The sequence below is a fragment of the Vicugna pacos genome, chromosome 24, assembly GCF_048564905.1.
Source record: "Vicugna pacos chromosome 24, VicPac4, whole genome shotgun sequence".
Lineage (NCBI taxonomy): Eukaryota > Metazoa > Chordata > Mammalia > Artiodactyla > Camelidae > Vicugna > Vicugna pacos.
Genome location: NC_133010.1, coordinates 2401822 through 2473910, shown reverse-complemented (window position 1 = coordinate 2473910; position 72089 = coordinate 2401822). Strand labels below are relative to the sequence as shown.

Genomic DNA, 72089 nt, shown 5'->3' with positions numbered 1-72089 from the left:
ACAACCATCTTCACAGAATGTGTGGTGCAGTTTAGGTGACAAGGCACACAGATGTGTCTTTCTGTGAAAGCATGTATTTATAAGAGGCAAAATAATGAGTTGGTATCCCATATGTACATGTTTGACTATTCAAGTGAATAACTTAAAACAACCTTCTTAACTGCCAATATTTGCAAATACACTGTCAAAATAATTCTAATTTCTTGGAAAATAACTATTACAAATGTATATTTAAAAATCAATCTCAAATAATATATGACATACAAATATAAAATAATAAAATTATTTATCCAATAAGATGTTTTCAAAAAGTTTGTGGTTGTGATCATCTATACAAAAATAAGCATCAAAGGCCAAATTATGTAATGAGTTCTGGAAAGCAGTCTATTTTATGGTGAATATTTATTTACCTTCAAAATAACTAAAATAACTAAAATCTTCTCATTAAAACAAGTCTTGTACTAAACGACAAGCTGAAAAATACTTCTCAACAGAACACGCAATAGTAAGCAGAGGGGGAGAACTGAACAAAACCCTATTCATTCCATAAGCTTTGGCTGGAAAGCTGAAGTGCTAAATCCTAGGAGTAAGATTAAACAGGAAATAAATCATTCTTCATAAAGATAAAAATCCAGCTTCAATTTACCTTAGTCTTTTATTGGATTGAGGTGATCTGGGAATTCTAGAGGTAAATCTCAGCCATGTTCAGAGGATGATAACTGAGAATCTCAAATACCCTTTACATTTTTAACTTAAAATTTCAACACAAAGGAAATTAAATTGTGAGTGTAAATCATGAAACAAAGCAGAACACATAAAGAAATGACATGATATAGATATTGAAGATTTCAGTCATAGATTTAAAAATAACTATACTATATATATTTCAGAAATTCAAAGATTGCAATAATATTAGAATAAGAAAAAAGAAACAAATGAAAATTTGATAAGTGAAAATATAGTAACTGAAGTTAAGAATAATTTAGAATTGTTTATAGAAGATTATACACAGCTGAAAAGAGAACTAGAATTAAAAGATAAATCAGGAAAAACTAACATTCTAAGTGAAACACAGAGAAACAACAGAATGTAAAATAAGGTAAATACCATAAGAGAAAGATAGGATTTTAACTATGCTAAACAGCATTCTAGGAGATAAGAGAATGAGGCAGAAGAAATGCTTGAAGAGACAATGGCAGGGAAAACGGACAATTGATGGAAGACATCAACCCATATACTCAAGCTCTAAAAATCACAAGAAGAAAACCAGAGAAAGAAAACCATATCCAGGCACTTCATAGTAAAACAACTGAAAGCCTAAGACAAAGAAAATATTTCTAAAGTGGTCAGAGGGAAAAGGGAAAAAAAAAGTCTTGTTAAAAGAGCAATAGGATTGAAAGTTGAATCCTCAACAGAAACAACAGAAGGCAGAGGACAAGAATGACACGCACAAAGTGCTGAAAGAAAATTACTTCCAATTTGAAATTGTATATCTAATAAACTGCCAAAGTAGAATCCTATATGTGGCAAAAATACCATTTATTCAAAAAAAAAAGGTGAAAGAAATTTCAGAAGAATAAAAACTAGGGTAACTTATTACTAGCAAAACAGCACTAAATATAGAACTAAAGAGTTTTTCTCAGAACATGAATGATCTCAGATGGAAACTTCTAGATAAAGGAGGAACTAAAAAGCAACATAAAAAGAGTATGTATAAGGAAAGTTATACATAAAAATTAATTGTCTGAAATAAAAACAATATTTTGAATTGGATTGAAAGACAATGACGAATTATATACTGTGACTATATTAACAAAAGAAAATCTGATGCCACTTAGATGAATATTAGGAAAAGTAAACATTACGAACAAATGCATTATTAGAGAAAAAGAGGGTTGAGTTAATGAAAGTAGGATTCAAAGGAAAAGAGACAAATTCATATAAATGCAGGGGATATTAGCACATTTTATTTAGTAATAAAACAACCAGACCAAAAAATGCACCTTCCTTTCAAGTCACAGAAAATTACCGTAATTACCCGCATTGTAAGACATAAAGGATATCTCTCCAAATTCATAAAATATCACAGAAAAGTTAAGCTATAAATCAGAAAAAAAAAATTACTAGTAAGTCATTTCATGCTTGGAAATCAGGAAATCATTTCTTAATTATTCATGACTCAAAGTATAAATCAAATGAAAGTGTTAAGTAATTAACCAAATACTAATTGTAATATGATATATCAAAACTTACAAGATGCGGGCCTGGCCCTGCAGGTGAGGCGGCGGCGGCGGCGGCGGCGGCGGCGGCGGCGGCGGCGGCGGCGGCGGCGGCGGCGGCGGCGGCGGCGGCGGCGGCGGCGGCGGCGGCGGCGGCGGCGGCGGCGGCGGCGGCGGCGGCGGCGGCGGCGGCGGCGGCGGCGGCGGCGGCGAGCGGGGCACCGGCAGGGACGTGTCGGGGCAGGAGCCTGACTGGCAGCGCGTCGCCTTCTGGCAGAAGCTGCTCAGCCAAATCGAGGACTCCACGAGGGAAGCTGGCATAGCCCGCAGTAAATCCAGCAAGGACACGGAGAGCCACGCGTTCCCGAAGGCTGAGACCCGGGGCGAGTACCTTTCCCTCGTGGCCGGCTCCTTATCCATCTTCGAGACACGCACAAGAAATCTCAAGCGCCCCTCAGTGACCCGATGAACGCGCTCCGGGTCCCGACGGCTGGGCCCGCCGCGGGGCCGTCAGGATCGGCCTGCGTTCCGGGCCGGGACCGCCGCTGGGCGGGATGCGGGGCCCGGCGCCCCGGGGCAGCCGCTGCCGCTCTCAGGGCAGCGGCCATGGCCTGGCGGTCGTGTCCACAGCAGCTCCACAGATGGCAGGTGGCGTCTTAGGACGTCACGGACACATGGAGTCACCCTCCCGCAGTCGGCATGCGGTGGCCGTCCGCCACCTCCATGGCGGGTGTCGTGCCTGCCCTCCAGCCCTGAGCCTGGCCGCCACTGGTCTGCTCTCTGCCTCTGTAGTTGTCACTTTGCCGAGGTTACATCCGTGGAATCATGCAGGATCTGCTTTCTGAGATTGGCTGCTTTCATTTGGTGCAACGCCCTTGAGATCGCCGTGTTGTGTTGGAATTGGTTCCTGTGCGCTGCTCAGTGGGCCCCCGGGACTGGCATTTGCGCGGGTTCCCTGTCCACTCTCCCTTGAAGGACATTTCGGTGGCTCAGCTGTGACAAGTGAAGCCTCTGTGGCCACTCGTGTACTTGTGCTTTCTCCCGCGCTCCTGCCGGCCGCCCCTCGTGGGAGCCCAGGGAGGAGGACAGTGGCTGCCCGCCGCCTGGCCCGAGCACCGAGTGCTGCGCCGGGAGTCCCGGTTTGCTGGCGCTGCCTTGCTCTGTCCTCGCGCCCCGGCTGCCCCTCGTCCCTTCTTGTGGACATCTTGCCACCTGACCCCTTGCCCACCACTTGGTTCCGTATCTGAGCTCCCGTGTCCCTCTTGTCAGTGCACACACATGCACACGTACGCACACACGGGGCAGGATGCTCAGAAGTGTGCACTCTGGCTCCTTCTGTTACACTCTGGTGCACTGGTTGAATTTCTTTTCATCACAGATGTAGATTTTGTAATAAAAGTGGTTTAGAACGTTAAAAAAGAAAAGTAAAAGATGGAACTACAACTGTATTAAGACAGAGATTGATTCTAAACATTTCTAATTAGACAAAAAGTTTCCATTCAATTATATAACCGTCTACTTCTATGAGATAGAAAAATGAGAGCAAATATAACTTGAAGAAATTAGAAGGAAGACCTAACATGTAGAAGCAAAAATTAATAAAATGCATTTTTAAAAACTTTCAAAAAAGAGGGTCAACAAAAATTATTTTTTTGTTTTCGTGTCTCTGTAAAGATCAATAAATTGCTAAAGCTTGGATGAGGCTAATTAAAACAGAAGAATTTGCAATGCCAAGTTTAAGAGGAAATAGTAAAAAGGAACATCGTTACGAAATGTATGGCCATTTAAAAGAAACTAAGATGTTTAATTACTTGTTTACAGCAATGTATTTGAAGCTATTAGATGAAATTTTTAAAAATAGCAGAAAAGTTTAATTTCCAAATTGAACAGGAAGGAATAGAAAAATCTGAATAATGCATTAAAGAACGAGTTTGTAATTAGAAATACCCAATCCAGATCGCTCCAGTAGTAGACTGCACCAGATGTTAAAGAGAGGAGAGATCTGACACAAACGCTTTCAGAGAAAGGAATAAATGCAAATATGTCCCTGAGGGCCTCACAGAATCTCCCCCGATGAAGAATATATGTAGTTTTTAAATACTTAGACCTATATTGATCTGTAGCCTGTAGATCTGTGGTCTGTAGCCACAAGTGGTGATTTAAGTTTAAATTTAAATTAAGTTAAATTAAAACAACAATTTCTTAGTCACACTAGCCAGGTTTCAAGTGCCCAACAGCCACACAGAGCTACCAGGTACATCTTGGACATGAAGAATATAGAATATTTCCACCATCATAAAAACCTCTACTGGATAGGTTTGAATTAGAAAAGTGAAGTTTTAAATGTTTTCTTATACTTATTATGGTCATTCTAGACATTCAGTCTACTTAATTTTCTCATTTAAAATAACTAGCAAATTTTATAAGCATAAAACTTTATGAGAAGAAATTAACTCATGTTTTCCCACAGAATGCTTTGATGTAGGGTTATCACTGGTATTACTATTATTATTATACAGATAAAGATACTGAGGATAAATCCATAGACCTAGTGACAAATCTTGGCTGCCCTAGACAGTAAGTTGCCTATATTCGTTCTACTTTGCAGACTACAGTAAAGCAAAGAAATCCACCTAACAAAATTTGATACTTACTTTCCAAAATAAAGTTCAACAACTTTGCATTAATTCTGTTGTTCATCAAACAATATTCTGATATGTCCTTTGGAAAAAGACTATTCTATGGCAATATTTGGCGGCCTTATTCAGGGCAAATTTTCCTTTCACCTACCTCCTTATTCCTCCTGCCAACACCCACTTAAAATTTATAAATTAGTTTGCTAATATAAATTTCTCCCTAGCAAGCAGTTCTCCTAGAGTCTGAAAGTTCTTGGTAAATGGGAAAAAAGGAGTTTGGAAATATGTAAATCCAAGGACTTCATCATGGATGTTGGCAACTCACTTAAAATGCATCAAGTCCTTAAGGCCATTCTTGAAAAAACTGATGATGTGTTCAAAGTCAGTGTGACCAATTTTGAGGTCACATTTTCATAAGGTATCCAATTAAATACTCCAGAATGTTCTTTTTAAAGTTCTTTTGAGAGTTCTTTTTAAAATGTTGAAATATTGGAAGTATTTTTATCTTCTCCAACTTAGGAGTTCAAGAAAACACACCTCTGTTATTTTTAGTTTTATATTTGATTATATAAAGCCTATAAATTCATTTTGAGTACTTACCTAGACTATACGTACGCACAGATTATGCAATGTGTTATTTGTATGCAATCCCAAGGCCTGTGAGAACTGTGGTTAAAAACTTGTAGCTTCATAGATACAATTATGAACATAAATGTATTAGAAATACAACAATCTGTGGGAATTTAGTAAAATAGCTTATTCTAGGGAAAGAGTATTGTTTTCAAAAATATTCCTTATCTATCAGAATATTATATTTAAGATATTTGTGAAGAAAAAAGAAGAAATTAACTAGGATCTTCAGAAAGAGAAAAGTCAATCTCTTTCCTTTCAAAGTATTTTAGAAGTAAAGATTTAAACCACTTTAATTGCAAGAACATTTTAAAAAAAAAACGTGCTTTTGAACATTTTCACAGACATTGTTATAGGGGAAAAATTTCTAGTTGCTTTTACCACTTGCTGTGAATATCTCAGCATAAATAAAGTAAGAACCAAAGTAATTTTTAAATTATAATGGGTCATTGCAGATGGTAAATTTCCACTGAATGTGTTTAACAAACAGAAATATAAGAATTCAAACCATGTTTGGTGTCTAGAAGGAAAAGGACAGTTATCAGGTATGTAATAAATACTTACTTATTGAGTGAATGAATAATTGAAGGAGAAGTCATTTTGATGATCAAAAAACTCCTGTAAACATTTTGTATTTTGACAATTTACAAATAAGTTATTGAATTGGTATAATACTACTAATTTTTAGGATATAAGTAAAGTTGGCAGAAAATCATAAAATGATTAAAAAAACAGTTTAGTTGCTTTTGTATTAGGAAATGCAGGAAAGAACTAGACAGTATACATTGGAGAAATAAATTACATGACATATTTTCAGTGATTTCACTGCAACTTAAACTAAGGAAAGTCCAATGAAGTATGATCGTTTCTCAAAACAGAATAATAAAATAATTAATATCTACCAATTAACTTCTAGAACCAAGATGCCCTGTCTTCAGATATTTATTTGTCAGTCACAGAGGGAATAGTCATGCAATGTCATGAAATGACTAAGAATTCTTTCAGATTTATCCCTTGGATCTTTTCCTTTTGATGCTAAAACAGTAAAATGCAAAAATTGTTTCAAAATAAGAGAGTACTCAATAACTTTCAGCTATGCTATTCAAAATGTGGGTTGAAAATATTTTCTCTCTTTTCCTTTTTCATATATTGTTTTATCTAATGTGGGATTCACTGCCTTTAATTTTTTTTTCTCAAATGGAGAAAATACACATGCGAGTTGGAAATACACAAAATGATTATTAGATATTTTGCTTCCTCTGACTTTTAAAAAGTATAGAAACACATTATCCAGTGAATTTTTTTTTACATTTTATTAATTCTTACTGTATTATCCACTAGAAAATTTGTAATAAGTCCAGGTGTTAAAAACTGAATAATGAGGCTAAAAGAACATGCGATCTTTCCATTATACAAAAATCTTTTAAATAGAATTTCAAGTCATCAACAAAATGTCAAACAAAAAATCTAAAGACTTCTCCCAGAGGTTAGCATAAAGGCATTCTAGGTATCTGGGGACAGCAGGATCAAAGAACAGAAAGGATAACTCTTCCAATTTGATATCAAACTCTTCTCTGACCTCTGAGGGGGAGCAGGACCAGAAGCACCCTGCCACTACCCTGAGTTAGTCCACCGGGCTTTGGGTTTTTCATTTTTTTTTCCAATCTAACGGAATTGATATTTACTTACAAACTGTTTTTTTTTCCCCTATTATATCTGACTTGTGACTGACAGCAAGTTTATTCAGTATCTGAACTTGAATGGCGCTGACCGCTTCAGATACTCTTCTTTTGCCAGGTCTATTCTCAGAAGATAAGAATCTGTTGATTGCGAAAGAAGTGTTTTCTAGGCACATGTGATTTTTATGCATTGAAATGCATGACAAATGTTGAATAAATAATGTCTACAGATAAAATGTGTGCATTTGTTCAGTGTGTACAACACTCTGAAACTTCTATTGTCGTTATGGTTCTTGAGCATGTTTATGTACAAATGAAGCCCACTCAGTCAGTCTCAGAAAACTATTTGACCTCAGAAGCTTGACTGCAGCCAATAAAAGTAAGGTGATTCATAATAAATAGTGAATCTCCATTCTGACACTTCTATGCATTCTATGGTATTAAATTTTCCTTTTTCATTTTACTTTTTAAAGTAGAGTTATCGAAAGGTTTGCACATTTAAAATTCCTCACAGACAATAGCTCTAAAATAGTCACAATACAATGAAAGTTAAATGAGGTTGTAAGAGTGGGGACCCAACCCGCTAGGTGCTTGCGTGAAGAGGGAGATACACCAGAAGCACACGCAGAGAGAAAAGGCCATGTGAGGACGCAGCAAGAAGGTGACAGTCTGAAAGCCAAGAAGAGGCCTCAAGAGAAACCAGCTCTGCCAGCACCTTGATTTTGGAACTTTCAGCACCCAGGACTGTGAGGAAATAAATTTCTATTTAAGCCATTCAATCTATGGTATTTTGTTATGGTAGCTGTAGCTGAGAAATCCAACACCCAAACTGAAAGTGAAATACATAGAAACACTTGGTTGCTTAATTTCATTTATTCCATGAAACTAAATGCTAGAAAGCTGTGTCCAAACAATACAGAATTAAGATGATATTTCAAATGGGAGAAAGGGAGATAAAAAAATTTGCCCCCCTATACTATGTCCTTTAATTTGCTAGCAATGCCTATCAGAGGTAGTACAGAAATCTTATGGTTTCAAGTTTAGTTATTTAAAATTAGCATACATTTTCTCCTGCTTAGAAAACAATTCTTACTTGTCCAGCTATTAGGGCTTTTAAAAACATCTTGAAAAGAAAATAAAAATCCTTCACTCAATAGCTTATCCGTTTCAGTAACATCTTTAACCTAAAGCTATTCTGCTAAATTTTACATAATTACTTTATTCAGTTCTTGGTAAAGATAGTGAAAAATGATTCACTAAATTGGATTAAGTTAATCAGCCCTTACCAGATAAAACATTTGTACAAATGCAAAGCACTACAACTCCTCCTGTCTTCTGTTGCATCAGTTAATGGCCAAGGCCTTGGAGGGTGGGGAAGGGACTCCAATTCAATGTGATTCATTTCCAAAGTTGACCGAGTAGTTTTCCATTGATGAATAAGTATTGACTATACATAAAGTTTACTTAATATTTTCTTATGGTTTCAAGTTTAGTTATTTAAAATTAGCATACATTTCTTGAATTTCAGATGCACGTAGGACCTGAGTATATATTAGTGAATAAAAATTAAATAGTTCCTGCCATGTCAGATTTTAAATATTATGAGAAAGAAACACAATAACTTAACAGAATATAAATATATGGCTAGCATAAATCAAGGGAGCAAGTTTCAATTTCAGGATCAGAGATGGGGTAAGGGTGTGGCTTCTGCGATATTTAAAGAGAAATCAACAAATAAGAAGGAGCCAAGCATCTAAGGAGATGGTGAAGCTGAGGGAGAGCTGAGGTTTCACGCTTGAGAACGCCAACATGAGGGACAGCTAGTCCTGTTTCAGGAATCCAAAGGAGGCCAGTAGAGCCAGGCAGCAGGGGACAAAGTGAATGGTGCTTAAGATAAAGCAAGAGTGATGAGAAAGTTCTCAGTCTGTGGCTCAAAGACCATACAAAGAGCTTGGGTATTAATGAGAGGACAAATAGAAGCAAATTTTAAGAGCCACATCATTGTTGGGGCATGGGGAATCTTTTCTCTCAGAATTCAACAGCGAGAATGTCAATAAAAGAAAGGCTAATAAAGAATTTTTGTAACTGTTAGATCTTCTAATATTTTATTAACACTTGATAACTAGACTTATTATAATTTAGTTTCAGTTGTCCCACGTCAACTGTCCATATGATAAAAAGAAGAGGAGGAGGAGGGGTGGGGAGAGAAGGAGAAAGATGAGGAGGTAAAAGAAGGGAAAATAAATGAAGCATTATTTCTTTTTTTAACATTTTTGATTGATTTTAATCATTTTACAATGTTGTGTCAAATTCCAGTGTTCAGCACAATTTTTCATTCATTCATGGACATATACACACTCATTGTCACATTTTTTTTTCTCTGTGAGTTATAACATTTTGTGTATATTTCCCTGTGCTATACAGTGTACTCTTGTTTATCTATTCTACAGTTTTGAAATCCCAGTCTATCCCTTCCCACCCTCCACCCCCCTGGTAACCACAAGTCTGTATTCTCTGTCTGTGAGTCTATTTCTGTCCTGTATTTATGCTTTGTTTTTTGTTTGTTTGTTTTTGTTTTTCTTTTTTAGATTCCACATATGAGCGATCTCATATGGTATTTTTCTTTCTCTTTCTGACTTACTTCACTTAGAATGACATTCTCCAGGAGCATCCATGTTGCTGCAAATGGCATTATGTTGTCGGTTTTTATGGCTGAGTAGTATTCCATTGTATAAATATACCACCTCTTCTTTATCCAGTCATCTGTTGATGGACATTTAAGCTGTTTCCATGTCTTGGCTATTGTAAATAGTGCTGCTATGAACATTGGGGTGCAGGTGTCATCCTGAAGTAGGGTTCCTTCTGGATATATGCCCAGGAGCGGGATTCCTGGGTCATATGGTAAGTCTATTCCTAGTCTTTTGAGGAATCTCCATACTGTTTTCCACAGTGGCTGCACAAAACTGCATTCCCACCAGCAGTGAAGGAGGGTCCCCTTTTCTCCACAGCCTCTCCAGCATTTGTCATTTGTGGATTTTTGAATACTGGCCATTCTGACTGGTGTGAGGTGATACCTCACTGTAGTTCTGATTTGCGTTTCTCTGATAACTGGTGATATTGAGCGCTTTTTTTTTTCATGTGCCTATTGATGATTTGTATTTCTTCCTTGGAGAATTGCTTGTTTAGGTCTTCTGCCCATTTTTGGATTGGGTTGTTTGTTTTTTTCTTATTGAGTCTTACGGGCTGCTTATATATTCTGGAGATCAGGCCTTGGTCAGCTTCATTTGCAAAAATTTTCTCCCATTCCATAGGTTGTCTTTCTGTTTTACTTATGGTGTCCTTTGCTGTGCAGAAGCTTGTAAGTTTCATTAGGTCCCATTTGTTTATTCTTGCTCTTATTTCTGTTGCTTGGGTAGACTGTTCTAGGAGAAAATTTTTGAGATGTATGTCAGATAATGTTTTGCTTATATTTTCTTCTAGGAGATTTACTGTATCTTGTCTTATGTTTAAGTCTTTGATCCATTTTGAGTTGATTTTTGTGTATGGTGTAAGGGAGTGTTCTAACTTCATTGCTTTACATGCTGCTGTCCAGTTTTCCCAACACCATTTGCTGAAGAGACTGTCTTTATTCCATTGTATATTCTTGCCTCCTTTGTCGAAGATTAGTTGACCAAAAGTTTGTGGGTTCATTTCTGGGCTCTCTATTCTCTTCCATTGGTCTATATGTCTGTTTTGGTACCAATACCATGCTGTCTTGATGACTGTAGCTCTATAGTATTGTCTGAAATCTGGGAGAGTTATTCCTCCAGCCTCTTTCTTTCTCTTCAGTAATGCTTTGGCAATTCTAGGTCTTCGATGGTTCCATATAAGTTTTATTATGTTTTGTTCTAGTTCTGTGAAATATGTCCTGGGTAATTGGATAGGGATTGTGTTAAATCTGTAGATTGCCTTGGGCAGTGTAACCATTTTAACCATATTGATTCTTCCAATCCAAGAGCGTGGGATATCTGTCCATTTTTTAAAGTCTTCTTTAATTTCCTTCATCAATGGTTTATAGTTTTCTGTGTATAATTCTTTCACCTCCTTGGTCAAATTTATTCCTAGGTATTTTATTACTTTGGGTGCTATTTTAAAGGGGATTGTTTCTTTACTTTCTTTTTCTGTTGATTCATCGTTAGTGTAAAGCAATGCAAGTGATTTTTGAACGTTAATCTTGTAACCTGCTACCTTGCTGAATTCTTCGATCAGCTCTAGTAGTTTTTGTGTGGCCAAGGATTACTTTTGATAATGTAATTCACCAGTGTGGTGGGGAGAGGGAAGGAGGAGCAGCTGGGGAGGTGATTTTCTGAAATATTGCTCTTTAGAGGGCAAAGGGCACCTGACAGTTAAAGTTCTATATCTTGGCAGAAAAGTGAGTTGCTCTCTGGGGGGAAGGCTCATGAAGTAACCTGGCTGCTGTGATGAGCTGGATCAACAAGTTAGAGGTAGTTAGTATAAGTTAGCAATGACTTAAAGACTCACAAAATTTAGGTAAACAAAGTTTACAGCAGGAAAAACCAAACCCAGTGCATCAGAAGATCATTCTCAAAGTCCTTCACAGCTGCCCTAACCAAATATTCCGGCATCTAACACGGCAGACTCGTAATGAGCAGCCATTCCCTTTAATCAGATGAAGTTGCTTCTTATTTTGTTTTTAAAGTCTTGCAATATTTGTAGAACACTGTCATGACCAGTTAAAATCCCCTAGGTGAAAGCAGTTTTTAACTTACATTGGTATTTAAACCATAGTTACTCAGCACTTTCTTGTGAGAATTTCTTAAGATTTGACTGGATAGATTGGGAACCAGGTCCTACAGAGCCTCTTCGACATTCATTCTAATGAGATTCAGAGCATGAGAAATGGTCTGTTTTGTGCCATGAAAGAACTTCTAGTTCCATGAACTGGGACTGCATTGATGTAAATCTAGACCCTCGAATGAGAGATTAGCTGTCACTACCCAGCCTGCCACTGGTGAGTCAGCAGCAACAGAGGAGCAGACCGAGAGTCCGAGCTCCTGGGGGCTGAAGGCTTGCTGTAGAGGCTGCACTGACTCTTTCAGGGCTGGGGTGCTTTCTTGAGTTCTGAAGCTTGGTTACAATAACCTACTGGCCACTCTGTCTCTTCTGGCCTAGCGGGTGGCTAGGGCCCCATGGAATTCTGGAAGTTGGTCCTGGCAGGGATCAGAGAACATTTTGTCAGGAAATTGAAGCCCAGAGCTATTTGATGATAAGGTTTCACTATAGCTAATTGGAGTTAAGAATGTATTGTGAGTCCAAGAGACAGTTTGTTCCACTATGTGAACAAATTAAACACAATATCAAAGCTATCACCATGGCAGGTTCACCATGACCCACCCTACATCCAGTACAGGAAATCCACAGTGAAATTAGAAATCCATCATAATAAATGCAGCTTCTAAGGGGGGAGGGTGGAGCTCAAGTTGTGGAGCGCATGTTTAGCATGTACGAGGTTCTCGGTTCAATCCCCAGTACTCCCTCTTAACATAAATAAGCAAGCAAACTTAATTATCTCCCCCCAAAATAATAAAAATAAGTAAAAATTAAAAATAAATAAATGCAGCTTCTAAAAAGCACTTCTGCTTTCTAGGAGTCAATTATATTCTGGGAAATCTAGAATCTGTAGTGTGAAGGAGAGCTGAACCCAGAATCAGAGTCCAGAGCAGGTCAGGGAACACGGCAGCATCATGGGGCTGAGACTTTGATGCTGAGGTCCTAGAAGCCCAGACACTTCTGGTCCATCCTGCTGTTCTGCTCTTAGAGGTGGGGTCACAGCCAGACCACTGGGTCGGGGGAATCTGCTGAGCCTGCAGGGTTACGAGTCTCAGCTCCTGGGCAGGGAAGCACATGGGGCCACGGCAGCTGTGTCCCTAGTGTGAGCAGTCACATCGAGCCAGGCTCAAGGCTGCAGATGACGGTGCCTTCCCCACAGGTCTCAGCTCATGCAGCCGCCGCTGCCCAGACCAGCCTGGAGCTAACCAGCCAAGTCTCCCAGGAGGTCCCTACAGTGGGCTGATGAACTTGAAGATGAACAGGGGTGTGAAGCTGATGGAGGCAGGCTTTGAGAAGAGTATTTATTAATGAGTTAATATCAGCACTTCTAATCCCCAATGTGCTGTGAGTTAATTCTGTAGACTGAAAATGACAAGTCTAAGTCTCAGATTCCTTGATCCTAGAGCCAATGTTTCACTTGGCTTTGGTAGAAAAGGAACAGAGAACCATATAGGACCTAATAGGACCACAGAGCAAGGAGCCTCTGTGGTTGTATATGAAAAGGAACATAATTTGAAAAGAAATCTGAGACACAGGATTACTGTAACGGTGACATCACCATGGCTTATCTGTGGGGAAGTTGACTCCTCCCCTCCTTATCCTGAGGAGAGGGTAACACACCATCACTGATCCAGAGGGAAATCTCTTCTGGGAAACAGATCCATATGAGCAAAGCTGTTCAAGGAAATGTCACAGACTTAAGGATAAGATTTGATTTAAAGACTCATGAGCTTTAGTTCTGACTTTTTGTTTGTTTATTTCATTTTGGTAAAAGCTACTTTTTCTCAATATTCAGAGGTTTGCTAAAAATATTTCTGTCATTATTTTATTTTTCATTCAAATCATTAAGACTCCCAAATTCTAATGTCTGAAATCCATGACTCAAAGGTATCCTGACTTAGGTTTTGTCTCCCAAAGGAACATTTAGAAAAGATCAAAATAACTGATTTAATGTGCCTAATAAGCAGCTGAAGCAAAGTTCCATTATTAAAAAATGTCTTTCCACCAAGCTGCTGGAGAAGGAAATTGTGACTGCAATGATTATCCAACTCCCAGACTCTGGTTTTCTGGATGACTTCAGACAAATGACTTTGGTTTCTTGAAACACGTTGTATATCTTCAAAGTACCTGCTATGTTAAGTCAGCAGTTTACTTTTGGGCAGAAATGTGCTTCTTTTCTTCTATAAAAATTTGCTGGGCAAAACAAAGGGATTCTCAAAGAGTTAGTCCTTGAGATCTGAAAAATGTTAGAGTTTTGTCTTTGCTTCAAGACCTCTGTATCATTCTCCATATCATTACCCCTGGATACTTACCTAGTGCTTTTGACAGACACGGTCTCGCTTAATCTCCTTATCTACTCTGTGAATTGGGTATTGCATTCGTTCACTCGGGATGGTGTGACAAAATAGCACAGAATGAGCACCTTAACAATAGGAATTCATATTCTCACAGTTCTGGAGGGGGAACGTCCTAGATCAGGGTGCAGGCATGGTTGCCAGCCTTGGAGGGCCATGGTGGAAGGATCTATTGCAAAGGGCTGGCCCTCAGTGCAAGGTGGGGCCCTTTGTCTCTTCCTCTTATAAGGACACCAATCAGACTGGATTAGGGTCCTACCCTAATACTCTCATTTTAATAACCACTTCTTTAACAAGCTTGTCTCCAAATATGGTAATAATCCAAGGTATGGGGAGCTGAGACCTCAACATCTGGATTTGGGGGAAACAAAGTTCATCCCATAACAGATATTATGTTTCCATTTTATAGAGGAAATTGAGGAAACTATGGTCCAGGGAATTCAGTTACCTGATTCTTTCACTACACTGATTTTACCTAACTAGCTAGGAAATGGAGAAATGTTTGTGACAAATAAACTTGGTGTTAGATTCAGTCTCCTTTAAATCATAGAGAATCTACTTACCAGAATTTAGCTACAACCCTACTTTCCATATTTATTGAGTTTATAGTTTTTAAAATTATTTAGGAGAAAATAATCTGAGACTTCACCACATCAAAGATAGCTTATCTTCAAGCTACAGTATTAATTGAAGGCAAATTTATATTAAAAATTCAAATATTCAGTTAATTTACTAATAAATATATTTCCCACAAGTCTGTATTTGTTTCCAATTGCTGCTGTAACAAACTACCACAAGCTTCATGACTTGAAACAACACGAATATACTATCTTACGAGTCTGGAGCTGAGAGGACCAAAATCAGCCTTCCTCTAGATGTAGGCAGGGCTGCATTGTTTTGCAAAGTTTCCAAGGGAAAATCTGTTTTCTTGCCTTTTCCAGCTTCCAGAGGCTGCCCGCCTCCATCTTCACATCCAGCAACGGCAGGCTGGGTCCCTCCCATGCTGCCTCCCCTCCGCTTCCCTGTTTTCTGCCTCCCTCGTCCACCTTGTAAGGACTCCTGTGGCTACATGGGGCCCACCTGGATAGTCCGGGATGAGCTCCCAATCTCAAAGTAAACTGATTAGCCAACAATTCCATTTGCAACCCTAATTTTCCTTTGCCAGGTAACCTAGCATATTGTATTGCCTGGGGGTTAAGACATGGGCAACTCTGGAGGCTCATTATCCTGTTACCATGGAACTTTTCAGTCGATTTCATCTTTCCTGTTCATATTCTTTTGTGTCTGCATTACACTTTGGTGATCTCCTTGGAGCGTTAGTCTTCAGCTGGTTTCCAGTCCTGGTTATGTCAATGGGCCTTTGGGAATATTGCTTTTGTGGAAAAGTGATATTTAATTAAATTTTTATGTGAACCATGCTGCCATTTTTCTAGAAATTAAGCATATATTAGGATGGAAATGTGAAGTAAAGACATGCTTTTTTTTTTCTGACATGAAAAAAGTCCACAATTTATTTTTCAAATGGGAAAACCAGATTGCAGGGCAGTTAAACATAGAACTGAGAGAAGGAAAATGATTTATTACATCTATCTTGGAAACAAGGACCTTGCCTCATCACCTCTGTAAGATTTGTCAAATGCCTACCTCCAGCTGACACTGAATATTAATTTTTCTTCTTCTTATAAAACAAACATTCCATTATAGTTATTGCAGGGGAAGTCAGCTGAACACGCTGAAATAGCTCAGTTGGGAGAGCGTTAGACTGAAGATCTAAAGGTCCCTGGTTCAACCCCGGGTTTCAGCAGTACTTTTGGATGTTAACACTAAATGTAGTTTCTTGGCGGTCTTAACCAAAACACAAGCTTTAAGGGAAATACATGGTTCTTATGCTTTGGGTAGATCAATCACTTTTCAGGCAGGTGTGGTGCCAGGTGTCCTGGTGGGCCTTTTTATATAAACCCAGCAGCATCTTTGTACTTCCTGGCTGTTATAACAATAGGTAGCTTATGTTGAGTACTTGCTGTGTGTCAACTATCCCCTATCTCTGTGTATTAACTTATTTTAAATGACCACGAAAATTCTTGATAACTACTTGTTAAATAAATGAATAGTTTTGTGCCAGAGGCCTGGCACGTGGTAGGTACACGATGGTTTTTGCTTTGACTCCGATTATTATTTCTATTGGCTAACAACGATGCAAGCTAGAGCTATGGGATGAGAGTGGTTTCCAAGGACCCTTCCCTCCTCAGTCTAAGAAGGCAGCAGGAAAGGCCATCACCATTTCCCTCTACCTTCTGTATTAACAATCCCGTGTTTTATATGGTAAATGTGAAAGATTACTTTCCCACCGTGCTTTAAATTTCTGCAAAGGGTTTTAGCGTCTATTCCAAAGGTCCTTACCTGGCATCTATAGGCAGCGGGACATCTTTGAAGTCTCTGAGACTGAATGGAAATGTGAGTGTTCGTATGCACATCTCCCTGGGGAGAATGTCAAGTGGTATCATCAGATTCCAGGCTTGCGACCTAGAAAAGGCTTAGAAAAGTTAGATGTGACAGATCTCCTCACCACAAATGTTGACTGGTAGTTCATGCCCCAACCTTTGCATTTTTCTGAAATGCGGGGTGATAGGACATTTCTTGATTATTGTGTCTTGCCCCTTGCCCAGTGCTGTATCTACCCTGAGGTGGATTTCAGGAGGGAGACCAAGTTGTGAACAAACTTTCCTCCTGTCTGAGGTGGCTCTTGGGGACAGATTTTCCATGGGAAAGCAGATCTGACCATCTTGGAGGCCCCCGGCTACTTTGGGGCCCCTTCTCCATGATCCATCCCCCATTACATTGTTTAATCTGAAGAGGTGGGTCCACTTCTTCTGATTGTCTCCTTTTGGGAGTGATTAATAATGGAGTCCCAATATTATCTTTATTATTTACTATTTTCCTCTAGCTTTCATTCTTGTTGATGGGACGTGCAGACACACTGAATGTCCAGAAACAAGACTGAACAATGGCTGCCTGGTCTCCTATCTTTGTATTATTTTGTATCTATCACCTAAATGATGTCTCCATGCCTTGACTGTGCTTTGGCCAAGAGGTAGCATTTTCAGTTCATGCCAGTCATTCATCAGGCTTTAGGTATAAAAATCTGGGACTAATTCCACCATGGTAGAGGGGGTTGGTTTCCATACCATCAAGAAATTCTGTGACACCAGCTGGGTATCCTATAATTCTGCTTAATTCTGACACCATGTGCCTTGAGATGGGGATAGAACCAGATTCCATAGGTTAAGGACTCAGTCCTCCAAGACTTCCCCCCTTCCCCTTTCAGATGCCAAACTTAGGTTGTCCACTTTGCTTCTAACTCACTAACTATAGATTGGAGGTTCCAATGACTCCTTCCTTGGGTTTGATTAATTTGCAAGTGTGACTCACAGAACTCAGGGAAACATTCTATTTATTAGATCATTCGTTTATTGTAAAAGGCTATAACTCAGAAAGAATCAGATGGAAGAGATACGCAGGGCAAGGTATAGGGAGAGCTCAGAGATTCCATGCCTTTTCTGAGTGCACCATTTTCCCCAATTCTCTATACTTTGCCAAACTGGACGCTCTCCAAATCCTGTCCTTTTGGGTTTTTCTGTAGTCTTCATTACATAGGCAAGATTAGGTAACTCTTGGCCATTGGTGACTGATTCAACCTCCAGCCTCTCTCCACTCTACACCCCAGAGGTCGGAGGTGAGACTGAAAGTTCCAACCCTTTAATCCTATGGTTGGTTCTCTTGACAACCAGCCCCCATCCTTGGGTTCAGTCCAAAATTACCTCATTAACATAACAATTTATTACTCTCATCACCTAGGAAATTCCAAAGGTTTTAGCAGCAGTGTCAGAAATGGAGACAAAGACCAAAGATGCACTTTTTATTATAAATCACATCACAAGGCTTTTACATAAAGTACCAATGCAGCAGGTCATCCTGTTTTGATCACTCTTTTTCCCTGAGAACTTACCCTCACTTCCAGATAAGCTGTTTCCTGCAGAATGGATTGTTTCAGATAATGAGTTCCCACCATGAGGCAGGAGCTAGTGGAAAAGTTCCTGGAGAAGACTGAGAGCTAAAGGGGTCAGCCAGGTGCATGGAGAAGCATCAAGGGTCCAAATTACAGTCCACTTCCAAACACCGAGTCTGCTGAAATAGAGGCAGGTTCTGCATCAAAATGATGAGACTAGGTGTTCTAAGGCCAGCCAGGTGGGAGTTTCACAGAAGCAGACTGGGGACAAGTCTTAATGGGCAACAGAGTTAGGATGGTGTAAAGGGCTATGGACAAGATGGACAGCACGTTTCACTCCTTCCAATAATCTCTGCATTGTTATTACACAGGATTTGGGCTCTCCAATATTTGTACACATGTGTACACACACAGACAGAAATGTTGGTGTCTAAAGGGAATTTGGATTGTATTAACCAGTACAATTGGAAAGAGAATCAAGAATCTATTAAATTTTTCAAGTATTATTATTATAAAAAAGCACAAACTACTGAACATTAAAAGTTCTGTAGAACTATATTGCTTAAAAAGTTAGGTTAGTTCTAATCCCAACACTAGAAATAATCATTGTTATCCATCTGGTGTCTATTCTTTTTCTAGACTTTTTTCTATGCATCACTAATACAAAATGAACATATATACACACAACTGCACTTACAGTTTATACAGGAATTAGACCAGGTCTTAATATTGTTCCATAATTTCCAAACTGCAGGACTGAGTGCCTAAAATAATAATGGAAGTTTATTTTCTTTGGTATGTTCTCCTTTCACATTTCTTTTCATGCACACTAAAATATTAAAAGAGGCTAAAATATGAAAACTAAAGACCTAATTATAGCATGATGCAAATTTTAAAACAATGACACTTCTACAAAATCTCAAGTGAGGGTGCAAATGGTATCATTAGTAGCAAAGATGATAATAGTTAAGAGGTAACATTTATTGAATTTTCACTCTCTGCCAGACCCCATTTTGAGCAATTTACAGGAATTAGTATATTTAACCAGTGATGAGGAAATCTAAAATGCAAGGAGCAACTGGGCAGTTAGAGCAACTTGAGAGTGGTGCAGAAGGAACTTCGTGTGATGGAGTAGGATGTTAACAATGTCACCAAGTCCTAGATAGAGCCTGTGACACATGGCAGTATGCAGAGCATATAGCTGAAAAGGGGGGTATAGCCCAGTGGAAGAGCACATGCTTAGCATGCACGAGGTCCTGGGTTCAATCCCTAGTACCTCCACTGAAAAAATACTAAAATTTTAAAAATAAAATTAAAAAAGGAATGCAGAGCATTTAGGGAAGATGATGTCATTATCTTTTTAAGACCAGGTGTTATAAATTGTACAAATACAATCTGTTCATTAAATCAGTGGTAATAGCTTACATATCTGTCATTTAATTCACAGTGATTATAAAAATAGCAACTTTGATCTTTCAATTTCTCATTCTTAATGAAGTGTTTAATTCACAATGAAACAAAAACACCTTTACAATAATAATAATAACAATAATAATAATTTATATGAAATCACTTAAAAATCATCGGTGGTACATAAAGCTGGGATGGTATTTATAAACCACAATCTTTGCAAATTTAAAATGCTGTCTAGAACTGATAAACTTGGCCAATATAAACCTGTTAGAAACAGTATAAACTCTTTAAAGTCTAGTATTTCTTCCAACATTGGTGCATTTTGTTTGTACATCTGGGATCTGTAATTTCGGTGGAATAGAATTGAAAATTGTGTTCGAGTTTTTCTTCCCCTCAGAGTCTGTAAAACTCTGCAAATTAACTCAGAAAGTGATTCAGCTTATTTCCTGGAAAGTCTGGTGGGAAACTTTATGAAAGTGTTGAGAATAACAAAGAAGACAGAGCTTTGGGGGGAAGTAAAATTAAGTAAGCGAAGGACCGAGAGAAAGAAAATTGGGTATTCTCAGGCTGAGAGCTGTTAGAAATTAGGAGCAGATTAGAGAAGTCAGTCTGAAGAATTTGCTTTACCAGATACACAAGGAGTGGGCTTCTCCTTAGAAATAAAACTCATGAGTGCACATCTGCAGTCTTGAGAACCGCTAACTGTTTAGTGTGGAATTAGCACATTATTTTAAAATTCTCCATTTCCACATGTTACTCTTCTTCTGTATCAGAATATTTAAATGCTATTTTGAAACATAAAATAATAATTACTGTATGACAAGCTACTTCTTGTAGTCTTTGACGTAAAAACCTTTAGAAAGTCATCCTGATCGAGTGTGACACTGCAAACTTAATCTACATTTTTCTAAGCCTCACCATCCTCTCTCTTATTCTGTATTTTATTGTATCTATTTTATTTTTTATTGCGGTATAGTTGATGGATACGTTTCAGGTGAATGACAAAGTGGTTAATAACTTTTAAAGGATCTATTCCATTCATAGTTATTGTAAAAATGGCTATGTTCCCTCTGTTGTACAATATATCCTTGTAGCTTATTTATTTTATTTTATTTTTTATAGTCTATCTAGTGTTTACTTTATGTTATGGCAGATACACTTGAATTTCAAAAATTTAAAATAGATATAAAAAGTGAATAAGGACTAACATTTGTATCAACAGTTGATAAATGTCTAAGATTGTTTATTGTATAGGAAGGTAAAATGATAGTGCTAGTAGCACAGGGCACCATGGAAAGTAGTCTAAAGATTGTCACCAGGCTTTATACAAGCAACACCACATGCTGCTGTTTAGAATCGGGGGACACAGCTTCTAATGTTAAGCAGTCCTTTATCTTTTTAATGTTATACAGTGTTATAGTAATTAGTTTGGCAAATGTTTCAAAATAAAGTGTATATGTATTCATAACATCACAGAAATGCACATCCAGTTTTGTTTTCAATAAGAACCATAGGTACAGGCCAGAACTCCTCCCTGTATGAAATAATTTACACACAGATGAATGCCCTAATATCACTCCCTAAAATAATCACTAAAGGGGAGGGGAGAGCTCAGTGGTAGAGTGCCTGCCTAGCAGGTACAAGGCCCTGGGTTCAAGCCCCAGCACCTCCATTAAAAAATAAATAAATAAACCTGATTACCTTCCCCATCCCCAAATAAAAATAATCACTGAATACAATTCTTTTCCAGAAATAAACAAGCAAAGGGTTTTTTTTTTTCTTTTTGGTTCATTATCAAATATCAAAAACATAGAAATAATGTATGTTTTTCAAACAAACGATACTCTAAAATTATTGGAATAACTTCAGTGAATTCAGTGAACATGCAGCCTAAATCAACAAAGTATACTGAAGTATAATCATATTAGGAAGCCAATGATCAGAAAATACAACCATATAAAAGAAATTTATAATCCACAAAACTGTGTTTCAGGCCTTAAGGTAAAATAGTTCTACAGTTTACAGGTAAAACTGAGGCAACAAAAATGCATGCTCATCTTCAACAAGTAGGTATTTTATGCAGAAGATGGAACACGTCATTTGTGGACAGCATGGTACACATTTCTCAGCAAGACATAAGGAACATAAAATCCCAGAATATCCATTGTCAAGAACAGGGATTCCTGTACAATCATAGCTAACAGTAAATAAACAGATTGTCTATTTCTTGTTGTTGTTTTATCTGCCTCATGGCCAATTTTCAGCAGACTGGAGGATGCAAGAGCCAGAAATTCTTCAAGCCGCTCTTCAATGCTTCCTTCATGAACTGTAAACAAAGCTGCTTTGGTTGATGGCTTTGGCCAGGCAATGTACCTGCTGCAGTGCCCTTCTATAGCAGGGCTATACTGAGACATCACATTGCTGGCCAGTGTTGGCAAGGAAACTGCCACAAAGACCATGAGGAGGCATGCAATTTCATATTCTTCTTCTAGACTTATGTTTTCTGATTTTTGTGAGGAAAGAGCTACCACCAAGGCAGGATCAGTCTCACAAGCAGCTGATGGTAACTCACACACATTCACTGCAGCCTTCACATCAGTTTCCCTTGGAATGTGACCTTTGAAATCTTCATTAACTTGCAAGAAAAGGAATGTGGTAGGACAAGACAGCTCTAAGCGCTTCTTGTGCCAAGGATCTGAAGAATAAAATTTCACCAATTGTTGTCATCCTTTTCAAAACACTTTCAACAGATTATTGTCTTTTAAAGAGTGCAGCCGTCTGGTTGGGTTTGTCAAAGCTGGTCCTCACTTGTATTAGCACATCAACATTTTCCGCTACAAGTTTTTTAAGTTCAGCAGCTTGTGATGAAATACGCCACATAAACCTTTCACTTAGGAACTTCATAACATATGGGCCCAGCAGTTCTGATAACAACCTCATTTCTGATATGTCATAATTTTCCTCTTCACTAAATGTTAATTCATTTTCTGTAGGTAAACTCACAAATGCTTTCATGCAGGGAAATAAGCTGTATGACCATTGCTGACTTGTCTTAACAAAGTTTCCAAATTCCAATCTGTGTATACACTTGTAATGGTTGGCTCTCCACGACTGTCTAAATGTTGTTTGTTGAAGAAGAACATTACTAAATACTCTTGTAGTATCAATTTGCACATAGTTTTCTATCGACTGGAGTACAGTCACGTATGCTCTTACACTTGTTAGAAGCTCTGATGGTTTTGCAGTTTTCTGTGTGGCTTGATTATACATAGTCATTCCAACAAATGACTTAGCAAAGTGGATTTCCAAATGAGAAGTCAAATATTCTCGTGGGGTAAAGGTATGTTCCCAAACCACCATGTTTTGGATACATAATTTATGGAGAAACACAACTCAGAAAGTGAAGCGTGCAATTTATCAAGGTTGGTCACTACCAGTCTACTTTTCCTCATGCTCTCAACTCCTGGTTTTTCCCTTTCAGGTTCCTCTTTCTTACCAGTCTGGTTTTTTGCTTCTTATTCACTGCTTGACTAACTGTATTTGCACAATGCTTGGGCAGCAACTGGTCACTTAATGTACACTGTTCTGCACAAATATCAGTGATGAGATTTCAAGCTTGTTTGCCCATTTCATCAAGAACATATTACATAAGGAAAGACTGTGATCTCCAATATGAGGTCACTCTTCTGGACACAGTTCATGTGTGCAACTCATAAAATGAGTGCAAAGTAGTGGAAATGCAATTGAGTATCTTGACTGAGGGTCATCTTCTCAAAAGCACGACAATAAAAACAAAATTTGGGGAGATCTCATGTTTGCACCAACATTTCCACCAGGGAATCTACCATTTTTGTGTGAAAAGTTATTGTATTCATCATCTCTCCAAGTTCTCTGTGATCTGAAAGGCTAAGTGAAGCCTTAGAGACACTAGTATATGCCTGTAATCTAAACCAGTCTAATCTCATTCCTCTGAAATCAAATGCTGCCCCATCTTTCACTTGTTTTACACTTAAAGAAATCATAGTGTTAACACAAGAGGACATGATGATCGATTCATCTTCAGGACGAACAGAAAGATTCTGCACAAGTTTATTGAGGACAACAGTATCAAAGCCAGAAAGGTACTGCACATAATACCTCTGCATTACATGTCCATATTTCCTTACACGTGCTCTAAGCTCTTCTATGTGAAATATTAATTCAGCAATGTGCTTACTTATCAAGTCATCTGCACTCTTCTTTGGCATGTTATCTGCATGATGAATTAGCCAGATAATTTCATCATGCCATAAAATAAAATGCCATAAAATGCCACAAAAACAAAAGTGCCTTGGGACCTAGCAAGCCAGGCTGATCAGAGAGGACAGAAGCCAATTGTTTCAGTGCAGACCTTAAAAAGTTGCATCTTTCTCTGCGCATTGAACCAGCATGTGACACAGCTGCCTCTTGGCATTCTTTTACTTCATTAACCCACTTATGATAGCCTTGTATGTTTACAAAAAACTCTTCCGCAGCTTTGTGAATGTGGAAACCTTCATCCCAAAAGACAGAGATGCAAGAACTACTTGGAAGAGCTAGCTTCCAAAGGTTCAGTGCTATCGCATCAGTTTTGGGATCCCATGGCACAAAATAAAGCCAAAGAGAATCCATTTTCCCATGGCATCCAAAGAGAGGTACTCACAAGGCATAGTGTCAGGCTGTGCCGGGTTAAGCGTTGCAGTCGGTGCACTGATGAGACCCAGTAATTGGACATTTCTCCACTGGTCAGCTGAAAGATTCCTTCCGTACACCATCTGAAGAGAAGTCACTGCGTCTGAAAGAGATTGGCTACGGAACACAAATTCTTTCAACTTCTTTAAACGGTTTCATACTCCACAATCATCTGACCAAAGCATGGATGTGTATTCTCGGTCACTTGCTCCATGGGTCATTTCATGAGCATGGTTGTATAATCCAGTGATTGCCTTCCTTTCTTCAATTCGGGACAGCAGTATCATTGGTGTTGTATAAGTTATAATCAAATCTAAGTAGTTCTTTGTTAAACCAAAGTTAACAGTAATATCAAAGAAGACTTGGCAAATATCAATAGTATTCAGCAATTCACAAACATGGTCCCTAAATTCCATAATATCTATAAATGTGAAGTAATATGATGCCAGCTTTTTCAGAATCTCTGATTTTTCTTTCTGCAGTTGTGCAAACTGTTGATTGTTGCTGCGAGTTTCTACTGCAGGGAATTTTCTGACTATGAAGTTCACAGCTGATTCCAGGTTTTTGTCAGTAAGGCAGAACGGTTTTGCCTTAAGATCTCCACAAGCCTTCCTGATGTTGTAGGGGCGGGTGAGCGTGCGGACCCTGGCAGGCGCTAAGAACGGTGAGCCTCTCAGCCAGCTTCTGCTGACAGGGCTGCGGCACGGAGCGCGACGTCGTGGTGGCGGCGGAGCCACCCAGTCGCCAGCCCGCGGCCTCCGCAGCCGCCTCTGTCGGGCCTCCTCCCTTCCCGCCCGCGACCTCCACCTCAGAGCAGCGCGCCCCGAGCCCTCGCGGCCCCATCCCGCGCAGGCGACAGTGGCAGCCTTGGCGGGCGCCCGGGACTCCTTTTCCCGCTGCAGCCCGCGTCCGGCAGCCTCGGTCTCCCGTCCGCCGCCCGGCGTCCCGCCCACCGCCCCGCGTCCCGCCCCCGCGTCCCGCCCCCGCGCTCTCCGCCCCGCCCCGCCCCTCTCCGCCGAGCCCCGCCCCTCTAGCCGCCCTCCGGGCTCCCCCACTAGGTAGGTGTCTTATTATTTTATACATAGCAGTTTGTACCTCTTCATTCCTCCCGACTCCTGCGCGTCCCCTTCCCTCTCCCCGCTGGTAACCACTAGTTTGTCCTCCGTATCTGTGAGCTTGTTTCTTTTTCTTATATTCTCTAGTTCAGTTTATTTTTTAGACTCCACATGCACATGGTGTCGTACAGTCTTTCTCTGTCTGACATTTCAGATAGCATAATACCCTCCAAGTCTTATTCTGTATTTTAAGTGATTTGTGTGTTTGGGTTCCTTTCAGAAGGATGTTCATAGGAGTACTTGGGCACAGCCAATGAAAAGAATTGTCATATAGAGCTTGGGGCTGTAGACCTAACCCTCTCAAGAACTTCACTCCAAAAATACAGTTTCAAAGCATGTAAAATACATGAAGCCAACATATGTCTATTTTCATTCCCAATGAGATACACCTGGATAAGTTTGTGTCACGGATGAAGGTCACTGTTCTCCCCTTTTTCCTTTTGGAAGTAGCCTTGATATTTTCCCTTCAAGCTAAGTAAGGGTAGATTTGGCAACTTGTGTATTCCTCACTTAGTTTGCATGCTTGGCCTGAGTTTTTTGCATCACTTTAAATAACTGACTTGATGGAACATGCATTTTTATGTCTTTATGGACATGTAAGATACACATTTACTATCAATGCCCCCCCTGTCATTTGTACAGCAGAGGATTCTTAGCTTCTTTTATCCACATATCACCAATTTTATGCCCATTAATCCTGCCTTCTGAGGAAAAGAAAGGGGGTGTTGCTAACTTTATCTTTTGGTCATTACCTCTCCCATTCCACCAGCAGGAATTCTCTGTGAAGATAGTTTGGTCTCCCGTGATCTGGAAAACCACTCAGAGGTTACTTTCCACTGCTGATAGAATTGTTCCACCAGACCAAGGGCACACACTTAAATCTTCTGCCAATTTATTGAACTTGTAATAAAGCAATTTGCCCAGAAATGAACATTTAACCTGTGAATCATTCCATGTAGTTAGTAAACAAAACTGATAACAGTTTCCAGAAGCCAAGGGATGTCTTCCCCAGCTCTATACTAAGTCATCTCTGTTCTTTCTCTTCTATAAACCTCATGACATCCCCACATTTGTCCCATTTTGCAAAGGAAGAACACAAAGGAGTTTCAGTGGCTTGACCAAAGTCACATGGACAGTGGGCCAAGTCAGCCTTTAAACTTGTCTGTCCTTCAAATCCTGGCTTACTTGACCTTCCACGTTCTTACTTGGATGAGCAGTCTACTGATCAGTTCCACAAATCATCAGAATCGAATGAAGACTGTATATTAATCCAATAATGTCATCCTTTCCTGAGTTAAATGTTCACACCATCATGGGGACAGCTTCTGCTTACTAAGTACTGATTATGGTCCTGGCACTTGACTGGACAGTTCCTCATACTTTCATTTACCTGTAATGATAGCTCTGCAGGTGAACATTATTCTCTCCATGACTCTAGGTAAAGGCATTGACACCCAGGTTGGAAATCATCCTTGGTCACACAGTGAACCTGGGACAGGGCCAGGATTCAGCCCATCCCTGCTGCTGATGCCACAGTGAAGTTTTCATGGAGCTGATGGTGCTGTTTGATGCGAGCCAACATTCTAATTCACTTTGCCCTTGACCGACCAATGAGATTCTTTCTTTCAGCACATGTTGACTTGACTTTCTAACACACCACACCCAATCAATCTGGGCAGAGCTTTAAAGGCAGTAACCAAAAGAGACATTTTGAAGGAGTAGACTTTTGATTCCGTTTTTTTTTTTTTTTTGGCACGGCTAAGTAGATTTTTTTTAATTTTTATTTTTTAAGGAACTCTACCTTTTGCTTTGGGACAGAGAATCTCAGAAGAGTCTTGCACATGTGTGGGTCAGTAAGTGCAAATTTCAAACCTTAGGGCCTGCCATTTAAAAAAATTAATCTTTCACGTGAAAATACACTAAAATTAAATATGGAGGTTTAACTTGCCTTAAGGGGTGGAAAGTAGTTTGAAAATCTTGTGGTTTTCTTTGACTTGACCTGAATGTATATTTCTACTGCGAAAATTGCCATTTGTGCCTGGAGAGTCTCAGAGAACTGAGGGGAAGCCACTTACTCCAGAACACCTAATACAGTGCCATTCACACATTGAGCGCTCAGCACATATGTTGGTGTAGACTTCTTCCCCTCAATCAAATACATCAAATCCATGCCTTATAATAATGAGGCTTCAGCCTTACTTTGTCAACCAACTCCCTGCGGAGGCCTCAGTGTGGAAACAATATGGCGGGTTGACCTGACTGAATTAGGTTTGGCAGCTGGACCCTCCTGTATATAGCAAAGCTGACTGACCTTCACCCTTCAGGTTTTTCCAGGCCATCAGAGCCCAGATTTACTGCTGAGCTGAAAAGACACTACCCAGCTTCTGAGATGAGGGGCAACTTTGGGGCCAGTTCATTTCTTCACAGCCCTCTTTTGGATTGTCCTCAGATGCCACCAGATATGGACTTTCTTGTGGTCTCTGCAAACTTCCAGGTTTAGCTCAGTTTCCATTTCCTCCAGAGCCTCCTGAATTACTCAATCCCACATGGCTCTCCCATCTGCAGACTCCCGTCAGCCACTAATTATAATGTATTGTTATTTTATGTCCCGTCATTTCATCTCAACTGGTTTCCCCTGCACATGCATGCTGCCCAACACTCCTGTTATGCACCACAGCTCTGAGGAGCCAGCAAATGACAGTCAAAGTCTATTCCTATAGAAATGCTTGAAAATGCATTATTACTCATGGGCCCAAAAGCCCATGGATCCTACCATTGCCCAAGTAAACTAGCAGTTATAAGACATGTATCTCACACAAGGGGATTTTCAACTTTTCAATATACATGCAACCCGCTTAGGTGAGTTCAGACTTTTTTTTTTTTTTGGAGTCATCTTTTCTAAGGAAAACAAACAAACAATCACCTCCTTCAGTTATATTCTAGACCAAGTGACCTAGAATCCCATTCTATAGGAATTTGTATTTTTGGAATTTGTATTTGTAAAATTTTTACCTTCCTTCAATCACTTCAGGTATTTTAAAATGTTATGAATTTAAATTTGGTTTAGATGCGAGGTTAGTTGCATATATATTCTTTAAAAATTGTTTTAAAATGAGATAACATTTACATACAGTATATTTCACTGTTTCGAGAAGAGTTTTGAGTTTTGACAAATACAGGCAGGGATGTAACCACCAACACGGCCCAGATACCGAACAACTTCCATCACCACCTATAGATGAGTTGGAAAATCATAAAAGCATGCAGAAGAGTGATAAATTACATTTAACCAAGCATGGTATTGGAAGCACTTCTCAAAGGAGTTCAGTTTATTTCAATAATATTTATTAATGTTGCTACATCAGGATTCCTGCTGGGGAAGCACTTTACCTAGATGGTGCAGACTGTCTTACCCAAGGCCAACTCTAAATCCCCTTTGGTGTGTCCTCCTATGCTTTAGAGGCTAGACAGCTAAAAATTTTCAGTGTGGCTTCTGTGTGTGACCTAAATTCTGCTAAGCAAGTGCACCATGGAAGACTTGGAAAGAAGAAACCCAAAATACGAAGAGGCAGCCACAAGCACAGACGGACTTTTGGGAAAATTTTGGTGGCATGAGTGTCGTCATAGAACAGAAGGGACCATGGGTTTTTGTTGAGTCCCATTTTGCCAAAAAGCCTTTTTTTTCCCTGCCCCTATCATCTAGCATCTGGATTACTAGAAAATCTACAAGATAATTGTAATAAATTCCTTTCTGTATAATAGAGCTGTGAGAGATTATGTCATTTTCTGCTAAAAACTTTGAAAGATACAATAACTGATCTCAGAATGGTTTCAGGCAAGGTAATGGGAGTTGGGATTCTTTACCTGACCAGGTTGGGCTGAGGTAGGGGTAGTCTAGTTGGTAGTACAGATTGGAATGCTGGTAATCTGTAACACTTAATGGTAAAAGAGTTATTCAATTATGACCTTCTCTGAAGAATTAGTGGCAGTGGGATGAGCTGCTCTGCTTCCAACTGAACTGGAAAGCATGAAGCAAGAAATGATAGAGGCAAGTTATCAAATCCTGGTTCAAATCTTGGTCAAAGAACCAGGAAGTTTCTGCAGCTACCCTCCAAAATATCTTACATTCCTTCTAGGCATTGGGTATTACAATTGGGTGTTCGAGATTTACAGATACTAACTACTGTAAAGAAACAACAGATTTCTTCTATATACCACAGGGAACTATATTCAGTATCTTGTAGTAACCCATAATGAAAAAGAATAGGAAAACAGATCTATGCAACTACTATGCTGTGCACCAGAAATTGATGCAACATTGTAAACTGACTAGAATTCAATAATAATAATTTTTAAAAAGTCAGAGCCAGAGACTAGTGGTAAAGTTGCTGAAAAAGCAAGGCAGAATTCGGATCTTTGCCAGGTTTTGAGTAAAAACATGGATATTGATAGGGGAAAAGTTTAACATAGAAATGTCTAATGTGAGTATTTGAAATGATCTAGTTGACTTTGAATACTCTGAACCCCCAGTTGTACAGAATGTCACCAGACGGTTCTAGCAGCCACTTATTCCCCTGGGCTGGTGAGGCTCTTCCTGCTTTATTTGAAAACCATGTAATCAGTTATTTTCCAAGAGAATGCCTATTTTTATCTGTATTCCATCCTACCATTTATGTAACTACAGATATATCTCAGTTTGACTGAAAGGACCTGACCTGAGATTCAAGTCCAGGAGGATAAACTATTTCTAATTTAGACTGGCAAATGCCTGGAATTTGTTTACTGAAGACTAGATACGAGTGGCTGATATGAAATGAAGTTGAGATGCTAAAAATTCCTGAGTTTTACAGAAGAAAAATTAGACAAGCCTATAGAGTTTAAAAAGATGGCATGGGCTTATCAAGTACTAATGGATCACCTATGTTTAAATACATTAAAGATAATAATGAAAAAAATCCATTGAAAATGACTTTGAGAAATGTCATGTTAGGGATGCATTAGCATGTTTGTAAGGAGTTGTAGTGAAGAAACTCTTCAATAAGGCAAGACTAGAGGTGGAAAGTGTTACCCTTGAACTAGGCTCTCTGATAGCAGTGGGACTGATGGGATTCTGGAGTCAAGAAAGAGGTCAAGAAACAAGGCTAGGAGTAGTCACTCAATAATCAGTGAGGCTGGAGTGATCATCAAAATGCTTTGGCAAGCAAGTAGCTTTGGCAGTGGCTACTGAGCAAGGTGTCCCTGGGACTGAATCAGTTGGACAATACATGAAAATTCTACTTGAACATTATAATGAAAATGCTGCTTCTGAAAAGTGGTGGACAGACTTAGGGCAGCCACATTTGCAAACCATGCAAGTGGCTCTTCAGCCTATTCTTGGATATTCAGAAGCCCTAGAAAGAAGGGCAGGTTGGGTGTTTGAAAAAAATGAGTCTTCAAATTATATCACATGTACAATATACAAATCTCTTCCTAGCTGTTCATAAAGCAAACAGTGGAATTCCAATCTCGTGATTTTCCTTTTCTGTCTGCCTGTTTTGGAGGCTTTGGGTTTGTGTAGCCAGTGCATACCATGTGTAAGCCAATTTATCTAATAGATTCTACCTTTGTGTGTGTGTGTGTGTGTGTGTGTGTAGCCTTTATTCTCTGCCAGCCTGTCTCTGTATATGTGTGTGTGTGTATGTATATATAGATATATAGCTATATATATCGCTCTATGGGCTTGAGTTTATACACACACACACACACACACACACACGTATATATATACATATACATATATCTTACTAATTCTGCTTCTCTGGTTGAACTCCAAATGATACAATGGCTCAAAAAGTCATCCTATGTGTTACCTGAGCTGCTATCATGAACTTGTATGCCACAAAGTTGAATGTACCCCACAGGACATCACCACCAATAGGAAATGAAACATACAGTATTAGTGTCCAAGTATGTCTAAAAGACCCCCCTAAACTGTATGCTCAGATGACTAATACTCCCAATGTGTCCACTTCCATAGCTGTACCGTCATGTCTTCTAGCCAAACTATGATCTCATAAGTTGTTCTCATATTATCAATTAACTGTGGAGGAAAAAAATCAGTTTTATTTACAGATGATCCAGTCTAAAGAGTTGGCCTCAGCCAAAAGTGGTCATTCCACTCTTATAGTCCACTGAGGAATACCTGTGTACAAGAGCAGAGATGGGAATCCTCATATTGGGACTAACATAAGTGCTAAATATGATCACTACCCTTCTTTAAAGAAGAGACCCTTGTGCTATGGCTATATTATCACTTCCATGGGTTGTAGGCGTATATAATGGTTTGCAGAGATGGTTAGATACTTGAAATTCATGATGATGTTGGAGTATTATTGACAAGAAAGTTTTGGTAAGAAGTTCATGGGTGAATGGCTTAAAATTGTCCAGAATGTAAGGATATCTGTACCTCAAGTGGATGCTCACCATGATTATCACGGCTCTCGGTAATCATGCGAACATGATAATTGCCTCTGTTGGTGTTATTCAACCACTATTCTCTGCACTCCACATTTATTCAATGGACTTATGAATGAAAGTGGCTCTGGTGACAGTGAGGAGAGTTAGCATAGCCTCAAAGATGGCTTTCTCTGAGTGCTTCGTCTGCGAGTAGCAAAAATTAGTTCCATCACAATACAGTCTTATATCCCAAAGCCCTTAACTGGCAACTCATCTCAGGTCATTACATGAGACCTCTTCTTGCATAGAAGAGAAGGTGGTTTATTTTCACTAGAATAGACAGTAATCTTTGCAACCTGCAAGAATATGGATTTGTCTTCCCTGCATGCTTTATGTAATAATTCTCTACTTGGATTACCATTTCCCTATTCAATATCATGAAATTCACTATAACATTGTTTCTAACCAGCAAACCATTTTACAACCTATCAGGGATATTGAGATCTGCTCTTACGGGATCCAGAGAAGACAGAGCTGGAAATACATAAATTCAAGAGTTGGAAGAGATAATGTGGTGTTATGGAAAGAACTTGACTCTCAGAGCCTAAGAAAGTGAGTTGGTGTCTGATTTCTATAATTTTTTTAGTCTTTGACTCTTGGCAAATTATATATCCTCTATGGGCCTGAGTTTACTTCTCTGTAAAATATGTAAATAGTAAGTAATTCATGAGATTGTTGAGAGTTAAGCAAAATACAAGTGTTAATAGATTTAGCACATGAAAGATAGTTTTTTAATAATTTAAAACAGAGCAAGTTGTAAGAATTCAAACTCTTCTCAACATTCGAGGAATAGCAGAGATAAATTTTTTCTGTCTATATAGGTCTCATTATTGCTTTTATTGTCAACGTATTTTAATCAAGCCCTTAATATGTTCAAGGCATTGTGATTTTATCCAGAAACAGCAAAATAAACACTCTCTGCAAATTTGTTCCTGTATATATATTTCTTTTACTTTATTCATCCTCTTCTACATAATGTGTATTTGTAGAACTTAAATATTTCACCATGTTATGAATACAAATGAAATTACGCCAATAGTAGTAATTTAAATTTCAGTGTTTTGGGCTCCGGTGGCATATTGCAAGGAGTTGGTGCCCCTTCAGGTGTTAAACTCTTCAAATTCAAAAAATATTAGATAAATTGGAAGTTCAGGATTTGCAGAGACTAACTACTATACATGGAATAGGTAAACAACAGGGTCCTACTGTATAGCACAGGGAACTATATTCAATACCTTGTAATGGCTGATAATGAAAAAGAATATGAAAATGAATATATTTATGTATAACTGAAGCAGTATGCTGTACACCTGAAATTTACATTTTTTACAACATTGCAAAGCGACTATACTTCAGTTTTTAAAAGTATGCACAGTTCAGATTTTTTTGGTAAGTTTCAAATATATATTTGAAATTTGAGAGTGAAAAGTTAATTTATTTTGTTCTCTTGCATTGTTTTGTGTCCTCTCATAGCTGAGAGAGTTAGTTGGAAACCTGGCAAAATAAATGGGGAAAAGTGGAGTAGGAAAAAAATGGGGAGAAAACACAAAATTACATATACTCATGCAATCTCTATTATGTCCACTATATGGAAAGAGATGGCAAAAACCACATATATTTATAAAAGAAATATATATATTCATATTCATATAGAGCAAGTATTTGTATTGAAGTATTTAGAAATAGACTTTTCAAGAAGACTAAATTTAGGGAAATACATTCAATATCTTCAATATTCTTTCTTATGGTGAAAAGGAATATGAAAATGAATATATGTATATTCATATATGACTGAAAAATTGTGCTCTACACCAGAAATTGACACAGCATTGTAAAATAACTATACCTCAATTAAAAAAAACACTGAATTAAAAAAAAATTTTTTAAAGGAAGACTAACTTTAAATTTTTCTAATAGTTTCTGTGGATAAAGAAAGCAAATCGCTTTGAAATGCATCTTTTTGTTCTGGAAATAGTTCCTGGAATAACTGTATGGTCATTCAATACAGAACAAATATTTTATTCATTTTTCATAATCAAGATTCTAAATGGTGGATTGATGCCAAGAATGAATCCTTCAACTGGAATGTTAAGTGTTCTTTTTATAAAGGACTTCTCCATGATGAAATCTGAACCTCTACACATGGGGAGGGTTTTTGATTCTCTGTTGGTGTTGGAGGGCAAGGGTTTTTATCTCTCCTACGGAAGGAATTTGACAGCAAAGAAGAGCATCAGATAGAAAGTTTAGGGCCTTAATGCTCTGTTATTAACTGTGGTGAAACCCTGCAGTGAACCCAGGAAGAGAGAGAACACTGTTGTGAGAATATGAACTACGTGCAGGAGACTCGGAGAAAAGAGCAGTTTAGGGCAGAGTCAACTGACGATGGTGGTTAAGAAGCTGGTTGAACATAGGGAGCAAGCAAATGTCCTTTTGATGATCCTCAGAAACAACAGGGAAACATTCTGATGGAGGGCTTGGGTCCCCCAAACTTACCCGTTTGCCCATTCTCAATGTCAGCACTGAACATTCTGCATCCCAGAAAGCCTTTCAGTCTTTGGAAGAGGGGGATGGTTGGTCCCCCCATCTCCTGTAGATATTCTGATATACTTGCTCTAGGCTGGAGCCCCCAGATGACTCTCACATGCAGCCAAGCTGAGGGTCACTTCTGTACTGACAGGTAAAGCTCGGTGAGTGGTCTTGGGCCTGGATTGTGGAGTCCCTTCAATTTTAGGCAAAGGAGAATGTATGTTGTTCTGTGGGGACTCAGTGCTATTTTAGAACATTATGTTATCATGCGTTCAGTTAGAGGGAAGCTGGAAGAAAGAGGGACTAGCAAAGAGTCAGGTGGATAAATGGGCTTAGATTAAGGTGGCAGTAGGAATATGAACATTTTCAAAAGGGAGAGTTAGGTGAAAGAACTTAGACAAAGTGAAGGAAACATAACATAAATTACCTTTCCCTTTTTATTCTCAACAAAACAAAACAAAACAAAACAGGACTCGGGCAGGTATCATCAGCTAATGTCCTGTAACTTCAGGCTATGTAACAAGTGGTCCCATTTAAAGACGTAGTTTAAGGCTTCAAGGATCTTTCATGATATGACCTTGTATTATGATGCCATAAAAGGGTACAAACCAGCACTAGCCTCTCATGACCTTCCTTTGCCAGCAATCCCTTGGAAAGTAAATATTTTCTTTGCGTGTGTACATTGGTGGTGATTGACAGGAGAACATCGCCTGGCTGGTTAGAGCAGAAGGGAGCAACAGCACACATTTTTTCTTTTTAAAATAATTTTTGGGAGGGGACAGGAAGGGTAATCCAGACATGAAGCCCCCAGGGTCAGGGCCCTTCTTCTCAGTGCCCACCTTCCCCCCAGTCTCACCTTCCCTGGGCTCTTCCAGGCCACGCTCTGGCGCCTCAGCCTTGGCTCCCCTCGAGCGAGTCTGGTGCAGCACGGAGCGCATGTGGATCTCCAGGGTGGAGCTCTGGTTGCAGGAGAGCCGGCAGACCGTGCACTTAAAGGGCCTGTCTGTGGCCGCGGCGGTGGTGGGCGCAGTGCCGGCTTCTCCCCCGGCTTCTCCCCCGGCAGGGCTGGAGGGGGGTCAATGACAGCCTTCCTCATCTTGTGCAGGTGGGAGACCTGGTTATAATGGACCAGGAGGATGTTCTTTGTGAAGGACTCCTTATACACAGTGCACTTACAGGGCCGGGCAGGGTCGAGAAACTTGTCCCGGGCAAAGCTGGTGCTCCTCCCATAGGTCAGAGGGTGGCGAGAGTGCTCCTCCCATAGGTCAGAGGGTGGCAAAAGCTGGTGCTCCTCCCATAGGTCAGAGGGTGGCAAGAGGAAGAGGAGGGGCTCCCCGCCAGCCTCCTCTTCCTCCTCAGCCATGGTGGGTGGAGGAGCCACTTCGTCAGCTTGGGCCTCAGGCAGAGGGGCTGGAGATGGGGCGGGAGAACGGGCTGGAGAAGGGGGCTGGCCTCGGCTTCCCGTGGGCTTGTTGGGGGCCTCGGCTGAGGGCGGGGGAGGCGCACGAAGAGGATCAGGACTGGCTTCGGGGTCAGGCGAGGGCCTTCTGCTGCTTGGTTTCTGCTGGGCGTGGGCTCTGGCCCAGGAGCGGGAGGCTCAGGGCCATCACCCTGAGGGCTGAGAGTGGGCCCAGGCAGCCCTCTGGCGGTCAAGGTCATTTCTACAGTTGTGGCCACCAGCAGCAGCTTCTCCACGCGCCCGGGCAGCACGCTGTGCAGGCGGCGGAGGTGGAAGCGGAGGGCGGGCCGGCGCACCGGGCAGCGGTGCCCGGGCCGCACTGCCTGCCGGGAGAGGGCGTGAGCCCCCACCTGGTGGGGCTCCGGGCTCAGGAGACTGCAGTAGGGACAGCAGAACATCGTGGTCTGGTTGCTGCTGTCTCCAGGAGGGCTGGTCTTGTTCTCTGCTCCTTCAGAAGCCAACTGTTCGGTCTTATTCTGGGCATCTTTCTCAGGGGTGGGTGGCTCAGCTGAGGGGATACTGGGAGCCTTCCCAGGAACCTGGAGCCGCCCATGGCTGAATCTCAGGATGCCCTGAAGAGCCGAGAACCCCTCACCGGCCCTTGGGCCGCTCAGTAGCAGCTGCAGACGCCGCTGGGCCTGGGCGTCACGGTGGGCCCGGTGGGCACAGGGGCTGCAGCACCGCCAGGCGGGGAGGCGTCTCCCAGGCACACAGCAGGCCGCGGAACAGCCCCAGCTCTGCCCCCCACTGCTGCCCCTCCATCTCCAGCAGAAACTTACAGATCTGGCTGTCTTCTTCATGGGCCGCACCCCAGGCATGCAGCTGCATCTTCTTGCTGTTGGACTCAAAGTCACATATGTTGCAGCACAGGTGCGGGGGGGGGTGTACAGACCCAAAGGGAGCCCCATCTCTCAGGGGCACTGGGGAGGGGGTGCCAATGGCCCCACGCCCTCCCTCAGGTGGGCCGCCAGCTGGTACTTCTGAGCGTGTTTGTCGGCCTTCAGGTGGAGCTGTAAGTTGGCCTTTAGCTGGGTGCCATAGCAGCAGAGCTTGCAGCGGTGGGTGTCACCGGCCACCTTCTTCCACTCGGCCCCTGGGAGGCTCCCACCCACACTGCAGGGGCAGAGCAGCAGCTCCAGGCCATCTGTGCTGAAGGCCTGGCACACGAGGCAGCAGAACACCTTCAGGGACGGGCTGTCATCTGGAGGCAGCGAGGTGGGCAGCCCATCAGAGAAGCAGCCTAGGAGCTGACTTGGAGGCATGTGGGCGTCCGGGGGCGGGGAGCTGCCAGGGCAGGCGTGGGGACCTTGCAGGCAGGCGCTCCAAGGTGGTGGAAGCCGTTGAGAAGCAGTTGCGCTTCCAGGGGCTTATCTGGCCTCAGTCCGGGGCCAGGCAAGGAAGCCTGAGGCTGCCCTAGGGCCTGCAGTCTGAAATACTGGAAGAGTTCCGGGGTAGGGGGGTGGGCGCAGCCCCGGCCTGGGGCGGGGGCCTGGCCCCGCCAGCCCGGGCAGCAGTCCCAGCGGCAGCCCCTGGTGCGGCATGAGGACGTTCCGCATGTGCTTCTCTGAGGTCATGTGGGTGCGCAGGTTGCGGGAGTCGGTGTCATAGCTGCACACCTGGCACTGCCAGGAGTATTTGGTTTTGGGCTCCTGGTCCTGAGGAGGGTGGGAGCACTGCCTCTGGGGGGCTCTCCTGCCCCCCCAGGCCCCCCTGGAAGCCCTGCAGGTGGGCCAGGCGCTAGTCGGACTGCGTGTGGATGTGAGGCTGCCCTTGGTGGAGGTGGAGTAGCTGCAGACGCCTCAGCGGCGGGGCATGTAGCCGTGGTGGCAGCTCCCTCCCTGGGCGCGGCGGAGGTGGGGGGGCAGCGCTGCAGCAGCTGGGGTCTGCTGCCCTCAGGCTGCTTCTCCCGCATGGGCACTTCCAGGGTCTGCTGGACTTGTGGTGCCAGTTGCACTTGGAACACTTGAGCGTCTTGCAGGAGTTGCACGAGCGTAGCAAGGACGTGGCTGGACAGACTGAGGCCCTGGAAGGTTGTTAGGGCAGGGGTATCGTGGTCGGCTAGGCGAGAGGGCTGGGGTGGGTCACCAGGGTCTTCGGGGGAGCCCACAGGGGCAGGGAGAGTGCCCCCTTCCTTGGAAGTGAGTGAGCTTTGGTTGAGTGGGGGCAGAGCCCCCATCCTCTTCTTGCCCCTGGGGGAACAAGTCTGGCCCTGCCTCGCCTGCTGCCGTAGGCAATTCTTTGCCTTGGGTTGGGCTGGGGTCCCAGGTGGCTGGGGTGGTTGGAGCGGAGGATGGGCTGAGGGCCAGGACTTCTTCCACAGGGCCTCAGGGGGACCATCCTTGGTCTGGGCTGCATTCACCTCCATGTTCCCAGGGCTGCTGTCGTTAAGAGGTATTTCTAAAGGGGGACGAGCAGGCGATCTTGGTTCCAGAAAGCTTAGGAGGGCCACGTAGCCCTCACCCCATCCCGGAATACGGCTGGGTTGCCCAGCAGGCCCTGGTGTTGAGCGGGGGTTAGTGTCACCCCATGAGACTGTGTGTGGCCCACAAAGGCCTGGGGCCGCCTGAAACCCAGGTGGCACAGGAGGAGAGCCAGAAGAGCACCCTGGGGTCTCCTCCCCTGCTCCCCATGGGGCCATCTTTGGGATCTCCAGGTGGGTATGGGACCAGCTGGTAGCTCCAGAAGGCTCCATCCCTTCCCTTACAGGTGGCTGGAGATGGTGATGAGGTATCGTGGGACAGAATTTGGTCAGAAGAGCTAAAGCCTTGGATTGGGTCAAAGCCATGCTGGATGTGAAGGGTAGTGAGGTGTGCAGGGGGTGGGTGGGAAGGAGGGGTGCTAGGCTCTTCCTTGATGCCTGCCTCACCCCAGGGGAAGCCCTTTGGTAACAGGAGTTCACTGCCATCTGGCAGGGACGGCTTGGCCTCCAGGCAGGCCTCACCTCCAGCTGTGAAGAATAAGTGGTCGCTGAGGTCCACAGGAGGGAGCCCTCCTCCTTCCTCCTGCTCCTTGTCCTCTTCCACCCTCAGGTCCTTTGATGGGAAGCCCCCACAGCCAGGCTCTTCTTGGCACCCCCTTTCTCCTTTGGTGGGATGAGGCCACAACCTGCCTCCAGGGGCTGGCCCCCGGCTCTGAGGCCCTCATGCTCTCAGAGGTGGAGAGGGCAGCAGGATCTGTGGTGACAGGGTCTGAGGGGGTGCTGGGGGAGGAGGTGTCCAGAGGCGGGGACGGGGCATTGTGCCCACGGGACGGGGTGGTGCCGGAGGTCGAGGGTGCCTTAAGGGTGTCCGTGGCAGATGGAGGAGAGCTGGGGGTTCATTTCAGGGTGACAGCCAGGACCACCTCAGCTGGAAGCAGGGATGGGAGTCAAACCACAGCCACCAAGCAGCACGATGTGGGGAGGGGAAGGGGTGGGTCTTGGAAGGGACTTCTCCGATGTGTTGATTCCTTTTTCCCGTCCTCCTCCCTCCCTCCAGCCCTCACTCTGGGGTGTCGGGGTCGGAGATGGAAAAAAAAAAAATAAATTCACAGCAGTGAGGGAAGTGAAGGAAAATAACCAATGCTACTTGGCCCTGGCTGAAGTGTTTTCCCGGCTTCGTGAGGGGGTTTCCATTGATTCACCCTGGGCACTCGCTTGCTCCCTGCTGCCACCTCCTCCTCGTCCTCCTCCTCCTCCTCATTCACTGGCTGGAGCCAAGGCTTCCCACACCAGCAACAGCACATTTGAGATGTATTTCTGGGCCAGAAAAATCTACTCACACTTTCAGAAACACACAGCAGACACTGTATTCTGCCCTCATACACAATTACACACTCACATTCACACACACATACACAGGCACACACTCTCACACAGTCACACACACAGGCACACATTCATACACACACCTCTATATCTTTATCAAAGTCAAGCTGGCTGTGAGCACAGAAGATTTGAAAAGGAAACAGAAAGAAAAAGTCAACTTTGCTTTGTTGAATTTATATGAAGCCCTATTGACAAGGGTATTGATGTATCCCAGGTAAATAATTTCATCTCCCATGAAATCCTGTTGCCCCTACAGTAGTTACCAACGAAACTTTAATCTAGTGGTCCCCAGGAGGTGGCAGGTGGCAAGATATCAGCTCCTGCGATCAAAAGGGGACTTCTAACCCTTTAACAGCTAACCTCATGTGAGGCAACTGACTCTCCAGTTTCCTCTGCTAAAGAGAAAATTATCAGTTTAAGCCTTGGGCAGAGACTGTCCTGCCTTTAAGGAAAGGACAAAATGTTGGGAACAGGGAAGAGAAAAAGATACTGAGTTAAATGGGCCCTGCAAGTAAATTGATGATTCTGGTGTGAGCGTGAAAATAGGAATAAGAATTTATATGTAGGTATAAATGTGAATGTAGTTTTATATTTATTTATTTATTTATATAAATATTTATATATATATATATTTATTTATATATCTCCATACATATGAATATAGCTATAAATACAAATACAGATTAATCTAAAGAAAATAGAGAAGGAAGACCCCTGGTGGAGGGCTGGGGCAGGTTATCTGTGTTCTGAGGATAGGGCATGTGTTTTGCCTGGGGACTCCTAAGAGTTAATAGTCTCAGGTGGGTTAAAAACTGTGAGACTGAAAGGGACTTTAGAGCTGTTGTTTGACTCAGAGAGGTGAGAGATGTCCATATACCGACATTAGTGGTCTAAATGCTAATCTAATAACATAGCATAATAATCTGTCGCCTCAAGGAATAGGACGCCACCCACAAAGCTCTCCGAGAGAAGGTTCACAGATTGAAGGACGTAATTTTAGCCCATTGGAGACCCCACTTCTTATCATCAACGGTGGATCTGGCATTCTGTTCATGTTTTTCCCTAAGGAATGCAGTGAGTGACTTGAGGAGGGAGTACTTCTAGAATGTCTAGAATGTCTTTCTTCCTTCCTGCTGTTACTGGTGTAAATTGCCCTCTGAGTTCTTCTGATCAGAGAGAGTTGCGTGTGGACACCTGGAATGCATTTTGATGACTGCCCTGTTCTTGGAATTTGCCTTGGAGCCTGCATCTTGGAGGGAGGTATATAAATGTGGTACTGTTGTTAAAATGGTATAAATTACAGGGTTCTGGGAAGGTCAAAGCTCAGAGGGAGGGTGGGTGGTACCATCATCCCACAGTGGCCAGAAGGCTCCAGTTTACCCTCTCACAGTTTTCCTTTCCTGGTCCCCCAGCTCCCCTCCAATGTTCTAGTGATTACAAACTCTTGCAGCATATCCTCTTCACTTTCCCTTCCCTCTGGGGCCAGTTTTGTAAATATAGCTGACAGATGCCTGGCATTTTTCCTTTAGCAGTCTGTCTCATCTGACAGATGTCAAAGGTCTCACCGTTGTGATATTCTTGTTACATTGCCTTTCTCCCCCAAACCTGTAATTTTGAAATCAATGGTCTGAGTTTGAGGTTTATTTGGAAACTCAAAGAAGGTTTAAAATAACTAATTGCTTAGAATATGAGTGAATACTAATAGTAATATGCTATTTCTTCCCCCTCTGCATCCTATCAGGGAACTTGCATGCTCTCCATTTTAGCCAAAGGATTGACTCTCTAAGGGTGGAATTTTAGGCAGCATTTAGTTCTGGTAAAGGTGATATTTTCAGGCAAGTGGATATCCAAGGCTGCTGTAAATCAGACCAATTTTCTATAGTGTGTACTGTGTTTATTTACTTTCCCCAGGTGCTTGACATATGAATGCATATGCCTACCTGCCTTCAGAGCCACTTCATGGCAGGGTACAAAGGTGGGACATGTGACTTTGGAGCCTCCTCCTCTGCAACATGAATATAGTACTTTCTCTGTCTGCAGCAAGGGCTGGCCTTGTCTCTTTCCTGTTCTCCAAAAAGTGGCTCCAAAAATGAAAGGAGACAACCGGTACTGGAGAGGAGTTCCTCAGGAGGACAGAACAGGCAGGAGAAAGGAGTGGTCCCAGCCTGCGAGCTCCCTCTGCTGACCTGTCCATGGCCGCGCAGTAGAGGAGGGGCAGCCTGAGACAAAGGACTTCTGCACTGTGCTCCCCACCATGCTGCTTCTTGGGGGGATAAAAGGAGAAGCGGGGGGGGTGGCATCCCTCAGAGGGGATGTGGTTTAGGACTGACTAAATAAGAAAGGACAGTCTGTCCAATTTGTGTCTTTTAGAAAGTTGTTCTCAAGGGTTGTCATTCCAGTCAATAATGTCATCAAAATAAGCCCTGCACACTGGTGACATAAAGAAATATCCAAATGGAGTAGTTCCTGAGGGTGCACTCATAGCAATGGTAATGATAATTCATACTTATTAAGCACTTTATATACATGTGTACGTTTCTGTGTGCATATAAGTACACACACATACAGACATACATGCATAATTGTATGTATATAAATTTTACTCTCCAGAAAAGCCTAGAATTGAGGGTTGTGTTACCCTCCTTTTACAGGTAAATACCCTGGGATTAGTGATTTGTTCAGGGCCAGTTCGAGAATGTCAGAACTAGCATTTGAACCCAGGTCTGTTAATTTCCAAATTCAAACCTTTTCTTTTTGATGTTCTCTTTCAAACAGATTTTGTGAGCACAGGCTGATCCCAAGACAACTCGTCGACTGCAGCTGAAGTGAAGCTAGTCCTCCGCACAGAGAAAAAGGGACGACTTCTGTGCAGACGGTGCACCAACAGCTTTTACATATCGTATTTAATCATCACAGCAACCCAGTCAGGGATTTGTTATTGACTCCTGTTTGTGAAGCGGTACAGTACTGATTCAAGGTACACTGTGAATTAAGGATGGATATGGTAATCTGTAAGTCACTAGTAAAAAGTAACACACGATGAAAAGGCCGATAGAATAGATACAATGGAATACTACAAAAATAATACATAAGAAGCCATGAAATGTGGAGCAAAGGAAAGAGAGAGAGGACAAACAAAAATAAGTTGTAAGACATGAGTCAGCCGTATCAATAATCATATAAATATTGATAGAATAAAAATTCCACTTAAAATGCAGCAAATGTCAGCTTGGGCTTAAATATTAGACCCAACAAGACAACTGATAATTGGGTCTTGTTTTATAATCCAGTCTGATATTAAACCATTAAAAATAAGGATGCAGAGAAGTTGGAAATAAAAGGATTGAAAAAACAATCATAAAAAACATCACTTTAGCTATGTTAGTATTAAAGTAGAGTTCAAGTCAGCGAGTAGTACCAGGAATAAAGAAAGAAAATTGGAGAGTTTACAGAGCCAGATTTAGAAACTTATTCCAATGTTAGAATAATTAAGACAGTGTTATATTGGCCTAAGGATAAACAAATAGATCAATAGAACAAAATATGGTGTAAATCTACATGCACACAGTCACTTAATATTTTTTGCAAAAGTGCCAATATAATTTAATAGGGAAAGAAAAATTCTTACCAAAATTGGTGTTGGGGCAACTGAATATCCATAAAACCCAAAACTTTTATAGGTACTTCACACCATGTATGAAAATTAATTTGAGACCTATAATAGATCCAAATATGAATGCCAAATCACTAGAAGAAAACATAAAGGCAAAAAGTTATGACTCCAGGGAAAGCAAGGATTATTTAGACAGGAAACAAAAAGCACTAACCCAAAAAATAAAAATGTTAATGGTAAATTGATTTTAGCAAAACTAAATGTTTTAATCATTAGGCATAATTAATTAAATAAATAAGCCACAGACTTGGAGAAAATATTTACAATATTTTCTCACAAAGTACTCATATATGGAGTAAATAAATAACTCATTTGTAATGAATAGTAATTCATTCTTAAGTGATAATAAAAAGATTAAAAACCCAATTAAATACATAATGTAGGTGAATCTGCATTTTGCAACAGAAACGAATTGGTCAAGTCAATAAAAGTACAGAAGGTGCATAGATCACCATCAGGAAAATAAAAATTGAAACCATAATGACAGACCCCTATATATTAAAAAAAACATGTTTTATTAAAAATAAAAGATTTACAAAATCAAGTGTTGGTGAGGATACCTCATATATTGCTGGGCCTGTGTAAAATAGTACAGCCACCCCAAAACACACACCCCCCCCAAACTGAGTGTGTATGGTCACAAAAAGGTTTGTACTAGAATGCTTAAGGCAGTTTTGTTCATGAAAGACTGGAAACAACCCAAATATTCATCAACGGGAAAACAGGTACACAAATTGCAGCAATGGAACACTACTAAATAGTGAAAAGGAATAAACTACAAATAGTTTCCAACATATTAGTGACTCTTTAGAAGTGATAGTTGTGTGGAAGAAGCTAGACATGAAAGAATACATACAATATGACTCCATTTATATGAAGTTCTAGAACAGACAAAACTGATGGTGATAGAAATCAGACTTCTGGGAAAAGAGGCTAGTTGGAAAAGGACAAGAAGCAGCATTCTGGTGAGGTGGAAAGGTTCTAAACCTTGACTAGGACAGTTGTGATTACATGACTACAAAATTAAAATGCTATTGGTAGGGATTTGCATTTTAGGCATTTTATTCTATTTTAGTTATCCCTCAAAGTACTGGGGAAAACTCAAAATGCTGCATAAAAGTTAAAATGAGATTATCATTCAAAAATATCCATTGGAAAGAGATTGTTGGCTTCTTTGAGAATAACATGTGGAATCAGAGGGCATAGAGAGAAGGAAATAGGAACACTGAATATAGTCAATTATTTTAAGAATATTGGCTATGAAGGAAAAGAAGACAGACTTGGTGGTAGTGGAAAGGAAATATGTATGTTTATTCTTTGGACATGGGAGAATAAAGATGCCTGATAGATCTGAAATTATCTTTTATTTTCTAGTTGTTATTAGAAAATTAAAAACCTGAGGACAATTAGGGCATTTATTTTTTAGTACAGTTTCAGATTTGCAGAAAAACTGAGCAGTTAGTACAGAGTTCCATATACTCAGCCCCCATAAACTGAACACCTTACCCTGCACTCAACTTCCCTTATTATCCTATCTTGCATTTGCTACAATTAATGAACCAACATCAGTACATTATTACTTACTGAAATCCATAGTATACATTAAGGTTCAATCTGTGTTATACAATTCTGTGGATTTTGAAAAATGCATAATGTCACGTATCCCCATAACAATCTCATGAGGAATAGTTCCCCTATCCTAAAACGCCCTGCGTGTGCTTCCCCTGTCCATCCCTCCTCCATGCCCCTCGGTTCCTGGTAACAGTGATCTCACAGTCACCACACCCTTTCCTTTTCCGAAATACCATGTTGTTAGAATCATACAATATGTCACCTTTTCGGACTGTCCTTTCTCACGTAAATGTTCCCCGCTGTGTATTTGCAGCCAGTCCTTTCTCCTGCCCCCAGCGTCAGGCAACCACTGATCTGTTTTCGTACTACATGGTCTTGTCTCTTCTAAAACTTTTATGTGAATGTGATCATACAACATACAGACTTCTGTGAATGGCTTTGTTCAGCAGCATATCATTTCTCAGATTTATCTCTTTAATGCATGTATCCATAATTTGCTGTTTTTTACTGTTAAATAGTATTCCATGGTATGAATATACCACTTTTCTTGTCCTTTTACCTGTAGATGACATTTGGAGTGTATCGAGTTTTAAGCTATTATGAATAATGATGATAGGAACGTCCATATAAAAGGTTTTATGTAACCATAGGCATCGTTAGATGAACAATTGAAAATTGTTCCATGCAGACCTCAGAAGAACATATATTCTTCAATTGTTCTATGCAGTGTTTCATAATAAATTAAGCTTGTTAACTGTAATTAGAATTCCTATGCGCCCTGGCCGGCGCGTCCCCGCGCGGGCCGGAGGGCCGGGGTCTCCACATGGGGCCGGCGGAGCGGGCGGCGCGCCTCTCCGACCCGGGACGCCCCCTCCCACCCGGCGCGCCCCTCGCAGGCCGCCTGCCCGGGGACCGCCTGCGCCCGGCTCTGCGGGTTCGGATCCCGGCCGGGCCGGAGCACGCGGGGCTGTGGCCGGGAGGGCGGGCCGGCCGGGGAGCCTGGGGTGGCGCGGAGCCTCGCCTTCCTGGCACTCTGCCTTTCCAAATGCTCCCACGTCTCCTCCCCCATCCCACTCGGGCGACACGGCCTCCGCCGACTCTGGCCGGGCAGGGTCTCCGGCTCCCCCGGCTCCGCTCAGAGCCCTGAGGTCCTCCGCCCGGGCTGAGTCTAGCCATGAATCAGGTACAGAAAACTGGTCCGAATCGGAATTCCTCACTTCCTTCCCGCTTCTACTGCAGCCTTGCTTGAGCTCATCTGGGACTTTGGCAGGGGTCTGTGAAAGCCCCCAAACGAAAACCTGTTTTGTCAGTTCACTAACAGGGGGCGCCCCCGCTTCGCTGGGCATTTTCCCCTGACTTGGTGAGGCGCCTTGAAAAGGAAAGGTGCCTCGGCCGCCTTTCGTTCCCTGGCTTAGTGAGACTCGATTGGCTCCGGTGTTGTGTGGGGGCGCTGTGAAGCAGGATCTTTCTGATTCCTTCCTTTCCTGTTATTTTTTCTTTTGCTCGCTCATTGGAAAATGTCCAGGAAAGGGAAGCTGGTGAGGTGGGATTAGAAGCCTGCTGCATTTGCAGCGAAATTCATGTTCTTTCCTTCAATGCAAGAAATGCTAAAAACTCAATCTTCGTATTAACTTTTTTTTTTTTTAATGGATACAAGATGATTTGTTGAGAGCAAGAAAAATGAACAGGAGACAAAATGGAGTGAAAACAGCTTCAGTGGTTTTCTGATTGCTTGATTCTTCTTCTAGCCTTGTTATTTTTTAAAGTTCTAATTGGACATATCCTCTCTTTTCAACATTGGGAAACTGAGATGGAAAGAGTAACCAGACTAGAAGAATGTAGAGTCCAAACAGGGCTGGGCCCTGAACGGGAACTGCATCTAGAGTTTCTTAGAAATGTCAGATTTTAATGTTTGAAATATAATTTCTAGTTGGGCGGGAGAAACTTTACATTTCTTTAAAGAGTAATTGTTCAAACATGTTTATGAAGTGCTTGCCGTGTGCCAAGGAGCATATGGTCCTTTCACATGTACATTCTACATCACTTAATTAGAATTGCCTTGTGAAACTTGTAAAATTGCTTGTTGGTGTCCTAAATTCAGTAATTGTAGTCATCTAGGAAATATGCTAGATTTGAGCAGGACATGTTTTAATCACCTATTACCATTCAGAAAAAAGCTCTGGCAAGTGGAGGACGGTTAATAAAAACCTTTATATTTGAGCATATTTTGCAGTTGTTATTTGCAAAAGGGGACCAAAAGTGTTTGCTACCTTTCTGTGATTAAGAAAGAATCCAGAGAAGATTGATTTGAAGATCAGTTAACTTTGCAATAGAAAAGCATATGTTCTGATGACAAGTGTTGGTGCTAAAAGTGTTGCAGCATTTTGCATAAGCTCATTTAAGCATCGTGAGAATTCACAACTGACAAAATAGTCAGGTTTGCTGACTCAGGGTACATTGCTGAAGGGGGTGGGGTCGGGCAGGAGGAAGCTTACAGCACTGCACGTTTTGAGTTGGGTGATGACTCATCCTGCCCACCGACTGCTACGTGGCCCTTATTTTATACACTGTATTTTTTAAAATGGAAGGCTAAAATGCTGCTGTCTACATTATAATTCTCTCTCATAGAGGAGCCACAGTTTTTCTAAAAAAATAATGGCTTCTTAAATTGCATTTTAAAAGGATATCACATATCCTGCAGGTGGAATTTTGTAACATTTGTTGGGAGAAAAGGTAGAATTAATGTCTGGCCCGTTGCTGCAATTAAATATTTGACACTAAAAAAATTTTTTTAATTGATACTAACAGCTTCTTGATTATTACTGAGAGAGGTTTCTTATCAATTACCTACAAAGAACAGTACTTTAATGGTGTGGATAGAAATTAAATTTTTTTTCATTGGTAATGTGAAAGTTATCTTTATAATGTCTAGAAATTAGTTTAAATAAGTTGCAAAAGCACAGAAATATTTAATCAGATACAGCTCGGAACCCAAGAGTATTTCATTCTGATGGAATTATACATCGTGCTTTCTCCTGATCTGTAGGAATTTGCTGTTTTGATAAAGACAGTTTGAAATAGGTATTGTTATAGGCAGGATTTTTCATCAATCTTTTTCTGAGATAAGCTGAATGTACAGTTCCAAATTTAGGACTTATGTTGAAATTTGGTAGTAAAATTTTGACTGGTTGTAGAAAGCCTTTGTTTATCAGGTTGGCATAAAATAAAATTACGGAGGGAAAAAAAGATTGAGAATAGCAGTTTGTTTTAAAAGTAAGAAGAAAAACCTTCCCACTCCCACGTTTTTATTTGTATGCTTATCTTCTCAAAATGATTTCTTTGAAGAGTTTTGTGGGCATTAAAGTGTATTAATGTAAATTAAATCTTTAGAGAGATTTTGGAAGAATATTACCTGACTTCTATAAAGGAACTTTAATGACATTTAATTCAAACTTTAAAATTTACTTTCTACTAAAGGAAATAAAAAATATAAAAGGATTGTAGAGTTTCAAAGCATCCTATCATTTTCAGGTTGAACATGTATTTCCAGTTTTTTGTTTTATAAGAATATAGGTAATTAGCTGTCATGCTTAATTCAGAATTTGTGAACAACGTGGACATCTTAGCCTGTCTTTTCTATGAGGTTTTTCCTTATGAAACCCTGAGCCTCACAACTGTTATCCCGTTCCGTTTTTACCTTGCCCTCTTGAACTTTGTAGTTCTTTGTAGCATTGTGGGCTCCTTCAGCCTTTTTTGCTGGGTTGTTAATGTCACCCTGAGGCCTGCTAGGGGGGAGGGGGTTTTGGTTGGTTTCATTGCTCAGAGCCCTGACTGAGACTTTACAAAAACAATAATGTTACTATCGCTGGTGATGTTTTCCTGGGAGTTGCTTTTCCTGTGGAGCTGATGCATTTAAAAAGTTAACAGTGGTGTGGGCTTGTCTACCATTGTTTTTTTTTCTTCCATGAACTGCATATTTGGAAAATATAATGCACCCCTTTGTCTCACGTACCTGTCAGCCTTTTAAATCCTTTTCTGAAAAGTACAGAGGTTGAATGTTTATATAGCGAATTACATTTTCCCATTGATTTGCATTTAAATTTGATATGTCTTTTCGTGGGAAAATAAATGGTATCACAGAAATTGTTTGTTAGAATCCTAACGTTTACTTCAGGGAAGAAACTGCCTCTGCAGAACGTGAGAAATCTGTGTGCATTTAATTCTGTACCACCATAAAACTATAAAATGTTAGTGTTCAATGAGGATTCAGGACATTATCTTGCCCTAGGTACATCATTTGACAGCTCAGGAAACTGAGGCCTGGAGAGATCTAAGACCTTGATACTAACAGTATGATTTCTGGACCAGCAGTATTAGCAGCACCTGAGAATTTGTTCGAAGTACAGAATCTTAACCCCATCTCAAGACTTAACTGAGTTAGAACCTACATTTTAACTAGATTCTTGGGTGATTCAAATGCACATTCATTTCTAGAAGCACTGCTGAATGATGCTTGCACAGTTGCTCAGCTGGTTAGTGACTGATCTGGAAAACTGAGGTCTTCTGAGTTGCACTTTCCATTGGCCCCCTTGAAAAAAGCTAAAAGGAAAATTGAGGATCTAATGCTGTCCAGTTGAACTTTCTGTGATGATAGAAGTGTTCTGTTCTGTGCTGTCCAATGAGGTCACCACTAGCCACATGTAACTACTGAGCATTTGATAGGTGGCTAATGCACCTGCAGAACTGACTTTTTGACTTAATTTAATTTTAATTTGTACTTAAAGAGCTGCATAAAGTTAGTGGCTACTATACTGGACAGCACAGATTTAGATGATCTTTGCCTACACTACGTTTAAAATCTATGCCTTAATTTATAACTGATAAGGCATAATTTAATAATTTCCTTCTCCATTTACAAATTGTTAAGATGGTATGCTTGTTAACTACCTACTTTCCTAGTATGCCCAGATACTACTTTAGTAATTATTATAAAGCAGTGCCAATTTTCTGGTTGATACTCCTGTGTTCAATATCGAAGATAATCTAGGTTATAAGAATATAAATTTTCCCATTTGTCTCAATAAAGATATTTTCACTTGGACTTTAAAAAAATAAAAATGCCTGTTAAGTAAGTCCTCCTTAATTATCGTGTGGATAGCATTGAGAGTTTTCTCCTCTGACCTAGTACTTCCAGGCTTTTTGGCACTTGGTGACAGCTGCCAGATTGAGCTGCCATTTGTTATGTCATTTCCAGGTGCAGAAACATTGAATGGTTCTTAACCACCCAGCTTATGCAGTGGGACATTCTAACCCTAGCGTAAGTCAGACTGGCCGGAGTCCAAATCCCGGCATTTACTATATACATGATTTCCTCGACCTGCCTCCAAGCATTGGCACATCCCAGAGGTTAGCCCTGGACACTTTCCCCCTCTTCTCTTTCTGTCTTTCTGTATGTGGTCCCGTTCAATTTACTGTTTTAAATACTGTCTACATGTGACTAATTCTCAAATTTATGTTTCTGAATTAGATTTCTCTCCTAAATAGACTTAGTATGTCCAAAATAGAATTCTTTCTCCCATATTATTCTTCTCCCAGTCTCCCCCATCTGAGTAACTGGCACCTAGGAGTTAGCCTTAAAACCTGTTTTCCCCTTATCCACCATATCTAATCCGTCACCACGTTCTCTTGGTCTCCAATGTATCATTTGGATTTGTCCCATCTTACACCTTCATTTCTACCAGCCTGGTCTCAGTCACCGTCATCTCACGTGGCCTGGTGAAACAGCTTTTAATTGGTCTCTGCTTTCACTTGACCATCTTCTTCAGTCCATTCTCCTCCCAGTAGCCAGAATCATCTTTTCAAAATGTAAATGAAACCACGACACTTGTCTGCTTAAAATCCTTCAATAGCTTTCCTTTGCCCTTAGTTATAAGATTCAGTCACAACTCATGTGTTTGTTTGTTTCTATCTGTCCAGTCTCATCCCCACATCAGCCTCTGCTCCCTTTGCTCAGGATGCTCTCGTTATACCGGCATCTCTCCTTTTCCTCCAAAACATAAGCTCTGTCCTGCTCTAGGTTGTATCTGCTTTTCCCTCTGTTTGGAACGCTTCTATCCCAGCTCTTAACAATGCTGGTTTCTTCTAATCATTCAGATTTCAGCTCCCTAGATGGCCATTTCCAAGCCACCCAGTCATAGCACTTGGCCAAACCTGAAAGTTATGCTACTAGTTTACTTGTTAGTCTTTTCTTACTAGAATGTAAAGTCACTGGAAGCGGAACTTTAACTGTCTTACCTCCACTGTACTGTCAAACAGTGCCTGACACATACCAAGTGCTCAAGTCAAGTTTTGTGCACTGTGCAAAATGTTTGATTGATTCCCTTAAACTTCTAAAGGGGAAAAGTGCATTAAAGATTGCATTGTGGTCATCGTGACACGTGATTTTGGGATTTTGGCTCACAAGTACATTATTGATACCATTGTAAAAACTTAAATAGGATCTGAGCATGAGTGTTAATTTCCTAATTTTGATTGTTGTATTTTGGTTATGCGGAAGAACATCTTTGTAGGAAATGTGCTCTGCTATCAAAGGGCTGGGAGGGAACGTGTAATGTACTTGTCGGTCAGTTAGCGTTATTATTTGAGAGATGATCGTGGGCTTTGGTTTACAGACTTGAGGTTCAAATCCTGGCTCTCACTGACGTGTGATTTTGAATGCATTATTTAAGTTCTCTGAAGATCTTCAGACCCATTTTGCACTGCTGTTGGGAGGATTAAATGTAAGAGTAGCATGCTTCCCACAGAGCACAGCCTCAGTCAAGCTTGCCATTGTTCCTTCTGTTAAAATTCAAATATTAAAAAGCCCTATTCTCGTGTTCAGTGCTGTGACTTCCTTTATAATAGAAACAATTTTTTCATTAGTTACTTTTATAATAGCTGATGATGTAGGCTAAATGTGTACCAGATATGTTATTTCTGTCTTCAAATTAGAACTTTCAAGCCTTATTCCGTAAGATAGCTTTTTAATATCCTAAAACTGTTTACTTTCAAAATAGAAAGTAGAGCACTTCAAAATGATTTCAGTTAAAAATGTGTGTTTATCTTAACATGGTTTTTTTCTATTTTCTTGGGAAGTGTCAATGAACCTGTGGTATTTAAATAAAATGTGTTAGTTTGTGTTATGACTGATGTAAGCGCACACAGAAACTGCTTAGTGAAATAAACCGTTGCTTAAAATTGATGATTATTTAGTTTTCTCTTTTTCCTTCCCTTTACTCCCCATTGATGGACATGCTATTAGTAAACATAGAGACCAAAAACGGAAAAAGTGTTTAAAGATGACCCATGAGCCTTTAATTATTTATCACAATCTGTTTTGAATAATATAAACCACTTCACTAACACTGCAAACCTTGCAGTCGCATGGTTCAGTTTACCTCCTAGCACTTTGTGCCCTTGGATGTTACTCTTGCATGTGCTGTAAACCCCACAATCCATTAATTTTTTGCTTTAAGCAATCAGTAGTCTCGTCTCTTAGAGACATTTAAACATGTGCATTGGTTTTTTTGTTGTTTTAGGCTTCTTATATTTTCCAGTTACTTATTCTTTCTGCAGATCTGGGGTTCCATCTGTTGTTTTGTTTTTTTTTTTTTTTCTTCACCCTGATGAACATCTTCTGGCATTTCTTGTAGTAAAAGTCTGCTGGAGACAAATTCTTTTTGCTTTTGTCTCTTTGAAAATACTTTTACTTCATCTTCAGTTTTGAAATGGATTTTCCTAGATGTAGAGTTCCGGGCTGATAGTTTTCCTCTGGGCACTTTAAAGCTGGTGTTCTCTTCTGGCTTTCATTGTTTCCAGTGGTAAGACAGCCATGGTTCCTATTGGTTTTCCCTAGTAGATACTTTTTCTCTTTTCCATGGTTGCTTTTAAGAGTTGCTCTCCCCGCCCCCACCCCTGCCATTTTCAGCAGTTTAACTATGATGAACCCAGCTATGGGTTACTTTGTATTTATCCTGCCTGTGGGCTCATTGAGCTTCTGTGTCTGTGAGTTGAGGTTTTTGATCAGCTTTGGAAAGCTTTGTCTGTTATCCCACCACATACTCTGCTCTGTCTGCTTTCTGCACCTTGGTGTTCTGCTTTGCAGCCTAGCTGCCAGCTCTTTGGATTGCGTAGATGTTTTCTTTGCTTTCCAGTACCACCTCAGGTTTTCTTTATCTCATGTTTTTGCCCATTTTCTTAGGAAGAACATCATCTGCCTTACTCAGAGTGCCTTGAGGGGGTTATCTCTTAACCCCTGTCTTGTCCTCCAGCCTCAGAGGACAGCTGTCTTGCCGACCGTGATGTGCGCCCATTTGGTTCATGAGCATTTCTCTCGGCTCTCCTGCCTTGCCCGCAGACTTGCGCAGTCAGTGAAGACCCGCGGGGAAGAGCTGGCAGGTGGGGCTTGTACCTGGACTTCCTCCGAGTCCTAGTCTGTTACCTGAATCCACATGCTGTCATTCAAGTTTGTTTATACATTTGTCTGGTTCTTCTTAATTCTGTTAGTGGAACATTTCTTGTTCTCTTACCACTTTGCCAGGAATAAGAATAACCATGGTCTCTTGTCTTATGAAGGGCTTTACAATTTCTGGAATTCATTTAGAGTTCTTTGCATCATCAGCTTTCTGAAGGGCATTTTAAAAACTGCAACTTTGTGACTTACTCAGTTTATCATGGTTTATAGGGTTGAGAGTAATGGTGTCTTGCCACTTCATGCATTCCAGTCAGAAGTGGAAATCCTGAGCCTTTTATTAAACATACAAGATTTTAAAGCTGGAAGAGACCATGGAAACCATGTAATTTAGCTACATCATTTAACTAATGAGGAACTGAGATGTAGCAATGTGAGATGCTTTGATTGTACAGCTAATTTAGCCACAGATCCTGGACTAGACTTCAAATCTCTATAGTTCATGCCTGCTTGTTTTTCTTTAATATGCTTTTAGTGAAATCAGGCAGGAATTTTTCAACAGTGACAAACTGTAGTGTGAATCCGATAGGAAACTTAACACTAATTTTTATCTTGCAAGCTTTGTGCAAGTCTGGAGAAAATGGGAAGCAAAAAGAGAGAGGAGAAAGGATATTCCAGATAAGTTATATGCCATTCTGAATTACTATTTTTTTAATTTCTAAGTTTTATTGAAGTATAGTCAGTTTACAGTGCTGTGTCAATTTCTGGTGTACAGCATGTTTCAGTCATACATATACACACATATATTCCTTTCCATCTTTTTTAAAAAATTGGGCACTCTCTAATCAAGCATGTGGTTGTCTGCATTTGATGAGGGTCCAGAAATGTTCTGTGTGGTCTTGCACAGTTTGGCCCTCTTCAGACCCTCAACAATGCCTGGCATCTGGTAAATACTCAGGGTTTTGTTGAATGAAAGTGTAATGGGTGGATGGAAGAACTGAAGCTGTTTTAGTCAAAGCTGTTCAAAACATTCTGGTTCTCTATGCTTCTGGGCCATTTTGGGATTTCATTTCCCTACTGCCTTGAAGTAGATGGGACCATGTGACCTGCTTTCATCAATAAAATGTGAATAGAAGTGAAGCGCATCATTTTTGGACAGAACCTTAGGCACTAGTGAGGTATTACCACATCTTTCCTTCTGGCAATGAAAGGGATGGTAGCTACTCAAAGAGTTTGTGTTACAGCTCTGTTGAATTTCTTGCATGAAAAGAATTTAAAAGTTATTTAGGCCACTGATGTTTGGGGATTATTTGTTACTCGAACACTGTCTAGACTGTCCTGACTGCTACAGAAATTTATATTCATTTTTGTTTGGCTGGAATCTTTAGATTTCCAAACACACTTGAAGAAGAAGTCTGCCCACATGTCTCCTGCTTATGAATTTGTTCCAGTGTTTCCCTACCATTGGTTAGGAGAGGAGTTTTAGAAATGGGGGCTCAGGCAGGAGGAAGATAGGAGAAGGTTATTATAATTATTTAAAATTTTCCAGCCATAAATTTGTAGGAGGGATTGTGTTTGTTTGATGTTTAGTGTATAGAAATTTCAAGCACATTTCCCCCATTCTGGGCATACCACCATAATAAGTAGGAAAAAAAAATGAACGGTGAAGTAAAAGACTTGTACTGTGCTATCATAGATCACAGGCTTTTAGAACTAGAAGAATTTTTAGAAATTCTTAGACTAGCTTATCTTGTCTGTGAAGTTCTGATATTCCAGTATGGGCACCTAGAGTAAGTAGCAACTAGAAGTGAACATCAAAATAAAAACACAATGACATTTATTTTATAATGGCTTGTTAAATGGTTGAAGTCCTTAATGTTAAAATGTATTTAGGCAAAGGTTCAGACACTTTAAGAACAGAAGTTAGGAGCAGAAGAGCTTTGATAAAACTGGGCACTGTGCAGGAAGCTGTGTCCTCCTTTGAAAGTTTGTCTCTGACGTTAACAGTTGTTACTGACAGCGGGCAGAGCCTCCCGCCCCAGTTCCCAAGATCATTCACTGACACAGGTTTGTACTTGGGGCCTCCCTGGGGTCTATATCCTGAGAGGGGCTCCTGATAACTCTTAGGGCTGCCCTGCATTAGGAGCAAGGGCTTTGCCAAAAACGTGTATGAGCAAGCAGTTAAGCTGTGGCCTTGGCCTTCTCTGCCCTAGAAACTTAGTAGCCCTGATGAGAGCTTGAGAACATGATCTTTGGAAAGGGTGATTTTCTGTGACAGCAGCTCCCTGGGCCAGGGTTAGGAGACAGTCACAGGTGAATATAAGCTCACCCGTTCCCTTCTCTCCCAGAGCAACTGGGTGTCAGCTGAGGAGATGCCAGGATGGGTGAATTCCAGTTAACTCAAATTGCCCCTCACTTGACCCTGGAGAAGAGCAAGATAGGCATGAGCTGGTGGGGTGGGGGAGGGGGAAGGCTGGGAGTGAGTGTGATCAGGCCAGATGACCCATGTCAGCATTTGGCCTGAGAAGCAGCGGAGTGGGAGGTGGAAGGAAAACCAGATAGGTAACCTCTATGTTTAAGGCCCTCGCCTCAAACTTTGCACATCCAGACTCCTTTTCTGACACTGGCCGAGTTGTTCCTGGATAAGAAAGGAAAGAAAATCCAGTTTCTATAGAACATGGAGATGGGGCAGAGTGAAGTGATTCTCCTGTCTTTTATTTCTCTCCTTTGCATTTTATAACTTTACTTTCTATACTTACACTCGACTCAGAGTACCTGCATTTCTCTTGGTGGGGGCGGGGGGGTAGGCTGAGTGACAGAAGGCAGGAGGCAATTTAGAGAAGCGTGGAGAGCTTGAGGTGACAGTGGTAGCCAGTGCAGTTTCAGGTACTGCCTTATGAGTGTTGGAGGCTGGTACCCAGCCTGGGCTACGTAAAGACCTTTACCTTCCATCTATGGTGGGTCACTGAAAGAAGACCAGACAGCCAACTTCATTCTTACAGATCATTTTCTGCACTTCATCTTATTTACCAAATTGTTGTTAAAAACAAAACAACATTGACCCAGCTAAGCAAAACTTACCTAAGATCTCACACGAAGCAACACAGTCCCAGCACTGAGGTTGGTAGGAAGGGGTAACATTTGGTGGCAAAGGAATTGGAAGGATGGTTGAAGGGTCATTTTTTAGTTGCTATCCAATCTTAGTTTTCCTTTTCCTCCCTTGAGGTATTTGGAAAGTGCAGAAGGAATACAGAACCCCGGATCTTTCCTGAGTCTAAGCCTTGAACTTTGCTTTTATGAAATGAAACATGAAAGATAGTGGAGAAAATAGTATAAATGGAATGTTTCTAGAGGTCATTGATGTGGATGGAGGATGCACTGACCAGTACTCTGCTGACCCACTTGAGTTGCACGTGCATCCTCTGGTCAGGCTACAGAGCTCCCTCCCTGATGGATGTGAAAGATGGACATGATTGGAGAGGTCAGCAATTGTAACATAATTGCCAAAAGGGCAGAGGTGATGAGGAAGAAGCTGTTTTCATGGTCACGAAGGGGGAGCATGGGAGACCTCTGGCTTTTTATGTCTTCCATAGGCACACATCCTGACCTCCCTAATTAGGCTAGATCCCCAGTGTCTAGGGTCTCATAGCTTCCTGTACTATCCAGTACCATTTGTCCCTTTTGTACCCACTTTTTCCTATTGTTGTTTTATTACTGTTTGTCTCCATCCATACCATAAACTCCATGAGGGCAGTGCTCAAGTTTTTACTTGCCACATTATCCCCAGTGCTTAGTATATTGACAAGTACATAATATACAATTATCAAGTACTTGCTGAATAGAGTAGGAAACATTTACTGAATCCAGTTTATCATGCAGAGGTATAATATCACTTACAACTTACACGCTCCTGGATGAAAAGGTGCTACATAGCTTTTGCTGCAGTGGATACTGAGGGACTTGGAAGAACACTGCTCCCAGAACAATGGGGCAGGTCACTGGGCAGGCGCAGTTGTAAATAATAGGATCTCCCCCCACCCCCATGACTTTTCATTGGTACAGTCCTCACTGGTCTGGTAGAATTACAGTTTTATTGATACTACATTTGGCTTTGTCTCATATTTTTTGTAAAATCTGCTCAAGAATTTCAATATAGTCATCACCTGAATCTATAATGAGGACCCTGCAGTTCTCAGCCCAGGCACAAGCTCCCACCTTCCCCAAGGTGAATTCTCACCTGCTCTGCACCCCTGTGAGTGCTGACCATTCACTGAGATTTCTGAAGGGGCATTCTCATCCTTACAGTTGTTTCTGGTCTGTGGTGCTGCTTTGTCTCACTAAAACTGAAAGGGCGCAGATGTGGACGGTGGTCTTGAGTAGAGACGCCTCTCTCTCATAATCTGGCTGTAATTCCTACTATCGTGTTACTCTCTCAGATAATAGTGGTGTTGCTTTGGGTAAAGTATTATTTATTCTATTATTTATTCTGATACGATTACTCTGTCAGTGAGCTAGAAGCTTAAGGGAGTATTTAGAGGTTTTACTGTTCTTATGTCAAGTCTATTAAACTGACATCAAAATGTACATTGATCAAAAGCTTAAAACTTGACTGAGCTTTAAGGGATTGTCTATATTAGGGGAAGAGGTAGGTGTGAACAAACATTCTATTTCTGGACAGCCTTTGAAAAATACTGACTTTTTTCCAGGATATTTGGTAGAGGACAGGAAATATCAAGATATATCCAAATAGAAAAAATTGGAGTGTGGGAAGGCACACATTATTAATTAAAGCCCTTTAAAAATCTGAAGCATTTTTAAACTCAAGTTTATTTGCAAACATTAATTTAACTTTTAAATGTTTTACTACAAATAGACTAAGCTACAGAATTTTTAGGATTCTGCTCTTTTTTTGGTTTGTTTGTTTTTGTTTCTGATTTCTGAGAAGCGGACGAAATACATGCAGAAGAAACCATCTCTGTCATAGTAAAACAAAGCTATTATGCTATTAACATTCATCTCGATGTGCAGTAGACACAAGAAATGCTCATATTTATTAAACGAACTCATGGATTGTAAATATCAAATTTTATGAAATAAACTGTTGCCATAAGAGTCATTTATCTATTTAGTCTTCGAGTTATTTGTGTCATCAGTTCCTCATTCACACTTTTTTTTTTAATGTTCATGGATTTCTGAGAATTGAAGATTTGCTCAAATTGAAGCAAATGTTGTTATCTTACTGAGTTTTTTAGAGTCTTATATTTCTGCATGTGAAGTATGCAGAAATAAGAGTGAAGCAGGTAGGAAACAAAGGCGGATTCCCCTGCTGTGCAGGTGTCTTGCCACTGCAAAAGAGCTGATGTGCTGGAGTCCTAGCAGTTCTTGAGCCACACCTGAAGGTGACTGAAAGTTGTTTCTTCAAGTTCAGAATGAGCTGCTTTATTTCATAGCCTGGTACAGTTTCTTCTTGCCTTCAAAGGATTAGCTCTTTGAACAAAGGACTGTTGCAGCCACCCTGCTTACAATCCCCCCAGACCCATTCAGCAAATAACACTGTGTATGTGCCTGTACTAGCTTTCAGCAGCAGGAAGCCTTTCCATTTAGGGGCTAGGCTACATGACATGCTTATAGACATATACACTTAAATGCGCTACTGCTTTGGCCTCCCAGGTGCCTCTGAAACAGGAGATGCACACTCTCCCTTGGGGCTTTCAAGATGTAGCCCCTCCATCTGCAGCAGTTACTCCCACTTAGCATCCCTAAGGCCCACCCCGCTCCTTACTTCTTTAGAGCTTTGCTGTGACACCACCTTATCAGAGAGGTGTTTCCTGACCACCTTCCCCATCTCCTGTCTCTGTTTTAGTTTTCCACACCACTTACTGCCAGCTAACGTCGATAGGTTTTGCTTTACTGTCGGCCTGTATTTCCCCACTATGTGAGCTCTCCATATACATACCACCTAAATCTACAAGATTCTAATGATTTGTTATACTTCTTTTTTAAAAGAAATAACACATTAAAGATATAGTTGAAGCACACTGCGTAACCCCACCCTGATTCCTGTCCCTTCCTTCATTCCTCAACGTGGTTATTATCATGAATTGTTATTTATCAATTTATGTTTTTTACAATTCTGCTACATGTGTATGCCCCCTAAAGTAGCACTATTTTGCATGTTTATCCACCTGATAGTACCGGTCAGCATCTGCATTTCTATCTGCAGTTTGCTTTTAAAATTTAGTGTATATTTGGTGGTTCTGACATTTCTATTCATTTTTACTATTGTACAGTAAGTGGTTCACTATATGAATATAACTCATTCTCTTTTTGTTGAAGGTTTAAGCTGTTTTTGATATTTTGCCATTACAAAACAAAAAGACATTTATATGTTCATTTGTAAGCATTTCTTCAGGGAGTTCTCCTTGAAGAAAATGCCAAGTCATAGGTATGATGTTTATTCACTTATGCATTTATGTATGCTGAATTGCTCTTTGATGTTCTGTTACTAATTTAAACTCCCACAAATATTGTATGAAAGTTCCTTTTTTCCACGTTCCTCCCCAAACTTGATAGTAACAGTTAAGACCCTTTAAAATGTTTTTCCAATTTGAAATGTTGTCTTTATGAAGTAATTTGATTTTTCTGATTATCAGTGAAGTCGAACATCTTTTCATAGTTTTCATTCATAGGTTTATTCACTGTTTAAGTTCACTTCTTTGTAAATTTAAGAACATGCTTGGCAAATTTCTTATTTGTACAGCTAGATTTTTGTTCATTAGATACTGACAGGCAGACTTAGCCAGTAAACTTGTTCTTTAATGAACTAACACAGTGCAGGCTTATTATAATTTTTAAGAGACATGTTACTCATGTTTTACCCCTCAGAAAATTCTAAAGAATTCCATAAAAATATTATGAACCTTCCTTTGCTCCTTGAAATACAAGAAATTATACAACCTAATGACCTAAATAATATAAAGAATCTAGTGTGGTAGGCCCTGGAATTTGAGCCAACACATATATGAACTGCTTACAACATGGTTAGCTATTTTTGATTGAGGGTGATCTTTCCACTTAGTGACTATCAATAAATAAGTTTAATGTGCCAGTAGTAGCCTGTAGCTAAATGCCCAGTTTGTGTCATTTTACAAAGTTGAGTAAAAGAGCATTTCCTACAGTGGTGACCCTTTGCCTTCTTTTTTCTCATCCCCCAGGTTGTATCAGAGTAAGATGGATGGCAGCTTTGACTGTGATTGTGGTGACCTGGAGCCACCTGGTCACTAACAAAAGGCATCTGCTAGCCACCAGCTGCCAGGGCTTCCTGCTGAAATATACAGCAACAGGGAAAAAGAAGCAAAATGGAACAGTGCCGACCAGCACCTTAGGGCGATGCTGCTCAGGACCAGCCGGCACTGAACGTATCTGCACTGTGAGGAGAATGCTCATAGAAGCCTGTTGTGTGCATGTTAGTTTGGAGAGAGAGTGACGTTAATCATTACTATGAACCCAAGCCTATCATGGATCTTTCCAACTGGAAGGAACAAAGCAAAGAAAAATCTGATAAGAGGCAAGTCAAAATGTGAAAGGAATGGGTTGGTTAAAGCCCAGAGAGCTCTGGAGGAAGCATCACAGCAGCTGACTGAAAAAGAAAGGGAAAAGAGTCAAGGGTCTGACTTTGATTCCTTTATTGCAGGAACTATTCAGCTTAGTTCACAGCATGAGCCGACTGGTGTTGTTGACAAATTAAATGACTTGAATAGCTCAGTGTCCCAACTGGAATGGAAAAGTTTGACATCAAAGTCAAGGAAAAAAAACAGGAAAAGGGGTGGAAAATTAGGCTCAGGAGCCTTTTCAGGGTAGTCAGTTTGTGGGTGGTGGTGGTGGGGCTGTTTTCTTATAAATCAGTTTTGTTGTGAGGTAAGGAAGGATGAGCAAATTGAAAAGGAAAACACACCAGTTACTTGGACAAGTTCTTTAGCCGCAAAGAGGATATCAAAATGCTAGAAACTGGGACAGTAGAGGATGGGAAGCTTGGGGAGAGAGAAAAAAAGGAAGGATTTCTGAACAACAGCAGGGAGTTCCTCTTTAACAAGCAGCTTGAATCCATAGGCATCCTGCAGTTTCACAGTCCCATTGGGTCACCACTTAAGTTGATACAGGCCACATTAACACCTTCTGCTATGAAATCTTCCCCTTGGGTTCCTCATAAAACATACAGCAGCATTCTGAAACATCTGAACTAAAACACTTAGCAGACTTTTTGTATTCTTCATGAAATGTGTTTCGTCTTTTTTATTACTAGTGTTTTAAGTCATTTTTTAACTTGAATCAGATGGTCTCATTTAGAAAGGATTTTATTCTTGGTTTTTAAAATCCAAATTGTTTTCCCTACATGCGAGGTGGTCTTCATTTTAACTGGCATGTCATTTGCACACAAAAATAAAGAATAGAGCAAAATAATGCAATGCAGGAGAAGATGGAAGGAATGCACCGAGACAAGTAAAAAAAAAATTCTCTCATAGAACAATGATCTGTTTTACAGGAAACAAAAATCTTGCCTGGAAATTTACACAGTGAGACTGTACATAATTGAGTTAAAATGTCTATTTTTTTCTTAAAACATTTTCCATTCATGAGTATTTTCAAGTTTTTCATACTGTACACATTTCTTAAAAACACAACTGAAAATGAATGCCAAATTTGGTACACACGTGTTACCTACCTCAAAGTAACAAAAGTATGTGGTGAGACATACACCACTCATGGTGCTTCACAATGCGTGCTTCTGTTTGGCCAGCATTTAGTGTAGTCAACTATTCTTAATAAGATTCACTCACCATTTATAAATGCCCTGGTATGCATTCTTCATGGTGAAGTGTTACTACATCACATCTTATTTATTTTAGCAAATCAGTTTATTTTCTGTATTTAATTATAAAACATTAACTTAGTTTTTGAAATATATTTACAAATACACTTTTTCCATTTGGCAGTATGGTTTGTTGCCTACTTGGCTGAATATATAATGTCAGCTTATCCTAAGGCTGTCCATGTACTTAATTTATTTATGTGTTCATTTTAAGTAAAGTGCTCACTGTGTATAGGAATTTGTATTTTGGAGGTGCTTGATCTGTCTACAAAGAAAAATTAGGAATTATATTATTATAAAATGCTCCTAGAAGTCTTAATTATGTTTATTTTAAAAAAAAAAAACCTGTAATGTTATACCTGTGTGCATGGATGTAATTAAGGTACATCATTATTATAGTTTAAAAGTTGTACATGATGAGACATATTTTGCTTTTACTGTGTTTTTACTGAATGATCCATTCCCCATTCCAAGGCAAGCATGAATAAAATTAGGTTAAATGTAAAAAGAAAAATTCATATGCTTGCTTTTTGAAAATCTTCTCAACATATTAACTGCTGAGAAAGTCGTGTTAAAATCTTCACTATGAAAAAAAAAGAAAACAAAATCTCCATGATTATTAATCCTTTTATTCCTATCAATTTCTGTTTGTATCTTTCTGTGCTTCATTGCTACTCACACATGTGTCTTGCATTGTATGGGGATCTACTTTGTCCTAGTATGTTTTAGTATTAAGGTTTAATTTGTTAATATTAATATGGCTAAAGCAGATTTATTTGGTTATGATTTGTTTGATGTATCTTTTCTGATTTTACTTTCAAACTTCTTGTATACTCATGTTTTCAATATGTTTCTTTTAAATAGCATAAAGCTGCTTTTTTTCAAGTCTGAACATCTTTATCTTTAACTGAATAATTTAGGCCATTTAGATTTGTTGTAATTACTAACATTTTTATTTATTAATATCTTATTTTGTGCTTTCTATGTGTACTGCCTTTTTTTTTGCCTTTTTTTTTTCCTTCTCATATTCATTTGGGTTGATTTAATATTTCCATTTACCAATATTTTTCTCTACTTACTAGTCTGGAAGTGATACACAAGATTTCTATTTTTTGCATAATTGCCCTACATATTTTATCATTCATGCTTTAATTATCAAAATCTGAATTTAATATCTTTGCCTTCCTTCAACATAATATTCAATGGAAGGCTTTAATTATTTCAACAAACTTTGCAATTTTAAAAATAATTTTTTCACTAATAATTTTTATTGTTTCATATTGACATATACTTCTGGTCTTTGTTTTTATACCAAAAGATATTGTAATGTTTTCCTAAATATGCAAAATATTTGTATTTTTTTTTTTAAGTTAGCATTTCTTTTTGTTTCTCAGAATTTCCATTTGGAATCAATTTCCTTCTTTATGAAATATATCCTGTATGGTTTTTCCATATTTCTTTTTTTTTCCATATTTCTTAATAATCAACTTTCTCATTTTTGTTATCTGAAAATTTATTCACCCTAATTTGGAATTTTATTTCTAGAAATAAATAAATAAATATTTTTTGGTAGTAAAATTTCAGGTTTACAGTTATTTCCAATCTCTTTTGACTTCTAAAGTTGTTATGAAGTAGTCAGATATCAGTATTTTTTTTCCTTTGATGGTAATTTGTCATTGTCATTAGGCTCTTCTTAACATAATTTGTGTATTTTTTAGTGTCTGTGTTTTAGTTTATTTATAGTTAAATTATCCTGCTTGGATAGGCTGTGCATCCTTAATCTGGCATGCTATACTTCTCCAGAAATGTAATATCCTGAGACATTATCTCTTCACATATTGCTTCAGTCTAATTCCCTTCTGCTTTTCTTCTGGAGTGCCAATCAGATATTTTTTAAAACTACACATTCTATCTTACATGTTTCAACCACTCTTCCACTTTTTTTCACTTGTCTCTCTGCTGAGTTATGCATAATTTATTTCAGTTCAATAACTCTAGTCAGCTGTGTCTAACAAAATACATTAGTTCCCCTCTATAATTCTGTTGACTTTCACATTCCAAATTCTCTCTCAAGAAGCAGTGGCTTTTAACTCTTCTTGAAACTATGTCTTCTGTATTTCCAAGTGAATGTGTTGTGCCCTTTGACTGATCAATTTTAAATATTATTGACTTACTTTCTGTTATTTTAGATGATGTTTTAGGGCTTCCCTACACCATCTCTTTTTTTCTCTTCTCCTTTTCTAAATATAATCAAATCAAAGTTTTGGTTAAACCAATATTTACTGTTTAGTTATGATGTCTGTGTGACTACTGTTCATGGTGTAAACTGTAGCAGTTTGTTTCCTTTCTTACCTTTACTTTTAACTGAGCTCAGTAATTGAACTTTTTCCAATTTTTAATTTTTTGGATTTATGGCTTTTTTTACCCATGATTTCTAATAATCTCTCTAGATAATTTTCTACAATGTTAATGACATAAGTGAATTTGTAATTTTAGATTGTTTTGGAAACACCTCTTTCACTGGCTTTCTTCTTACTCTCATCTTGGCTGGTTTCTCTTTAGGCTTTCTATGCAGGATTCACCCAGGAGCTTCTCTTCCTGAATATTTTGGGAATTCCCTTTGCCTTACTCCTAAATTTGATTCCAAGTTTACTTGCTCTTTCTTCTGCGTATATTCTTGCTTTTTCTCATTTCTCATGTATTCTCTTGTTTTGAAGGAATAGATTCAATACTTTATAAGCTTATAAAGATGATACAATGGAAAAGAGCACTTTTAAAAAAAAGTCAAGCAGGACATGGATCTCTGCCTGTTTTTTGATGTCTTCCTGTTTACTTTGGAAAGAAAGTGCTAGTCCTGGGGGCAGGGCTAGACACTGACCTAGGACACAAGCAAGAGAGCACAGGCTTCAGTGCATTGTCTGAGGAGACAAATATTAATATAAATCTACAGTCGGAAATTAACCCAGGCAATTACAGACAACTGCTGTGATTTTTAAGAAAACAGCCAATAACTGGGCATTATTTCTCTTCCAGGAAATTCATTACGGTAACAAGATGGATGTCATTCAGACTTAGAAAGCCAGGGCGTTGGTAATTCTAATTTTGGTAAAGCTGGGACACTCCATCCATTCTTGGATACTATGTGTTGAGCACCTACTCTCTACTTGGTTCTTTCCACATATTTTTCTCCCCCAAAAGTCACATAATAAACTTGCAAATAGCAACTATCCCCATTTGCAATGAAGAAATGGAGGCTCTGAGACTTGCAGGACCTCGACTGGTGCCTCACATTGCAGAGGAAATAGAACTACATAGCTCACGTGCATTTGCTTCTAAAACCACTGGGGTACATCGTATTTTACAAAAGGAGTTTTTTGTTTTGTTTTGTTTTTAAATACTAAGTGTTTTCTTCCTCCTATCCCGCAAACGTTTAAGTATGATTCTACTCAGTTATACATAGCGGCACCCTGTTGAAGCACAGCTAGTGGAAGCGTGGTCTTCTCCATAGCTGCAATGGAGATGTGCGGCTGTTTTCCCCCTGGAAGTGTCCCTCACCCCCTTAGGTCTTTAACCAGCACTCTGGACTTTGAGGAGTCTAGTGCTCAGGTGAAGGTTGAATCTGGGATTAAGGAATTCGGCTTCTGAGGTTCTTCCTCAGAGGAACAGCCTCCACGCCCCCATCCTAATTCCCTGCAGTCTCATCTCCTGACTACCTGACTTAACAACACCCACAGATGCAAAGGACCCCAGGCAGTACCTTCCTCCCAAATGCTACTCCTTAAAGGAGAATTAAGAGGAAAGCCATGCTCTGCAGACTGCGAACCAAACCCCTCAGCTCTTGCAACGCAACAGGTTGTCCCTGCTAGGAAAGAAGATGCGAGTTCTCCAGAGCTACCTGCAGCCAGATGACCGTTCAAGACTTTACACTATGAACTGCATGGTTCGCATTTGCTAGAGTGATGTCCAAGGCATGAAACCCATCAGCCCAAAGGACAAATCCTGGGTGGCACCAACTCAGTTCTGCACCTCTTCATAGGCCCCCTTCCTGGCCTGCTCCAGCCAAGGTTGCCTGGGGAAGGTTTGGCACTTATAAAGAAAAGGCTCAAGCCAGAGATGGCTCTTGTGCGGTTACACCTGAGCAGGCTCCATTCGCCCCTCCCACCAGGGAAAGTGCCTGGGGAAGGTGGCAGCACTGGGGGCGTGTGCAGCTCCCCTCCCAGAGACCACTCACCCCGCCAGCCCCAGCCCCCACTTCCCTTTCTGAAGCAACCTGCCTGGGAGAACACGCGTCTCTGCTCTCACCTCCGGACGTTCAAATACTCACTACTAACAGCGGCAAGAAGCACGATCCCCATACCCAGGCACCGCGGTGAGGCCCCGACTCCAGCCCCAACCCGCACGGAAGCTACCCTCTAGTTTCTCTCCCCAGCCCGCGAAGCTCTGTCCTGGCACAGAGGGTTTCACCCCGCGAGCCGGTGAGCCTCAGTCTAGGGAACACTGACTTGTCACGTTCTGTCTCCCACCTGTGCCGCTGGAGCCGGACCGGGGGAGGCCAGGCCTGGTCCCCAATGCTATCAGAAACGTTGCTCAGCGAGGGGGTGTCCCCTTTTGATGAGGAAGGGTAGGGCGATGGGTGAGCTCCTCAATTTCACCAAAGCAGGGCCAGGGTGCGGATGACAGGGAGGGAAGGAGGGGGATGGATGCTCTGGCGGGCCAGCGGGGTGCCCGGCCCAGGAAGGGGACCCCAGGAGCACAGCTCCTCCCCAGAGTGGGGCAGTCGGAGGGCAGCGCTCACCATCTTGTGATGACGGGGGAGCTTCAGCGGGTTCCCAGCAAGGACCTGAGCACGCCATAGGGAGGCGGGATAAAGGTGGGATTCAGGGGAAGCGGTTCGAACATTTTCTCCATCGCGATGCACTCAAACTATTTTTCTTAAAAAAAAAGCCCAACCGTCCCCCAATATGTTGCTGAGGGTTTTTTTTCCCTCCGTCCTTTGCCAAAAGTAGTCGCTTGCAAGGCGGTGGAGACAAGGAAAGAAGAAAGATTACTTATGTCTTTATAAACACATCTGCATGAAAATATAAAAACAAAAAACTTTCAGGTTCCCAGCGCAGAAGCTCCCCGGAGAAAGTGCCAATCGCCCGCGGGCTCCTCCACCCCCAGGAGGATGCTCCCACCTGCCTTGAACCCCTCGTCTTGCAAAACGTTCAAAATGGCAAAAAAAGGAAGAAAAAATTAGCAGACAGCAACAGAGTGAGCGCCGGGTCGCGTGAGCACCGAGGCCGCCCGCCGTCCCCCCCGCCCCCACCTCCCCGCGCCCCGCGGCCCCGGGCGCCCTGCTCAGCGCATCCCGCCGCCCATGTGCTGTGGCCTGAAAGGGGTCTGGAAAACGGCATTTTGATAACTGTCTTCAGCAGGTAAGTCTCTTCAGGCCTCTGTTCTAATTGCACTAGTTTCCACTACACTAGACAGTTGTCTTGGCATTCCCCTTGGACTGAATCCCATAGAATATTTGCATCTCTCTTGTGTTGAATCTTGTGTTTTCTGTATCTCATTTCTTTGTCTTTCTTGATCTTTTCCCTTTTTTATTGGAAGACATCCTTTAGTAACTCTCTGAACAAAGATGTGTGAGAGAGAGTTTTAAGAATTTACACACCCATAAGAAATCTTTACCCTTATCTTTGGTTTATGGCTTGGGTAAAGTTGGAAGTATTTTTTCCTCTGAATTTGGTGGGGTTATCTGACTTCTTAATTCCAGTGTTACTGCTGAGCACTGTCAGACCATTTGATTTCTTATTTATAAAGTAACTTTTTTCTTCCTGTTTCTAGTGTTTTGAAATATCATAATGATATGCTTTGAAGAGGGTTAACTTTCATCCATTGAAACTTTTTTCTAGAAATTTACGTCCTTCACTTTTAGGAAATTTTCTTAAATAATTTTATTAATGGCTTCTATTCTTCCATTTTCTGTTTCGTTTGTTTCACTTTGTGGTTTTGTTTTGTTTTGTCGTCATCTCTTTTTAGCTTTTATTATCCAGCTGTTAGGTATTTTGGCTGATTCTCCAATTTTATCTATTTTCCTTGCTTTCTATTTCTTTGTCATTTTCTTTCCATTCTTGGAGATTTTCTCAACTACATTTTTCAACCTTTCTATTGAATTTTCCATTTCTAGATATCTATGTTTATTTTGAAGACTTCTTTATTAGTCTCTGAATTTTTTAAATCCATCCTTTCCTTATTTCATGGTTGTAATATGTTTTCTTACTTATTAATGAGGGATTTTGAAATTTTCTTCTTCTATAGTTGTTGTTAGCTTTTCAAAGTTACTTTCTTTGAAACCGTGTTAAAGACTTTACTCGAATTTCTAGTGTCTTTGGTATTATCTTCAAAATGAACTGTGGGAGACTAAAAGGGTAATTGGAAACTGAAGACATACTTGGAATTTACTAACTTTAGCTTTTCTGGAGTGATCTGAATGGGATTTTTGCTGAAGAACCCCAGTATCTCAATATTTTAGATTTTCCTAAGACTGTGTGGAGTTCTAAGAAAGTTTTGTTTTACAAAATACTCCTTGGAATGTAAAGGTCAGCGCTCTGGCAGTTGACTGAGGAAGACAGTTTACATCTCAGATTTCAGCATTTAATATGTATTCAGTTACTATGAGTCAGTCAATACTCTCTTTTTCCTGAAAATAATTCTCCAGTCTTTAGCCAGGATTTAGGAAGGGTAGATATCAGATTATGAAAAAGGGGGTGTGTCTAAGGAAATCCTAATTTATTATACATCTCTTACCCAATCCTCCTTATTTTAACTTCCCCATTTCATCATAAATTCCAGAGAAACCTATTGTTTATGATTCCTGGACTTTTTGAGGCTTCTTCTGCATAAACTAACCTAAGTTCTTAGATTTTCTGCTGCTGATTTTAGAATTGGCATTCTCACTGCCATCTATTTTTCGGGTTCCAAAAGTTTGTTGCTATTGTCACTTCTCTTATTTTCCTTGTGAATGTCTGTCTTTAAAATATGCAGTTACAGTGAGGTTTTTGAGGCGGTGAATTGGATATGTTTGTTAAATCTACTCTTTTAATTCAGAAGATTTTTTTTTTACTTCAGAGGGTAACAGATGAAGTCTTGTCTGACCATTTATGAGAATGCTAAGACAATTTAAGTATGTAAAATTAGAATATATCTAATGAACTTCATGTATTTCAATTTATTTTAAGCATTTATTTTTATGAATGCAGAGTATTTTCATGACAAGCAAATTATCTTTGACAATAAAATTTGAATGTTTTAATGACTACTAATTATTCTTGTGTGTTTGGCAATTAGCAATTATTTAGAATTTAGTAACAGTAAATTCACAGTGCACATATTCCTTATAAGCATTTTCCAAAGCTCTCTCCTAATTGATTATTGTCTTCATAAGCAAAACTTGTTTTTATCACAACTGTAAGCTCAGTAGAACCTACAACAAGACTGTCCTTGCTGTGGGACAATCCCCATGTACCTGATGAGAGCACTAACTTTATTTTGTGTGCATTTAAGGGAGGGAAAACCAACAGGACTGAAGGGCATCATGCTCAAATTACTTGTGTGTGTCAACGAAAATACAATCACACAACATAAAAATTGTGGGTTAAGTTTTACTTGGGGCAAAATGAAGATAGCTTTGAGAAACTGCTCCAAAAAGGCAGGGGGAAGACTCAGTATTACATGTGATCTCGGTGAAGGGGGTCCATGCAGTCCAGCACACACTCAGGCAGTGGCCTGCTGCTAGTCAGGAGGAGCAGATGTCAACCTTAATGATGTTAGTGATTTTCTAGATATGAGGAGACGTAAGACTTGGGGTCATGAAATCTTCTCCTGGAAATATCTAACTGAGTTATCTGATGGCCTGTTCAGCCAGTTTTCCCAGAGCACAGAGCACCTCGTTCCTGACCTCCATCCTGAACTCCTCTCAGGATGTGTTGGAGGTCAGCGGCTGCAGCTGCTCGTGATTTAATCCAAGCCGAGTTAGATGGCAGGCGCCAGCGTGACCCAGTCCTTGTAGAGGCAGATGGCGAGTGCCAGTGTTCAGTTAGCATATGTCAGAATTTAACAGTGGGCCTTAACTGATAAAAGGTAAATTTATGTTTTCAAGGCTAACCTGTGATTTCTGTTTTTAGTTCAGTTTAATAAGAATGTTTTAAATTTGCATGATTCCAACAAGAATACAATGTTAAGACCTGAGGGCTTTGGCTTTACAAGTAAAATCAAAATCAATAAAGTGACAGGACTGACTTCACATTATTCAAATAGCTTTTTTAACTTTTTGGACGGGGTGGGAACATCCATCTTTATTTGAGGCACCAAAGCAGCAGGGGGTTCCAGTGGGGTGGAGGCTGCAGCTGGATTTGGGAGTGGGAGCAGATTCCTGGGTCAACAGCCTAGATGTGGGATCAGTGGAACCCCTGTGCCCTAAAAGCCTGCCCTTGAAGTGATGAAATAAGGGGTGCAGAGACGCTAGGGGAAAGGGGCTTGGGGAGCCTGATGCTTACCCCCACCCCGTCTCCCAAACACAGGGCCCATAAGCCCCCCCCACATGCCTGGCGGGGCGCACTGACTACCACCTGTCCACACAGCACATCTTCTGTACCTGGGAGTGGGCAGGGTCTGGACAGGCCAGGCCTGGGGCTTAGGTGTCCCTCCCAGTGTGTCCCGAGGACTTGGTTCTGACTCTAGGACCCTCAGGCTCCATTCCCACATCCCCCCAGGAAGGCTGACCCAGAAGTAAGGGCAGCTGGCAGATGTAGGTACAGGGGCAGGCCTGCCTGTGGGGACCCAGGGCCAGGGAGAGGGGTGATCAGCAGGGTGAAGAGTCAGAGGAGGCGGCTTTGAGATCCTTAAGGGTCCAGTAGGGGCTGGGCTTTCCTTCCTTCCTGAGCTTCAGGTGTCTGGGCCAGGCACAGGGTCCCAGTGATCAGGGGCCAAACCACAGCAGAGCGGACAGCAGGCTGAGCAGAAGCCCGAGGCCCAGCACACAGGTGTTGGCCCGCAGCCTGACGTCGGCTGCACTGATGTCACACAGGAAGCTCTGGCAGCAGTGGGTGCCCACGGACACCACCCCAACATGACGCTTGGGCCGGGGCAGATCGGGGAGGTGCCCTTGTTCAGGGTGTAGCCAAAGTGCCCCACGTTCTGGATGCCTGCGGATGCAGACACGATCACGATCACGCAGTAGTTGTGGGAGTCGGAGCAGACTGTGGGGTCCAGGCAGTACCAATGGGTGTTCTTATTCATGCAAGAGAAGCACACCAGGGAGCAGGCTCGCGCCACACCCAGGAGAGCAGCCAGCAGCACTGGCAGAAAGACCTTCATTCTGGAGGCATCGGGGCCTCACGAAGCCAAAGCAGTCAGCCCTGCTCACCGGGGCCACAGGGGTCCAGCCTGGCTGCCGTGCTTAGCCTGTGCCCAGCCCGAGCCTGCAGCAGCCCTCAGCCAGCAGCTTTTCTAATTTTTAGACATTACACTTAAATCAATCAGTCCATGCTTGAGAAAAGTTTTCAGTTAATTTTCCCAGAGACAGTATTTAAAATTTCCTTTCAAATTTGAATAGATGGCTGTTGTAACTGCTAGTATCATGTAACCCAGTTTTGTAATTTTTTTT

General features: G+C 41.0%; 1 non-coding gene and 3 pseudogenes across 1 annotated transcript; 1 reads left to right on the top strand and 3 right to left on the bottom strand.

The window, feature by feature from the left end:
* Positions 1-16079: 16079 nt before the first annotated feature.
* Positions 16080-16152, top strand: TRNAF-GAA (transfer RNA phenylalanine (anticodon GAA)). The gene has a single exon. It is a non-coding gene; the product is annotated as a tRNA-Phe (tRNA).
* A 5564-nt stretch (positions 16153-21716) lies between these two features.
* Positions 21717-25560, bottom strand: LOC140688911 (nck-associated protein 1 pseudogene; annotated as a pseudogene).
* Positions 25561-35227: 9667 nt separating this feature from the next.
* Positions 35228-42071, bottom strand: LOC140688910 (zinc finger homeobox protein 2 pseudogene; annotated as a pseudogene).
* Positions 42072-71402: 29331 nt separating this feature from the next.
* Positions 71403-71800, bottom strand: LOC102529934 (lymphocyte antigen 6E pseudogene; annotated as a pseudogene).
* Positions 71801-72089: the final 289 nt, after the last annotated feature.